The 72,089-nt window shown below is 31.5% G+C and overlaps 1 protein-coding gene across 1 annotated transcript; it reads left to right on the forward strand.

Moving 5' to 3' along the window:
* The first annotated feature begins 20,964 nt into the window (after window positions 1-20,964).
* On the forward strand, window positions 20,965-42,016 carry LOC127148921 (L10-interacting MYB domain-containing protein-like). Its single transcript, XM_051083350.1, has 3 exons — window positions 20,965-21,073; window positions 41,045-41,415; window positions 41,495-42,016. The coding sequence occupies exons 1-3, from the start codon at window positions 20,965-20,967 to the stop codon at window positions 42,014-42,016; spliced, it is 1,002 nt and encodes a 333-aa protein (XP_050939307.1).
* The last annotated feature ends 30,073 nt before the right edge of the window (window positions 42,017-72,089 follow it).

Consider the following 72,089-nt stretch of genomic DNA (forward strand, 5'->3'; position numbering starts at 1 on the left):
AACTTCAATAGTTTATAAAAAAGGAAACAACTTTAGTTTAATAAGGATAATATTAACTACACTTAGTATTAATATTATTAGTGGTCCAAAATAACAAAGGAAACCGAAAAATGTTGGGCGTTACATATAGATATCGAATAACATAATTTCCAGGTGATTTTAATCGTAAAATTTGCAAAAATATTAATATTGCAAATAATTTTATCAAAACTCTCATTCAATTTAAACAACATAATTTAAATCACTAAGATAAATAGATACTTTAAAACATAATATATGCATAACACATAAAATATAATTAATTCATAATTGTTATGAATATTCTACATATTATTAGATATCCATAACCTCCTTAGGTTATAAATTCATTCAATAACCTCTCCCATCAATTTCCATAACTTTCTTGTTCCCTATTTATGTTTAGTTTTGTAACCATTGTTCTCACAACCTTATAAATAGAGGTTGTAGAGATCATTTGTATACACACCATAATTGAATTCAATTGTCTTCTCTTCTTTCTCTCTTCTCTATTCTTCTCTTTGGTTGTTTCATCGTTCTTTATTTCATAACAATAGTCATCAATTTAAACATAAATTAAATATATGCATACCAAATATAGTAACTTTTAAAAGATTATTAAAATCTAAACTTTAATTCTTAAATAGATTTTAATTCTTTTAATTCTTGATTACTATATTAATTTAACTTATTATCTTTTTTTTTTATAAAAAAAATCACTTTAATAAACGTGATTGTGGCCGACGGTACAAGCACGTTCAAATTGAAGATTATGGGCGGTGGTGGTGGATTAAATTTCTTTCTATTCTTCTGGCAATCATAAATAAACTCAATTCAAATTGATGATTAAAACTTCTCATACAAACGTTATGAATTTTATTAAAATTTCAATTACCAATGAAATCTTAACGAGGTTGGAAACCTCCTTAAATTTAAGAAAAACATGCAGCGACATTAAAAAAGATTAATCATTCATGTAAAATCACAAGTTTTCAATCAAGGTTCTGATACCACATATAAACTTTAGTTTCATTATTATACAATGAAATCTTAACGATGTATATAACAATAATTGCCAAGATCTTTGAACTAAATAATTTTACAAATTGAATTTAGTTAAAGAACAACGTACCTTGATCCATGAGGAATTGTGTTTCTCTCACTTGCCTTTCTTTAGGACTTAATTTAGGTTTCTTGGTGGGAAGAATAAATTACTCAATGAGGCAGTGAGAGGACCAATCCCTAAGGTTCTATTTATAGACACCACCCTTCATGATGTTTAATTAGGGTATTATCTTTTAACCTAATGGGCCTAATAAAATAATAGGTTCGAAAGAGATAAATAGCATAGAATGCAATTGAGTCATATTAATAATAATATTATATTTAAAATAAATCTAACAGACTATGGTAAATGATCGATCGTTTAAATCATATCCACACACAATCGTGTAGTTCTTTTTAAACGATGAAAAAGAGCTTTAAATCTAAACGATCGTATTGACCATGCTAAAGATTGTGTTCACTATAGTAAGAGATTTAAACAGAATAATAAATCGTTTAAAAATAGAAGAAAGAAAATCGGGAAGAGGAGATGAATAAATCTGGGAAGAGAAGATGAATAAATCGCAAAGAAGAAGAAGAAAGAGAAGTGATGAATCGTCTGCAATATTTCAAGACAAATCTAAAAATTCTGAAAATATTATATCGATTTCATGAGGTTTTGCTTTTTTGTTACACGGACCGTGATTTGTTACATTTATAAAAATTAACCTTTTATAACAAAATTGATTATACAGTGATTAATTTCATTTATTTAATGTTAACACTATCAAATATATATCTTAATTTATTCTAAATCAATTGATGATATAACATGACACGTGAACAAATCGAACACATTTAAACTAAAGAGCTAATGAACACTCTAAAATACAAATGAGGATAAGACTTAAAATCAATTTTAAGGGTAAAGTTATGTATCAATTTTAGTTAGAGATTTTCAAAATGTAAATCAAATTTAGATAAGTAGAACCATTTTTTTAGGATAAAACATATATAGAATAAATTAATGAATTTTGGCTAAATTATTCGTGTGTGCATTTGTTGAACTTCTTTTTATTAGCGGAATTATAATTATTTTGTGAGAAGTTGTCAAAAATATAATTTGAAAAAATATTTATAATGTATAGTAAAATTCCAAATTTGATAGATATCGATAGAAGTTGATGTGCTTCTATCAGTCATATTGATTGACAATAATAGGAGTCCATCAGTATCTATCATTAATAGAATTCAAAATTTTGCTATATATTGTAAATATTTTAGTTTATTTTATCATATTTAAAAATTTACCTTTATTTTACTTTTTTTTTCTTTTAAATGAGTAAACAAATAAGAAAAACCTCAACCTAATTTATTGAAATTTGGGGTCATATTTGATAAAATTGAAAATTTAATGTTGATCGAGTTGATAAAACTTGACAATTTCAGGGTTAAAATAATATTTTGCTCAAAATATTATTTTGGTCCCTATTAGATGTGTTTTGCTTCGATTTTAACTATTCTATTTCCAATAATCTATTTTATAATTAGTACCTATAAGTAGTTTATTGTTGAATATTTTCTTAAAAAGATTAGTCTTTAAATGGGCATTTATCTTCTTAAATTGTAAAGAAATATATTCCATAATGTATCTCAAGAAAACAATTAATTAGAAAAATTATCATGATAGTAAGAAAATATACTTCTTACACAATATAGCAAAAAAATCTAAATAGAATAAAAAGAATTTGTTAAATTTTGCCGTTTGTAAATAGTTTCGATATTTTGCTATTTTTTAAAATACCATAAATGATTACTATTTTAACGAATTTCAATTGAAAAATGTAAATTAAAATTTTTTTGACAAGTAAATAGATTAAAATTATATAAAACTTAAAATATACAGATCAGAAAATTGATATTTTAGTATTGATTTTGGTTAAATGACAAAAATCATATAAAACTTTCTAGTTGTTATATACTATTTCACTTCTTGTTTTTTCTTTTTTCTTTCTCCACTCTTCTTCAATACAAATAAATACATAAATAAAAATTAAAGTGAAACTTTTGTAAATATAACCAACTATTTACGGCCCATATAACAAATCCATAAAATTATTCATTTTTTAAATATTCCTACAAGTTTGCCCTTTCATCATTTTTCTCTTTTCTGTAACCTTTTTATTGTCTTTCTTCTTTATTTTTTTTTTATTTCTTTCCATTTTTCTTCTTTTTTTACATCATTTAGATAACCAAATCTGATTTCCTTTTATCGTCTTTTTTGTTTTTTTTCGTTGCATGCATGTCTTTCTTTTTCTTTCTTCTTTTTCCTTTTTTTTTTTGTTTTATTTGCTGCGTGCATCGTATTTCTTATTCTTTTTGTTTACGTTGCTTAGATTTGGGGTAGCCAAATCTAAACGATTGTATAGCCAAATCTAAACAATCGTGTAACTAAATTAAACGATAGAATTGAAAAAACAAATCTAAACAATCGTGTACTAAACAATAGCCAAATCTAAACGATTGTGTAATAATAGCGAAATCTAAACAATCATGTACCAAATATATTACACGCGTTATCAAATATATTATGCGCATTGTTGACAGGGCATTTTTGGTGTTTTCCAGTGGGCCTGTGGGTGTTTTCCGTTTTTAGAATGTTTCTATACAGTGTAAATATTTTGCTGCTTGGTTACATTTTTTAAAAAAGTCCTAAATAAAAATTGCACAATTTAGTAAAATATATTGACCCTAGTAAGAATAAAAAAGAATAATGGAAACACCAAGGATTTACAACTTAAATATTTTAATGAGGTTGTATGTTAATAATTTAGTGTGTTAATAGCCAAATACATTTTTCTTATTTGACTAGTTATTGTTCTAGTATGTTTTAAGGAAAATTTTCATTTTGGAATTCAACAAGATTTTCGACAGTTTTATGTTTTAACTTAACTTAAAATTTAGGGTTTTTATTTTGGGTGTTGAGAAATTTGGTATAAAAGGTGAACCAATAAGAGTTATTTTGAAACTTCTTTTTAATATAAGTTTAAGGTTAAAGATATTTATAAAACTTTTTAATAGTTGAGAGGTATTTTTGACATAAAAGTTCCACCTTTTCATTCAAAACTAACAGCATTTTGTAGACAAACTACAAAATTGAAATGTTGTTTTTTATACAGTTTAATATTTATTTATCTATTAAAATAATTATTAAAGAGTAAGAGTTAAAAAAAAAAGAAAAAGAAAAAGAAAAAGAAAAAGAAAAAGAAAGGTGAATCGGAACAAAAAAGGTGTTGACTGATTACAGCATAAGACAAATTGGCAATCTCCAGAAATCTTTTTGAAAAAACAATTCAGATCCCACGTTTAAAGGCATCGTAGAAACATGTCATCTTTAAATGAACCTTCATCAATATTTCTATTTTTATATAAATCAATTAATTCTAAAACATTTAATCTTTAATCAATCAATATTTTATTTCTTTTAAACAAACCTCAAACATGTTTATCATCTACACATTAGTCTTATTTTATTTGTTGGTTTCTACTTTTTCGTCCTCCTTTCTTTAAGCTTAGTAGATATCAAACTTATCAGATTATGAAAACATCGACAACAACTGTTGATGGAAATCCACCATCATATTTTCATCAACATGATTTGCGTTTAAATGCACTCAAATGAATTAAAATACTTATTATAATATTTTATATTTATTATCGATACGCTTCTATTTACAATAATTTTCCATGATTATAATTAAATTTCTTAAAATATTAACTAATCGTATATACAAAATCAATTCTAAAATGATTAAAATTGCTCTTACCATTTTCAAAAAAGAAAATTATTGTAAATGATAAAATTATTAAAAATATTTATAAGATGTAACAAAATTTCATTTTCTATCAATAATAAAAATTAAAAGATTTCTATCGGTTTGTATCAATGTCATTTATAGACACAAATAAACATTTATCATTGATAAAATATGGAATTTTGTTATATTTTATAAATATTTTAGTTTATCTTATTATATTTAAAAAATACTCCAAATATTTTTTAAAAGTTTTTCATCCAACCTTAAAATTAAAAAAGTTTTAGTTTTAAGACATAAGTATTTCCACTTTTTATCAGTTGTTTCCTAAAACATCTTTAATGAATGGTATTCTGATCCAATCAATTTTTGTCTTGAGTTTTAGATGGGCATCTTATTTATTGAGTTCTTGAACAATGATCAATGTCACATGTTTGAAATCTACTATAATGATTATATTTACTCAGAGTATATAAATTTTGATGATGAAAAGGACAAGATATAATTAGAAGAGAGAGAAAAAGGACATGTCATTACAAGAATTTTCTATTTTATCGACGAAAATAAATGTCGGTCTAAGTTTTACCGACAACTGTTTTTGCGTCAGCAAAAACGTCATCGTATTCGTGTTGAAAGAAATTCTTGCTGATGAAATTGAGTTTCATCGGCATAATTAAGTACCTTTTCTCTGACGTATATCGTTGCGTTGATGTACAAGTTTTACTAACGAAAATGAACATTGTCGGCATAATACCTTTTTGTAGATGAAAAATGTCACAAATTGACATATAAGTTATTTGACAAAAATACACATCTTGTCGGCATAACTCTTCTTCAAAATGCGGTTAAAAATATATATTTGTTGATGTGATTTTGTCGGCATAAGTAGTTTACAGTTTTATATATAAATTGTAATCACTAACTAAACAATTTTTTCAATAATACATTATTATGCATGAACAATAATTAATCGACAATTAAATTGATTGAGGAACAAATATAACAAAAATAAACTTCTATATTAAAAATAAAACCGATATTCAATTCAACAATATAACATTAGTAGTATATATACATTTAAGGAATGTTAAGTTTTCACAAATCTCACATACAAAAAGAGTTTACCATTCCCTAGCTAAGCCAAAGTTTGTCATTCATATTTAAAATGGCTACCATAACTGCAGGATAGCCACACGACAACAAGCTAAGTTCCTAACTACATTAAAATGCTCATACTTGGTTATTATAACTATTGGATAGTCATACAAAAATGAAATTAAATTCCTAACTCCATTAACACCATAACTCAAAGTTGTTATAATGTACCTAGTCATCTAAAAGTCCACCTTATTGCTTTGTTGCACAACAATCTGTCTTGTGATATTAGTCAATTGATCTTGGAATCCCAAAATTGTTGACTTCAACATGGCATTTTCCATTTTTAAGTTTGTCACCTCCACCTAAAGCCTTTCATACTTATCCCCAATATCTTTTTCAAACACGCAGGTCAATGTACCACATGTTGCTACGGGTTGCCTTCCATCCAAGACCTTTAGTATGGCCTGAACGTTTTTCTAAAACCCATCCACAAATAATTGTCTTTGGAGTTGCTTCAGATCAATCTTTTGATGTTTTTCTCATCTCCTCAAGCATTGCCAACTATGTTTATAATGGTTTAAATGTTAAATATTATATACAATGGTTAGTATAAAACTACGAACGTATCATATAATATTTAACATATGCTTCTTTGGCCAATTCGCTTACTAAAAAGTGAGTTCTGTAAAAAAACTCCACTTGGCCTACTTCTTCACCCTTATCGATCGTCTATAATTTAGTAAAAAAAAATTGTTCTTTAGATGCATTGATAATAAATAAAACAATAGTGAATTTATTTCCTGTCATGCTAATTCATTTTGCACTTGAAGAAAGATTTTGACATATAATAATGATTGAAATTTAGACATTCTCTACTTTTCTTATTCTTCTGCCTTTTTTTCTACCTAAAATTTATAGTTTATTAGTTAAATCAATTTGTGAGCACGATATACATACAACAAACACATAAAACTTATCTCACATTTAGGGGTCTCCCTACGATCACAAAGAATCTTCCAAACGTCTTTGTTCACTAACCTGTCCAATGGGCTTTCACAATCAATAATAAGGTTCTAAAATGAACAATAGTGATATTGTAGTTCTGATTTATATTCTCTCAGGTTTGTATTTGTCGACGTATGTGATTTTTGATGACCATCGATGACACATTTGTTAAGTTTTAGTCCTAAAACTCGTAGATAGTAAATGTAATTCGTTGATCGTCATTAATAAAGTGTCATTTTATAATTTCAATAAAGTGTTATTGACTATTAGTTTTTCTTAATAACCTAAATCCAATAAACTAACATCCGAAACTATTTGATGAGTCTTGAATTGTATGTAGAGATATACATGGATCAATGATTGATATACAACTTAAAGGGTCAATAGTATAAGGATAAGGTTAGGTACCTTGTTTTGGTAACACTATGGATACAACCCACTTTGTATTTGATATAAATGCAATAATCTAACGCATTCGTATAGGTGACATGCAAGTGAGGATATCCTATGCAATGAGTTTACATAAGATCAGACCACAAAATAGTAACCACTAGATGTAACTCCATTAACCAGTTAGGTTTCTATTTCATTAAGATGACCTAGGTAACTTAGTTTTAATACTGAGTGTATTACTTCTGTTCGCGAGGAATTTTCCTATGACTTTTACTGGTGAGAGCAGCTAGTTTGCCGACTCAATATGCTTATCATTTTGGGGACAAGATCGAGTAGAGAGCTGGAAACATAATTATATAAGATGAAATTCACTCCAACCCGACTTTAAGGTAAGTAGATGAGTGTTCCCTTAAATGGTGTCTCTAGGCTACCCTTTCTATGGCGCGAAAAGGAGTTTTGTTTATTGGTTGGACCATAAACAGATTGTTCATTAGAGGAGCGCTGGTATTTAAGAACTAGAAGTAACCTAGGGGTAAAACGGTAATTTGACCCAACTGGTGTTATGAACACTTGTGAATGACTACTTACTATTATTGGTCTATATCTGTGGATACAGAAATATGTCTACCGCGAGAAGAGTTCAACTGCGAGTCTTTAGTGGAGTATACACACACTTAACAAATATTGAGTATTGTGGTTAATGAGTTTATCCAATTAATCTCATGTCGTTGTAGCTTTTTATCTCTCCATTAGGTCCATTCCCTAGCTCGTAAAGAGTAATGAGATTAATATATATTGATTGTAATTTGAAATATTCAAATTTACTTTAGAAATTAATATAATGTATGGTGATACATTATAATATAAAGTTTATATTTTAATTAAACTTTATAATATAAATTTAATTTTTTCATATGATTCAAAATTTATTTGTAAAAGAATAAAATATTTGTATGAGTTTAAATATTAATTTAATGTGAATTAGATTCATATTAAACTTATAAATTAAAATTTAATGCGTATATGATACACAAAATTTATATATAAATATGATTCATATTTGGATTAAATTAGATATAAGATATCTAGCTTAGCAACTAATTAATTAAGTAATTAGAGAATTAATTAATAGTTTAATTTAAGGGGTCTTTTAAAAAATATAACAAAGCGGCAAAATATTTACACTTTATAGAACAATTTTGAAAACGGAAAAAGCCTACAGGCCCATAATAGAAAATACCAAAAAAATGTCCGTCAACAATGCGCGCAATATATTTGGTACATGATCGTTTAGATTTGGCTATTGTTTGATATAAGATTGTTTAGATTTAATCGTTTAGATTTGGATAGCCAAATCTAAACGATTTTTTTTTTCAAGATTTTTTTGTACACGATCGTTTGGATTTGGCTACATGATCGTTTACTTTTTTTTGTACACGATCGTTTAGATTTGGCTACCAAAATCTAAACAAATTTTTTCAAGATTCTTTGGTACACGATCGTTTAGATTTAACTACACGATTGTTTATTTTTTTTGTACACGATCTTTTAGATGTGACTATACGATCGTTTATTTTTTTTGTACATGATCGTTTAGATTTGACTATTTTTTATACATGATCGTTTAGACTTGAGTAGCCAAATTTAAACGACGTTTTTTAAGATCTTTTATATTTACTACACGATCTTGAACAGCCAAATAACAATTTGAAAAAAGATAAAAATAATAAATCTTTTATATTTGATACACGATCTTGAAACAAATAACACGTTGAAAAAAAAAGAAGAAGAGAAAGAGAAGAAAGACGATAGAAAGAAAAAAATCGCATAGGAAGAGGAGAAGAAAGACTAAAAAGGAAGGGTAAACTTGGATTATTTAAAAAACTGACTAACTTCATGAGATTTTTCATTTTGTTACACGGACCGTAAATATTCTACCCGTTTTTTATATTTATGAAAAACTTATTTTAATTTAATTCTATTTAATTAAATTTGATTTAATTAAATTGATTAAATTAAAACTATAGGTTATACGAGAGATATTCACTAAAATATGATTTAATTAATTTAATTAGTTGTTTTTATACTAATTTAAATCAAATTAAATAAATAATTCCCTTATGTAGGAGTTATTTAGGGAATGCATGCATTCCCAACTATCCCAATCTCTCGCCCTAACTTCCTCTTCTTCAAAATTCTGAGAGAAATTGAGATAAATTAAGAATTCTAAGCTCACTGTGTGAAAATCTCTTGGAGAAAGGAAAAAAAAAATCTCTCTTTATCCCAAAATTCTTTTTGGTTCCCATAAACCAAAGCCTCCACTACTCATAGTATAGGAATATTTCTAAGTGGTGGTGATCTCAAATATTGACAATTAGTAGATACAGAGTTAATAATGAGAGTAAACCTCTTTATCTCTATATTTCTATTTTTTATGAAAGCATGCTTAGCTTTTAAGTTACAATATTTTAGATTATATAAATTTTCCAATATACTGGTTTTTCTAAGTTCCAATTAAATTTGAGTTTAATGGTTTTGTTAAATTATTTCTGCTGCAAAGGGCTTTGATCCTTTCAATATCCACAACAAAATGTGTCTACATATTTGAAAAAAGTTTAGGCAAGTATGAGTTTGAGATTAGCACAATAATATATGTACTTACTTGTAGATGAGCCTTTATATTAGCAATGGCATCACTAGGTACATTATGACTTGCAGAAATACAAGTTATTATGCATTTTAGGTAGAAAAATGAGACCAAAATGCATAGTAAATGTGTCAAAATGTGTAGCTCTTATCACAATTTCATAACTATTAGAGAATGCAACTTACATAAGTTTCCACGCCTGTTTTACCCTGTTTTTAATGCTTTATCATAGGATTTTACATAAAAGAAGACATAGTGAATCACAGAGGAGTGCATGCAGAGACCATTAATTGGTGAAACATCTCTAGGCGAGAAATGAAGTCATCATGCGAGGAAGGTTTGTCACTAGAAGACAAAAATGGTAGTTGGAGTTCATATGACTTGACAAAGGCAGCAATCGATGCTGACATGATCAGAAGAATAGAAGTTTTCCATCGAAAGTTGTTTCCATCATTTATAAAAGCTTTCTTCTTCTTCTCCGATTAGTTTGTAAATGAGAGCTTAGAGAAAGAGTAGAGAAGATTCTACCATTTCCCTTCCTCTAACTTGTAATGTTCATCTTCTTTACTTCTCATTAATGTATAGTGTTCTTATTGTACAGTGGCCTAAGGCCTACATTCATTAATACATTGTACATTTATCCACTTTCAATCTAACATTCCTTTACTGTTCATCTGTCAATGTGTTATGAATAGTTTAGGTTTGTAATAAGTTCTTGATAAGTAGTTTAAGTTATAAGCTATATCACGTTATTTGAGCTATAATCATCGCATTGTCAACACTTATCGCCAACTACTTGAGAGATCGAATAAGTAGCAAGGACATGGCTAATGTGCGCAAAGAGGAGTTTGGAGACAAACTCCACCTTAGCGAGATAACTTCCACCACTTGTGTCCTGAAAGGAGAACAAGTGTGAGTACTTGGTGTCGAGAGGTTGTCACCCTTAAAAGAGAAGTACCATAAATCTTATAAGCAACAATTCCTAGATAGATATCTCTTAATGAAGCTTAATCATTTGTATCCAGAGAAGTGAGCAAGTGTGAGATTTAAGGCACTGAGAGGTGCACGTCTAAATCAAATCCTCATTAATTGATCTTTATCGCATCATGGCCTATCGTGTAATTTAATCACTTACAAAGCAAATATTTTCCTTCACCATTTCCTTAACCCAACTCAAATTATATAGCTCATTACTATTGAATAAATTTCAAATCGGAGAACTATACTTACATGGTCTTTGAACCAAGCAGGAAATTATGATCAATGTCTTTGATATAATTCTAATGATATGTCTGAATGAGAATGAATCAGACTCAAATGTTCTATATTTATAAGTAATAACACAGAATAAAACAAAAGTTCTGTTAGATAGAATATTGAATTTGAAGGACATTGACTAAGCTTATAGGATATGAGAAACATATCTATGATAAGATGTTATCTCCGGACTATTGTTCAGTACATACCAATGCACCATTTGTTTCTCACTTTCTGTTAGCATATTTGAAATTGATCCTCCTAACAGCTGTACATTTTGTCTAAATACATCAAAATCTCTAAAACATGGGCTCTCAAGAGTTGAGTCACCATTATGTGCATCCCTATTGAATCTCGTTTCTATTTCAAATAGATACATGGAACAAAAGGTCAAGGATTCGTTTGTGATAAAATCTTATGCTATTGAATCCTCAGGACAATGTTTGTTTCTTACATATTGTTTCAAGGTTCGCAAGCTTCTCTCAATAGGGTATATCAAACTATATGTAAATGAACCACCGACCTTTGCTTCGTATGGCAAATGAACAATAAGATGAACTACTACATAAAAAAAGGCTGACGTAAAATGTTTTTCAAACTTACATAATATGAGTATAATATCAAATTAGGATCTATCCAAGTTTGTAACACATATTACTTTTGCATATAAATCATGAAAAAACTTACATAACTCCACAATAGGTGTATAAACATCATTTCTTAGATGGGCCCGAACACCAATAAGAATAAGTTGTTGGAGTAGAATATGCGAGTCGTGAGTCTTCAAACCCCATAATTTTCCATCATTCACACTATCACATTGTGATATGTTTGAGAACAATCCATCAAAAAATTTGAATGATTTCAAGAATTTAGAAAAAGCTATATTGTCACTTGTAGTGAAAATATATACAGCATGTAGTTTTACAAATTTAGTTCCTTCTTTCCGTAAGTGTAAGTCCTTCTGAATATTCAAATCTTTAAGGTCTAAATGAGCATTTATCGTACTTTTTATTTTTCCCTCATTATTCAACAAAGTTCCGAGCAAGTTATACTTTTCTTAGTCCAGTTAATGGTCATTTTTCTTTTCTTGTCTCATTTGGATGGATGCTTACTTTATATTGGAAAGTTTAATGAATTGACTTGCTCTAAGATCTCATCTCCATTTATCACAACGGTTGGAGGTCTACGCTCTAATTAACCAATCATGTTGTTTGCTCTTACACCAACTATTATTAGATGGAAGGTAACATAGATGACCCATGAAAGAGATTTTTCCTCTTATTTTAAACGAAGATCTATCTTCTTTACAGATGAGACATGATTGATAACCTTTGGTACTCCATCCTGACAAGTCCCCATAAGCATGAAAGTCATTAATGGTCTATAACAAACATGCACGTAATTGAAAGAACTCCCACTCATGCAATTGTAAGTGCACATACCATCTTTCCACAACTCCTTCAACTCTTCAATCAACAGTTTTAGATACACGTCCATTTCTTTTTCAGGAGACTTTGGTCCTGGTATAAGTAAAGAAATGAAAAAAATTGGATTCCTTCATGCATTTCCACGAAGAAAAATTATAAAGAATAAGCACAATGGGCCACATGATGTATGTAATTTTATATCAAACTAGAGTTTTATATCAAATTGAGCAGTCTTTGCAAACTAGTTTTCTATCTTCAAGTTCAATTTTAATAGAAAAGAGACAATTTTCTTGGTTTTATTAACATAAAAAGTTCATTCTCCACTTTAATACAAAAACGAGCTTCCAATATATTATAATTTCAACCTTAAAACACACAACAACTACTTAAAGATGCAGATCTATATAATTTTCATTGAAGAAAAACTAATAAACTAAACTTAAACATACTTGACAGAAAAGTTGAAGAATCGGAGACAGAGAGGTCCGAAGATAGAAGCTGACGGAGAGAGAGAGAGGGAGCGACAACGTGAAGAAATTGGGGGTGGGCAGCAACGATGTCGATGGGTATGGCGAGCGTTGACAACGTGCATGGTGAAGTCAGGGGAGGGGTGATGGTGAAGATGAAATTGGGGAGGGGGAAATGTATGGGAGAAAGGGAGATTGAGAAAATTGGGGAAAAAGTAAAGAAGTTAGGGCTTTTTTTTATTTTTAAAAAAAAACTTATTCCAATGTTTTTTGCATCACCATATGTATAAATCTTGCATTGACATAAATATGTGTAAAAAACGTGTGGGTTTCAAAAACTTGGTCGACAAATTAAAATTTCATCAACAGAAATAGTTTTTGCCCACGAAAAAGGATGTGTTAGGATAAAAAGTACCATAATAGCTAAAAATTCTTGTAGTGTGTAATCTATGGAAAATGTTACATTTTAGGACTTTTTGCGTCTTTGGCAAAATAAGTTTAAAAAATTGAACCTATGAAACAAACTTATTTACTTTGCAAAGATGTAAAAAAAAAAAAAGTCCAACCCATGTGATAAACTTGATATACACATGATACATCTGATGCACTTTGATACACCACCGATGCACACTCGATACACTACTAATATACACTTGATACAATAAGAATATCCACTTTGATATACTTGATACACCTGTGATATACACTTGATACAAATGATACCAATTTAATAGGCACTTGATATACATGATATATAGTACTTTATACAAACTTGATATACCAAATATTTGCATTTATGATAAAAGACTTTGGATTTTTGTTAAAGGATGTGGAAAGAAAAATATAAACTAATACTATTATAACTAAAACTAAAATAATTTACCCCTTAAATACAAACTATTATAGCCCAACTATAATAACCTAGAATTATAATAACTCACTTGCTCGTCCAATGCTACGTAAGAATGTGTTTCAAGTTTTTTTACTACTATGTTGATCGACTTATTTACAATGATGTCACATTATTTTATTTACTCGAATGTGAAATAAACATATATATTTAATTGCCATTATATTAAAAACTTTTAGGGGTTGTTTGCGCCTTGGATTAAAGAGGAGTGGAGTGGCTGTTTGATTAGGATTTTCCTAATCCTAGTATTATGATAATACTTGTTCTCACTCTCCTTTCTCACACCCCCTTCTCTCACTAATCTCCAAATATTTACCAAGTAAAAATAGAAGACCAAACCAAAGTGGAAATCCCACACTCCAAGAAGTTGAGGGTTCTCAATCCACAAAACAGCGTCGGAAGAAGGAACGTTGGGACAGACACCTGTTTTTGACGTCATTTTGCATGGCGGAACATGATAGAAATATTATTTTAATATTACCTTCTTCCGACGTTTCATGAAGAACGTCGAGAAACAAAAAGTCATTTTCGACGTGTGGGTCTAGGGCATCGAGAATCGTTCATAATTAAAATAAATATATAACGTATCCCGACGTTCCATGCATTGCGTGAGAATGGTCGCACCTATTCTTGATGGTTCTCGTCTGACGTTAGAAATGGGTAACATATTTCCTGACGGCTTGCATGGGGCATCGAAAAAAACTCAAACATTAATTATGTATGAATAGGATTCCTTATGGGCCATGCATGACATCAAGAATGGTTATACATGTTTCCGACGCCATTAGTGATACATCGGGAATGTTTCAGACTATTCTCGATGATTCACTATTTCGCCTAATATTGAGTGGAACTCCCGACGTCTTCGTGGTGCATCAGAAGTTTCCCTATATATTTCATCTAAGTTCTATGAAAGACAAAACTAAAAGACGAACAAACAACGAGAGAGGAAAAGGAGAAGAAGAAGGAGAAACACCGCCGTGCCTTTGCTCGTCACCGTCGTCTCCCTTGCTGTCGCACCATCTTCTTCCATTTTTGGTAAGTTTCAAACCAATTTTTTTTGTTAGTTTTGAAGTTAGTTTTGGTTAGAAATTAGTTTAGGTTAATTAGTTTATATTTTTATTTTTTGAAGTTAGTTTAAGATTGAATATTAAATTAGTTTTAGGATATTGAATTAGTTTTTGAATGTAGGTTGAAAATTTTAGGGGGAGCGGGAGGTTATTTGAGAAATTGGGTTGAAGAATTTAAATTTTGAGTTGAAAATTTTAAAATTTGAGGGTGAAGGGGGTTTAAAATTAATTGAATTGAATGGAATGGAATGGGTTAAGAATTAGAGGGAAGGGGTTGAATTTGAATTTTGAGTTGGGAGGGAGGGAGGGGGAGGGAGAGGGGAGGAGAGATTCAATTGGAATTTTGAAAGGGGGACTGATAAATTAAGCTTTTCAAGGGTGTGGGGTGGGATTAATTGAATATTTGAAGGAGATGGGAGGGAGGGGTTGGGGATGAAATTTTGAGGGAGGCAATGGTTATTACTGTTTTAAATTTTCTATATAATTTGTGTTAAGATTCATTTTGGCTATCCTGCAGTTATGGTAGCCTTTAGTTCAATTTTAGTTGTCTATTTCTTTGTAGTTTTGTATAACTTTGTTGTTGATTTGGGACGACTATCCTGCAGTTATGGTAGTTTTATTTTTTTTTTGAATTTGTTTGTATTTCTGAGGGTTTGAAGAGGTGGTAGTAGGGGTATCTTGTAAGGTAGCGTTGTTGGAAGGGGTGGGTAGGATGTGAAGATTGAAATTGTTTGTGGTTAATTAGGTTGTGGTGGATTATCCTGCAGTTATGGTAGCCTCTATAGTTTGAAGTTAGTTTTAGTGAAAATTTTAAGAGATTATATATTTAGGGGAGTAATTTTAGGATGTGAGAAGAGAAATATGCTTCTGATCAAACCTATTTATGTTTTAGGGACTTAATGATAGACAAGGGTTGGATGAAACTTAGGAATAAGTTTTTCCTTGAGATAGAGAGGGAGTGACCCAATTTTGAGAAGTTCCCAAGATTCACGTTGATGCCTATGGACGAATAAGGTGTCCATGCAAGAGATGTATGAACTCAAATTAAAACTCATTAGAGGGTGTGGAACGACATCTACCGACTATTGGAATATCCCTTACTACACAGAATGGGTGTATCATGGAGAGTCGGTTAGCTTTAGAGGTACATGAAACTTTGATGAAGGAACTAGTAGTAATCCTTTTGATGAAGGAACTAGTAGTAGGTAGTTTCATGACGAAAATGATATGTTTGGTATGCTGAATGATTTACAAGCCCCGATTGAACAGGAAGAGAAAACAGAGGAAGATCGTTTGGAGGATGAAATGCTGAGGAATATTAGGGTAGATATAGATGAAGATACAATAAACATATTCCAGAACTTATTGAATGAAGCACGTAATGAGTTGTACCCCGGTCGTTCTGAATTTTCTTCGAATTTTTTGGTTAAGTTGATGTACACGTAAAGGTTCTAAACGATTGGAGTAATAAGTCCTTTGATATGTTGTTAGAACTCTTAAAGAGCAGCATTTACAATGTGTAGTAGTATTATCCCTAATTCATTTTATGAAGCCAAACGAAAACTTCGTGATATGGGCTTGGGATACGAGACTATTCACACGTGAAAGTACAATTGTTTATTGTACTGGAAAGAGTTTGCTGATTTGTAATATTATCCTACATGTGGTGAGGCTCGACACAAGATTAATCATAACAGAGGAAAAATTTTTTGCATAGGGAATTGCGCCACTTTCTTTTGGTATCGAGATTACACTGCTTGTTTATATCACATGAAGGGTCTGCTGACATGAGATGACGTAGGGATAAACGTATTGAAACAAATGATGTGTTGAGACATCCAGCTGATGCAGAAGGATGGAAGAACTTTGATTATGAATTTCCTGATTTTGCTTCTGATCTACGAAACGTGCGTTTGGGGTTAGGTTCAGATGGGTTTAATCCATTTGGTCATATGAGTACCTCGTACAGTATGTGGCATGTTGTGTTACTTCCATACAATTTGCGACCATGGAAATGCATGAAAGAGACAAAATTCTTCATGTCACTTCTTATACTCAGTCCTAGATCTTCTAGTAGGAAAATCGATGTGTATCTTCAACCATTGATTGAGGAACTGAAAGATATATGAAATTTCGGGGTGCATATGTATGACTCTCTTATAGGTCAGTTCTCTCAGCTGCATGCAACGTTGTTGTGGATGATTATATTAAACTATGGATGTAATATGCACAATGTCAATTGATTTCCATCTTAATTAATATAACACTTATATTAAAAAAATACACGAAAATCAATCAAGCGTACACAAGACATTAATTTAAATATAACAAATTATATTTAATTAAGTAATGTCATGCATCATGCTTATACAATTTCATATATTTAAAATATCAACATATTTTAAATTACTCATGAAATTCACAATCATGCATTAAAACTATACATTATAACGTTTATAATATATAAAAATACATGAACATGCTTAACCTAAGGTGAGATTTATCTAAATGACATCCACAAAGCATTTAAATAACAATTGAACCTCTAAAATTGACTTATAGGATAAAATAAAGCAAAAATTACAATAATAAAACCTTCAATTTATCATAAAAGTGCTTCCAAAGCTCCAAAACCGGTCTCAAAAGCTTCAAAAAGCTTCAAATTAGGCCCAAAAACCTTGAACCAGTCAAAAATCGCTCCAAACCGGCCCAAAACTTGACGAATCGGCCCAAAAACAGCCTAAACCAGTGCTAGATGAAGAACCATAGCTGATTTGAGCTAAACCGAGCCCACTGCAAGCGAACCACGTCGAGTCGAGCAGCGCCAAGGCAATCCTAAATCCTAAACTGTAAATCTATGGCCAAATTATAGTAAACATTCGATTGCAAAGTCCACATTCATAATGTAGAGATCCCACCTAACCAATGCAAATTTTTTTAAATTCTCAATTAAAATGAGCTTTGATACCAAATGAAAGGATGAAAGCCCTTTTGCACAGCGAAAGAAATACAGAAACCTTAACTCAATTTAATTGGGAACCTAAAAAATATCAATACATTAGCAAAAGAAATTACAAAACTAATTTCAATGGCTATGGCTAAGCATGGTGAATCAAAAATAAAACACAGAGAAAAACAAAGAAGAGGAAACTTACCATCGTTGACGTTTTTGAATCTACCAAACACCAATTTGGAGCCCCACTACTTGGATACCTTCATATTCTCTCGATTAAGATGGTTTGTGGGAACCAAATTGAAAGGATAGAATTATTAGAGAGAAAAAATTTAAGAGAGAAAACGACATACGTAAAAATTACAGAACTCTTCTATTAATCGTACCCGTAACTCCTTCTTCTTCAGACAGAAGAAGAGGGAAGTTGAGAGAAAAATGGGAACGTGAATTCTCTATTAATTTAATAAATCAATATTTAATTAATTTTAATATTAAAATAAATAAATAATTCAATTAATTAATTAAATCATATTTAATTAATATTTCATTTAAATTCTATTTAAATGAATATCTCTCACATAACCTATAGTTTTAATTTAACTAATTTAATTAAATAAAATAAAATTTATCAAAATAAACTAAAAAATTAATTCTCCAAGTAATTAATTTCTAAATTAAATATCTTATATTTAATTTAATCCAAATTTGAATCATATTAAATTTTAACCTATAGTTTTAGTATGAATCTATTTCACATTAAATTAATATTTGAACTTATTGAAATATTTTATTCTCTCATAAATTAATTTTGAATCATATCCAAAATTAAATTTATATAATAAAGTCTAATTAAAATATAAACTTTATATTATAATGTATCACCATACATTATATTAATTCCCAAAGTAAATTTGAATATTTCAAATTACAACCAATATAAATAAATCTCATTACTCTTTACAAGCTAGGAAGGAGACCTAATGGACCTACAAATCAGAAGCTACAACGATATGAGATTAATTGGCTAAACTCATTAACCACATTAATCAATATTCGTTAACTGTGTGTACACTCCACTAAAGACTCACAGCTGAACTTTTATCACTGTAGATATATTTATGTGTCCATGGATATAGATAAATACCAGTAAGTTAGTCATTCACAAGTGTTTGTAACACCAACTAGGTTAAATTACCATTTTTCCCATAGGTTACTGCTAGTCCTTAAATACCAGTGCTCCTCTAATGAACAACTTGTTTATGGTCCAACCATTAAATAGAAACCCCTCTCGTGCCATAGAGAGGGTAGGGCCCTTTGTTCAAGTCCCAAAAAATACCATTTAAGGGAACATTTATCTATTTATCCTAAAGTCCAGAAGGAGTGAATTCCATCTTGTATGATTATGTTCCCAGCTCCCCACTCGGTCGTGTCCCCAAAATGATAAGCATATTGAGTCGGCAATCTAGCCACTCTCACCTGTACAAATCAAAGGACAATCCCTCACGAGCAGAAGTTCATAATACACTCAGGATTAAGGTTAAGTTACCTAAGTCATCCTAATGAAATAGAAACTCAACTAGTTAATGGAGTTACATTTAGTGATTACTATTTCGTGGTCTGGTCTTATGCAAACTCATTGCATAGGATACCCTCACTCGCATGTCGCATACATGAACGCATTGGATCAATGCGTTTGTATCAAATACAAAGTGAGTCGTATCCATAGTGTTACCAGGATAAGGTACCCAGTCTTAACCCTATACTATAGACTCTTTAAGCTGATCTTGAACATTGATCCCCGTATGTCTTTACATACTGTTCAATACTCATCAAACAGCTTATGATGTTAGTTTATTGGATTTAGGTTATTCAGACAAAACTAATAATATAATCAATAACACTTATTAAAATAATAATAAAACAATTTATTAATAATAGTCAATGGATTATATTTACTATCTTCAAGTTTTAGGATAAAAAATCTAACAATATATGCACTAACGTATTTATGCACTTAAATGTGTATAATCATTTGTTACATTGATTTTAGGTTATAGAATTGCGTGAGTATGAAAATCTATCTCACGATTTCTTCTCACTTGCGATGGAACCATCATTTGACGTTCGTTGTTATAATGGATGCATTGTGGGTGGGCTGAGATTTCACAGGTCAGAACATGATTTCCGGTACATTACACAAAATAGTGGAGTGATGGTAATTAGTGAAAGCAATGCAAATAGAAGTGGCAACAATAATTTCTACGGTATTCTGGACGAAGTGTTGCACGTTCAATATTCGATGGGAAGAAGTGTTTGGCTATTTAAGTGTCGGTAGTATGACACGAACGTCAAAAAAAGTCAAAGAATACACGTGGAATTATGGTACAAAGCTATCAAGACGTCCCGTTTTTTGATTCGCCGAGGAACTGATAATTCTTAGACGCAAGCACAACAAGTATTTTACTTAGATGACCCAAAAAATGGTAGTAATTGGAAAGTGGTGCAAGTGGTCTAGAATAAGCGTATATAGGACATGCCCGAAGTGAAAAATATTGAGAATGAGCAACTAAATGTACTAAAAATCATTGTCAACCATCGAGTGGATGAACATATCGAGGATGACACTCTGTGCAGGACTTACGTTGATCCCATAATCGTTGAAAGAGCAGTTGTGCGTAAGGTCACTAACGACTTCATAGACGATGGAGATGAAATATTTTCACATGAAAGCGAAACAAGCGACGACGAATGATAGTGACAAGCCACTTACCCACATATTTATTTAGTTTATATTTCGAATCTAATTTTGTGTTCGTATTTGCTTATTGAATGTTTGTTTTCTATGTCAACAAGCACTATGTCGAGATTTCCGATTAATTTCGATGAGATAGATGCGATGTTCCTCGAGTTCATCGAAGATCTAGATAACCTTACAGAAGGGTCGTCATCAATGGGCAAAAATTCAGGTGAGTCTAATGGTATACGTTTTAACTCATGATTATTTGGACTTTTTTCTCACATTAACTTCTTGTTATAATTTATTCAGCAGGTACTGCTAAACCATTTGCGACTTCAAATCCTAGGAGATGTGCATAATCTCGACTCCTAGAGTTAGAGCACTACGTTGCAGCCAATGGAGGATTTCGATGTCGATTGGCCCTGATGCAGAGAAGCCTATTTTGCCACACACTGTTCATTTCAGCTAGGCGATAGGCGTGTGTGTGCAAAAGACATTTCTAGTTTGCTGCTTTAAATGGGCGTACGTAGGCAGAGAATACATCCAGGTCGTCAAGGACAACCTACAGGTACGTCCACTACACATTTATGTTTTCATTTGAAACATATTTTAGTTACACTTAAGTAGGCTAATGTGTTGTTTTTGTAATGTGTAATGGTTTTTTGTGTTTAATTTCAATGACCAAGCAATGAATAGGTTCGTTGAGCATCAAATGCTCAACATCTTTAAAGAGTTCTGGGCGACTGTCACTCGCACTTCAAAAAATACAGCGACCCTGAGAAGGCACGTGTCAACCCACTACACATATTGGTGGGACGTAATGAGGATTGACACTACCTCTGTGATCATTATATGTGTCGTGCATTCCAGTGAGCAACTAAATGCTTTGTAATGGTTAACTTTGATTTCAACTTTTAATATGTATAAGAAATAAACAATATAATTGTTTTCATGTAGGACTAACAAGGCTGCTTCAATCATAGCAACTGGTCGAAGTCATTCCTACAACGACAACACAAGCTCGCTGAGCAAAGAGGGGAGTCAGTCGATCGTGTGAGTTGTTCCAACAAACACACAATCGAGACAGGACATTCGTATCGCAGGCCGCAAAGGATGTGCATGTAAGTTAACCAAGAAATACTTCTGCCTTTATTTGTTCTCTTTAATAATGTATTTTTGACTTACTAACTTAGTTTTAAATTTTTTTTATAGAATCAAATGCTAGAACTCCAGTCCTAACCTTCCCTAAAGGGTACATAGCCACTCTCTAGGAACGAGATATGCGAGACGGTGTTGGATAGACGACCAGGCTACTCAAAAGGCCTTGGTTGGGGACCCAAACCGAACGCCCGCAAAACAGCTAGTGCGGGCAGTGTCATGACCTTATGTTCGCAATCCACGATAGAGCTCCAATTACGGTCTGAGCTTAATAAAGCTAAGCGAGTGATTGAAGAACATATAAGAAAGTAAGATGTGTTGGCTTCAAAAGTGGAACGAATGTAGAAGCTCATAGAAGACATGACTTGGACGCAGTAAAGACCACCACATTACCCCTAGCTTTGCGATGTGTATATATGTTTCCATTATTCTTAAATTATTGAAATGACATTATTTAGTGATATGCATACGTACTAAACTTAGGCACTTTTGTATCATTGTAAGCCTTGCGGTGTAGAATGGCGTACGAGGTTTGTTAGGGACATACGTTATATTGCACAGCTTTCTGTGCACGCTTTTTTTTTTTGAACGTTTACTATTTTTTATTTGTATTATGGACTTTGTTATTTTTTTTTTAACTTTTTTGTATTATGAACATTTACTATTTTCCATTATGTAATCATATTTAAATTTTTGTTCAATTTGATATTGTATTTCGAAATTTACCAATTTATTGTGAATTTTCTGTAATTGAATCGAAAATGAATGCGAATACTATAATTGAACAAAAAACATTTCAGGGAAAAAATGAAAATATATATATTTAAAATATTTTTCAACGCACCACATACGTCGGGAATATGGTGCAAACATTGCGTCGAGATGGTTATTTTCAATGCATGGCTGACGTCAGACATATGGACGTCAGAGATAGTTATTTATGACGCATACTTGACGTCGGGGATGATTTGTTTCCAACGCATGGATGATGTTAGTAATGCTGCTGTCGAGAGAAATATATTCCCTATATAGAAATATATTCTCATTAAATGAATTCAAAATAACGCCCAATAAATTATCTTAATTTTTGGGGCGTTACAATCTTCCCTCCTTTAACAACTTTCGTCCTCGAAAGTTCTAATCTTTGAACAGCTTGGGATACTTGGCTCTCACGTCTTAATTAATAACAAATTCTACCAAATTCCAAAATCTTTAATTAAATATACACACCCATGTATATATATTTAATTAATCTAACACAAAACACCAAATACATTCCTTAACTTCTAATTCCACTTAATGTAACACCCATAATAAGTTCCTTAAATTTATGGGGTGTTACAATCTTCCCTCGCTAAGAAACTTTCGTCCTCGAAAGTTTTAGTCCTTGAACAATTTCGAGTATCGAGCTCTCTTGTCATACTCTTGTTCCTAAGTAGCCTTGTCAACTTGGTAACTCTCCCATAATATTTTCCTAAGTGCAACTCTCATGTTGCGCAACGCTTTACTTCACTTGACAAAATATTACTTTTCTCAAACACTTTTCTTTTCTTTACACTTATTCAAGTAAAACTTAATTCATAAACCTTCAAAAACTACGTTCTATTTTCCAACTTCAAACTTCGACCAAAAAGGTATTCTCCACCATTTAGCAATCTTTAGAAGTCACTAATTTCTCTTTTCTTGTTTGATAAAGTTCAAACTCATGTCCAACTATTGCTTTCTTTAATGACATCAACACAACTAGTTATTCTAAAGAAATTCGTTATTTCATCACTTGTACTTTAAACTAGATGTAACTTATCCTTCATGGTAAACTCAAAACAATTTCTTGAAGTCTCACCAAAATAACTATGCACTAAAGTTTGCTTTGTTCCTTCTCCAGCAACACAATTCTAAACACCATCAAATGTGTTTGATATACTTGAACTTAACCATGCCTTTAGTTTCCTTTAAAACCACCAACATAACTAATGTCTTAGATATCCAATCACAAAGCAGTTCATCACGCTGAACACGTCCAACTCTTTTGCCTACTCAATCACCCCTTTGAGCACCTCTACGTGGCAACATTTTTCTTAAACTTCAACACCAAAACCATCACCATTTAAATCATAACATTCATGCAGTTCTAGTTTAATACAGGCAAGGTCACGTGCATATTCATAATCATGTATCATAAAATACATACCTGGCGAGTGACGAAGGACCGTAATAGCCATAGGGACAAAATCAAAGACTCACATCGTAAGTTAGTCTACAGAACCTAAAAGCTGACGCTCTGATACCAACTGTAACGACCCAACTCTTTATACTAAGCTGAGGTCGTTACTAAAACGGAACGACAATGACAAGAGACACTTTTTTGAAACGAGGGAAGAATAAATTTTCATTAAAAACGGAATATTAAAACACTGAAACATAAACGCGGAAGCAAAACTGAGTCCCCATATGGCATGTCACGGATCCTTCTCTGTCGCTCGCCAGCTTTCCTCTACCTTTACCTTCGCCTGAAATGTTAAACATAGAAAGAGTGAGTATAAACATATACTCAGTAAGGGACCTACTACTAGTCCCGCTAGGTGTCTGTTAACTTCCCATTAGAGTCCTGAAAATGGTACCCAATCTCTGGCACGTTCCCGAACACGTGCAACATGCGCTCCCGTAGGAACGAAAATCTGGTCTTCGGTGTCCCGGGGGAGCACCTAGGACATGCTGGTCTGTAGTGAACCCCGAGGTAACACTAAGACAATCGGGATGCGAGGACCCCGTCGAATCACTCGAATCATATCTATATCCATGCTAGACTGGCGTCTCGTCGGACCACACAGTTCTAAATAGGTGGTGATCCCGAAGGACACCCATGCAGGTACGACTCTAATAGACAAAGTTAACAGAACACCCTATCCAATGCATGTAGCATAACATAACATCATAACATGGCATGAGTATTAATCTTAACGTCCTTAATCATGTGATTAATATATCATGCATTAACAATCATCAACAGTCATCAACAACATACTACCGGTCATTAACATAACATCAGTCATCATCATCAATCATCAACATAATAATCTCAGTCATCATCATCAACATCAACTATCATCATAATCTCAGTATAATCATTATCATCAAATTATGCATTTTAGCTACCATCAATGCATAACCATAATTACATGCGGTCTCTTGAATTCAGTTCGAAGGTCTAGTAGGAGAATCTCTTACCTGGAGATTTTAGCCAAACAAAGGTACTCCCTAGTTGACAGTAAAATTCTCCAATTAACTTGATCCTAATCATAAAAGGAACACTTAGTATCTTAATTAATGAAATTAGCAATTGGCTAACATCCAAAAATTCTCCCAAATTAATTAACTTTCTAAAAATTGGGGTTGAAACCAATTCAACCTTGATTGGGAAAAATCCAAGATTTAGATCTTAAAAAGTTTAGCCAATTGAACCTTTTACAGAAAACCCAAATAGATCCAAAATTAAATTAATAAAATATTAATTTAATTTTATTTGCTTACCAAGGTTACTCAAATGGAGGTTGAAAAATCCTCTTATCCTTGATGAAAAATTTATCACTTTAAATCCTCAAGCTTCCAAAGAGACCAATCTTAACTTCAACTGAGGCGGCGACAGCAGAGGGTTATCTTAGAGAAGAAGATGAAGAACCTTTTTCTTTTTCCTTTATTTTCCAACTTAAGCATTCCAATCTATTTATAGACCCAAATAATAACAATAATAATAATAATTATTATTTCCTTTTCCTTTTCCTTTCAGGATATATATAATAACAATAATATTTATTATTATTATTTTCTTTTCCTTTTCCTTGTAGGATATATATATAATACCAAAAAATATACATATATCTTTATTCTCATTATCTTTCCTAAATCAATGCCTTAATCTTAGGCATTTATAACTATTAGTAATAATAATAATACTTCTTTATTATTATTATTTTTCTCTCACCAAAATCTACAATAAATATATATTTATTTAAACCATTATTCTCTCTTGCAAATAAATATATATCTTTTTTGTCCAATCAAATCAACCATCTCTCTCCTTATGGATTATCTTCTTTTCCAAACAAATATAATTATATTCCATCATATAATTAACTTCACTTTTCCATATTATTAATTAAATATATATATCCATATATATATACTCAATTAATTACAATTCCACAAAAACTAACTTTTCCCTCCAAAATCTCAAATTAACTTAAGTCCTCAATTAATTTAATCAATCAAATCTTTTCCAATAAATCACTTATAACTTCCACAACATGAATTGTCTTAAACCAACCATAACAACTTCACTCCATAATCAAGATTTATCTTTCTGCAGAATAATTAATTATCATCCACAATAATTAATTATTATTTACCTTTCTTCCAAAATAATTAATTATCTTCTACAATAATTAATTATTATTTATCTTTCTCAAAAATAATTAATTATCTTCCACAAAAAATTAATTATTATTTATCTTGCTCCAAAATAATTAATTATCTTCCAGAATAATTAATTATTGTTTATCTTTCTCCAAAGTAATTATCCTTTTACAAATAATTAATTATTGTTTATCTTTCTCCAAAGTAATTAATTATCCTTCTACAAATAATTATATTTTCCCAAAATATAATTATTTTACTTTTTCTCCTTTAATAAATATCCTTTCTCCAAAACACAACTATCTTTTCCTTAAATAATTATATTTCAACAAATATAATTATCGTTTCCTTTAACATAATAATTATATATATATATTTCCACATATACATATAATTATTCAATCTCCAACAAACTTTCCACCCCACAATTTAATTAAATAACATCCATAATTATTTAATTAAATTCAACTTCAACAACACTAAAAATCCACAACTTTACTTAATTCTCTTAACCTACCATTTAAACAAAAACTTAACAAACACCACATGCCAAAACCTCTAATTAATTAAATATTCATCCAAGAAATATTTAATTAATTTCAATTCCCACCTAAATCAAATAATTCTCATTAAATGAATTCAAAATAACGCCCAATAAATTATCTTAATTTTTGGGGCGTTACAATCTTCCCTCCTTTAACAACTTTCGTCCTCGAAAGTTCTAATCTTTGAACAGCTTGGGATACTTGGCTCTCACGTCTTAATTAATAACAAATTCTACCAAATTCCAAAATCTTTAATTAAATATACACACCCATGTATATATATTTAATTAATCTAACACAAAACACCAAATACATTCCTTAACTTCTAATTCCACTTAATGTAACACCCATAATAAGTTCCTTAAATTTATGGGGTGTTACAATCTTCCCTCGCTAAGAAACTTTCGTCCTCGAAAGTTTTAGTCCTTGAACAATTTCGAGTATCGAGCTCTCTTGTCATACTCTTGTTCCTAAGTAGCCTTGTCAACTTGGTAACTCTCCCATAATATTTTCCTAAGTGCAACTCTCATGTTGCGCAACGCTTTACTTCACTTGACAAAATATTACTTTTCTCAAACACTTTTCTTTTCTTTACACTTATTCAAGTAAAACTTAATTCATAAACCTTCAAAAACTACGTTCTATTTTCCAACTTCAAACTTCGACCAAAAAGGTATTCTCCACCATTTAGCAATCTTTAGAAGTCACTAATTTCTCTTTTCTTGTTTGATAAAGTTCAAACTCATGTCCAACTATTGCTTTCTTTAATGACATCAACACAACTAGTTATTCTAAAGAAATTCGTTATTTCATCACTTGTACTTTAAACTAGATGTAACTTATCCTTCATGGTAAACTCAAAACAATTTCTTGAAGTCTCACCAAAATAACTATGCACTAAAGTTTGCTTTGTTCCTTCTCCAGCAACACAATTCTAAACACCATCAAATGTGTTTGATATACTTGAACTTAACCATGCCTTTAGTTTCCTTTAAAACCACCAACATAACTAATGTCTTAGATATCCAATCACAAAGCAGTTCATCACGCTGAACACGTCCAACTCTTTTGCCTACTCAATCACCCCTTTGAGCACCTCTACGTGGCAACATTTTTCTTAAACTTCAACACCAAAACCATCACCATTTAAATCATAACATTCATGCAGTTCTAGTTTAATACAGGCAAGGTCACGTGCATATTCATAATCATGTATCATAAAATACATACCTGGCGAGTGACGAAGGACCGTAATAGCCATAGGGACAAAATCAAAGACTCACATCGTAAGTTAGTCTACAGAACCTAAAAGCTGACGCTCTGATACCAACTGTAACGACCCAACTCTTTATACTAAGCTGAGGTCGTTACTAAAACGGAACGACAATGACAAGAGACACTTTTTTGAAACGAGGGAAGAATAAATTTTCATTAAAAACGGAATATTAAAACACTGAAACATAAACGCGGAAGCAAAACTGAGTCCCCATATGGCATGTCACGGATCCTTCTCTGTCGCTCGCCAGCTTTCCTCTACCTTTACCTTCGCCTGAAATGTTAAACATAGAAAGAGTGAGTATAAACATATACTCAGTAAGGGACCTACTACTAGTCCCGCTAGGTGTCTGTTAACTTCCCATTAGAGTCCTGAAAATGGTACCCAATCTCTGGCACGTTCCCGAACACGTGCAACATGCGCTCCCGTAGGAACGAAAATCTGGTCTTCGGTGTCCCGGGGGAGCACCTAGGACATGCTGGTCTGTAGTGAACCCCGAGGTAACACTAAGACAATCGGGATGCGAGGACCCCGTCGAATCACTCGAATCATATCTATATCCATGCTAGACTGGCGTCTCGTCGGACCACACAGTTCTAAATAGGTGGTGATCCCGAAGGACACCCATGCAGGTACGACTCTAATAGACAAAGTTAACAGAACACCCTATCCAATGCATGTAGCATAACATAACATCATAACATGGCATGAGTATTAATCTTAACGTCCTTAATCATGTGATTAATATATCATGCATTAACAATCATCAACAGTCATCAACAACATACTACCGGTCATTAACATAACATCAGTCATCATCATCAATCATCAACATAATAATCTCAGTCATCATCATCAACATCAACTATCATCATAATCTCAGTATAATCATTATCATCAAATTATGCATTTTAGCTACCATCAATGCATAACCATAATTACATGCGGTCTCTTGAATTCAGTTCGAAGGTCTAGTAGGAGAATCTCTTACCTGGAGATTTTAGCCAAACAAAGGTACTCCCTAGTTGACAGTAAAATTCTCCAATTAACTTGATCCTAATCATAAAAGGAACACTTAGTATCTTAATTAATGAAATTAGCAATTGGCTAACATCCAAAAATTCTCCCAAATTAATTAACTTTCTAAAAATTGGGGTTGAAACCAATTCAACCTTGATTGGGAAAAATCCAAGATTTAGATCTTAAAAAGTTTAGCCAATTGAACCTTTTACAGAAAACCCAAATAGATCCAAAATTAAATTAATAAAATATTAATTTAATTTTATTTGCTTACCAAGGTTACTCAAATGGAGGTTGAAAAATCCTCTTATCCTTGATGAAAAATTTATCACTTTAAATCCTCAAGCTTCCAAAGAGACCAATCTTAACTTCAACTGAGGCGGCGACAGCAGAGGGTTATCTTAGAGAAGAAGATGAAGAACCTTTTTCTTTTTCCTTTATTTTCCAACTTAAGCATTCCAATCTATTTATAGACCCAAATAATAACAATAATAATAATAATTATTATTTCCTTTTCCTTTTCCTTTCAGGATATATATAATAACAATAATATTTATTATTATTATTTTCTTTTCCTTTTCCTTGTAGGATATATATATAATACCAAAAAATATACATATATCTTTATTCTCATTATCTTTCCTAAATCAATGCCTTAATCTTAGGCATTTATAACTATTAGTAATAATAATAATACTTCTTTATTATTATTATTTTTCTCTCACCAAAATCTACAATAAATATATATTTATTTAAACCATTATTCTCTCTTGCAAATAAATATATATCTTTTTTGTCCAATCAAATCAACCATCTCTCTCCTTATGGATTATCTTCTTTTCCAAACAAATATAATTATATTCCATCATATAATTAACTTCACTTTTCCATATTATTAATTAAATATATATATCCATATATATATACTCAATTAATTACAATTCCACAAAAACTAACTTTTCCCTCCAAAATCTCAAATTAACTTAAGTCCTCAATTAATTTAATCAATCAAATCTTTTCCAATAAATCACTTATAACTTCCACAACATGAATTGTCTTAAACCAACCATAACAACTTCACTCCATAATCAAGATTTATCTTTCTGCAGAATAATTAATTATCATCCACAATAATTAATTATTATTTACCTTTCTTCCAAAATAATTAATTATCTTCTACAATAATTAATTATTATTTATCTTTCTCAAAAATAATTAATTATCTTCCACAAAAAAATTAATTATTATTTATCTTGCTCCAAAATAATTAATTATCTTCCAGAATAATTAATTATTGTTTATCTTTCTCCAAAGTAATTATCCTTTTACAAATAATTAATTATTGTTTATCTTTCTCCAAAGTAATTAATTATCCTTCTACAAATAATTATATTTTCCCAAAATATAATTATTTTACTTTTTCTCCTTTAATAAATATCCTTTCTCCAAAACACAACTATCTTTTCCTTAAATAATTATATTTCAACAAATATAATTATCGTTTCCTTTAACATAATAATTATATATATATATTTCCACATATACATATAATTATTCAATCTCCAACAAACTTTCCACCCCACAATTTAATTAAATAACATCCATAATTATTTAATTAAATTCAACTTCAACAACACTAAAAATCCACAACTTTACTTAATTCTCTTAACCTACCATTTAAACAAAAACTTAACAAACACCACATGCCAAAACCTCTAATTAATTAAATATTCATCCAAGAAATATTTAATTAATTTCAATTCCCACCTAAATCAAATAATTCTCATTAAATGAATTCAAAATAACGCCCAATAAATTATCTTAATTTTTGGGGCGTTACAATCACTTAGGTTGGACTTAATTTTTTGTCGTATCTAAAAAGTAGAAAAATATATGACAAACTTGCAAATCTCTCTAGGTTGCCACCCACCCTAATTTCTCTATATTTTAATATGGCTTTTTATATTTTGTTAAGAAGAAGACTGAAGTGACACTACATGGAAGAAGTATTTGGGAGAGTTTTGAATTTTTAAAATATGGTTTTATACATTTGTAAATGACATTTTTTTAGTCAAAAGTAGCTATCACACTTGAAATCAGACGTTGAAATTTTGAACTCTCAATTGATACCAATAATTGTATCATGTTACAAATTGAAAAACCAAACAAATCTGAATAGATATTAAGTATGCATTCATAATGTGAATCTTTTTTTTAAAAAAATTTAATTTAGTGATTCTTTAGAAAGAAAAAAAATTGAAATCCGGAATCAACATTTATCTTTTTACATCAATTTTTAAATCATATATAGTTTTGTCAAAATTACTATGTTCAATATAATCGAAGAGTTTCATTATTAAATGAAAAAAAAAAAAGAAAAAGAATTATATAGTAAAGTAAGGGATGGAGATTACATTATTGATCGACAAATGAAATCAAGTATTTGACTAAAGAGAATACACTTCACACCTTGCACTACAAAAATAATGGGTTCCATGACCCAAGAGACAAGCTGCTGATTAAGGGTGGAGAAAAAGAAAGTGGAAATGCAATTGCATGCATATAAAAATAGCGTAATGATAGAGTTCAATTTGATGGTTTGTTCTACAGATTCCTGCAACTTTTTTTTAGCAATGAATAACTTGGAGAAGAGTTAAGTTTTCAACTTAGAAAATAGGTTTGAGTTATAAGAGGTATTTTGAATCGCAATATATATTTGAAATAATTAATATTTGTGTTTTTGATAGTGCATCATAATTGATATTTGAAAGTTAAATATTTGGGTTCAATTCAATACCGTGTAAAAAATAAAATTAAATAATTACTTAACTAAATACATGAATTAAATTTATGTTAGTTAAACACCTGGTGAACCTTAGAACTAAATTAATTACTAAAACTAATTGAACTAATATAAATCAATTATAATTAACAATAACTATTTATATTAAATAGTTAAGATAACATACGGGTCTCTTTAAAAATAAAATATTTATACTATATAAAACAATTTCAAATATAGAAAAGAGTTCGCACGTCCATAATGGAAAATACAAAAAAATTCTCATCAACCATGTCGTCAGCAACGCACGTAATATATTTAGTATACAATCGTTTAAATTTGGCTACACAATCGTTTAGATTTGGATATCCAAATCTAAACGATTTATTTTTTAAATTTTCTATACACGATCATTTAATTTGGTTACACGATCGTTTATATTTACCCAAATCTAAACAATTTTTTTCAAGATTTGGTATATGATCGTTTAGATTTGGCTATTTTTTATATACGATCTTTTATATTTTGCTATCCAAATCTAAACGACATTTTTTCAAGGCTTTTATATTTAGTACACAATTTTGAACAACCAAATAAAAGTTTGAAAAAAAAAATATATTTGATACACGATCTTGAACCAAATAATAATTTAAAAAAAAAAAGAGGAAAAGAAAAGACAATAGAAAGATTGAAAAAAATTCGCAGACGAAGAGGAGGAGAAAGACGATAAAAGGGAAGTGCAAACCTAGAATATTTAAAAATGGATAATTTCATGGACTTTGTTACATGGGCTATAAATATTTTATCGATATTTTATATTTATAAAAATTTACCATAACATAAACTATTAATAATAAAAATATTAGTTGAAATTAATTAAGTCTAAATAATATATTTATATTTAATAATTAATTAAAATTAATAGTAATAAAAATTAGGAAATTTTAAAAAATAACAAAATATTTAAACTATTTACAAAATATAGCAAAATCTATCAAACTCTCTTAAGTTTATTCAAATTCTTAGCTATATATTTTGTGAATAGTTTGATTTTTTTACTATCCATAACAATTTTATTTATAAAACTAATTACGTTATAGCATTTTTTTTAAAAAAAAAATTAGAAACTTTTGACAAACTATTTATACTTTATAGAACAAAATCACTAAAAGATAAAATTTATTGCACTAGATTTTTCTAGGGAAATTTTCATAAATATAACAAACCAGTAAAATATTCACGGCCCATGTAACAAAACACATTAAGTTAGCAATTTTTTAGACATTCCAAGTTTGCTCTTCTGTCTTTCTTCTCCTATTCATTGTGATTTTTTTATCCATTGTCTTTTTTCCTTTTTTTCCAAACTATTATTTGGTTCGAGATCCTGTATCAAATATAAAGATCTATTTTTTTCAAACTTTTATTTGGTTATTCAAGATCATGTACTAAATATAAAAAATTTGAAAAAAAACGTCATCTAAACGATATGTATGAAAAATAGCAATCGGGTACATAGAATCTTGAAAAAAATCGTTTAGATTGGGGTAACCAAATCTAAACAATCGTGTAAAAAAATAAACGATTGTGTAGAAAAATCTAAACGATCGTATACCAAAAAAATTTTAAAAAAATTGTTTAGTCAAATATAAATTATCGTGTACCAAATAATCTTGAAAAAGTAAACAATCACGTAAACAAATCTAAACGATTGTGTACCAAAAGAATTTTGAAAAAATTCATTTAGCTAAATCTAAACAATTGTGTACCAAATTAAAAAAAAAATCGATCATTTAGATTTGAGTAACAATCAAATCTAAATGATCGTGTACTCAAATATAAACGATTGTGTAACTAAATTAAACAATAGAATTGAAAGAATAAATTGTTTAGATTTTGTTATCCAAATCTAAACGACAAAATCTAAAGAATCGTGTATCAAACAATAGTCAAATCTAAATGATTGTGTACCAAATATATTACATACGTTATTAGCATTTTTTGTATTTTTCATTGTAATTAAGCCTATGGGCTTTTTTTATTTTGAAAATTGTTATATATTGTGTAAATATTTTGCTGTTTTGTTATATTTTCTAAAACTCCATTTTTCTTTTAAACGTAAACATTTTTTCAAATATTTTAATTTTGACCATTTTAAATATTATTTATTTCTTAAATATGTTTCATATTTTTTTGAGGATATTAAAAACTAATGTCAGATTAGTTTAAAATTCCCTCGATAATAGTATTTTTGAGTTTTAGAAATCGAAATTCTGCTAAATAAATAGTGATATTAAATGTTTGTATGAAATCATAGGAAAAGAATATGTTAAACAAAAAAAAAAAATAAAATGTAAGAGTATTTAGATCACAAAACATCTACACATATCATCTTTCTTCTTCGCACAATTTCAATTCAAAATTCTTATTTGTACAATTAAAGTTGGTCAAAAAGCAATCGTGTATGAAGGGCAAACATAAATTAATTAAACGTCTTTATTAATTGAAATTTAAATCTTAATGATGGGACCTCTTATCCAAAATAGAATTCAAAATTTACATTTTATTTAAAATTTGAAACTATGACTTAGTCGTATAAATATATAATTCAATAGTGTAAAAAAGAAAAAGAAAAAGAAAAAAGAAAAAGGTAAAGGTGTTGATTATAATTTGAAATCAAATAATTTGGTTCCCTACTTATAATGAATATGAAATCAAGAAAAGAGTGGAAATTTTGGTTTAAGAATTTGAATTTATTTAACCTTTTTTCTTCTCAATCAACACATTCCCAACATTCATTAATACAAATACATTTCACGCGATGACTTTATGATATTCATGTTTAATTTGATTATTTTCATCCACTAATCTTCCAAAATATAGCATTATTTATTTACAATTGAGATCGAGAATTTTGTATATTTTTTTTTCATACTCAACACCTCTGTAATAGTTATATGTTACTTTGGGTTTAAGTCAAAAATTTTGTGATTTTTGTTTCACCTAAAATAGACGAAGATGTTGTTTGCTCACATTCGAATAGTCACGATCTTCTTTTTATCTAACCACTGTAAGCTTTGGATAAAATTTTTAATAATTTTGTTTTCAAACTTACAACGTAGTCCCTTCTCAAATAGCTACAATGGGTAGTATTAAAATGATTAATTTTTCTTAACATAATGTAAAATTAAAATAGATGACGATATATTATTGTATTTCATAAAAATTATAATCTAAATACTCAAATAAATGGGTTTTCTCTCAAAATTGTGAAAGGATAAGTGTAGATAAGACATAATCTTAAGCCAAAAACACTTTTAAGAATGATATATTTGACTCGGTCAAAATTCAATCTAAACATTATTTTATTTATTTAATATTTAGAAGAACAACTAACGAGCAATTAAAGGTGACGAGCCAAAATCAACCTCAATCAAAATATCAAGCCAAATAGAAAGATGATCACACCAATAATGAGAATCAACCACATCCATAACTTAACATAAACTATACCATGTGCAACCAAACTATGTGTGGTCATTGAATATGACGAAACTTGATCTTTTGATGCATTCCCATTCCCATATCCATAATATATATCTCTGAACTGCTTTTCTATTAGAGGCAATAAAACACTTGTAACGACCCAACCTTTCCGGACTAAGCTGAGGTCACTACCAAATATCAAAACTCGACCATTCAACATAAAATTTAAAACGGACCAGATACGATTCATTAAAACATTATAAACCTTACAAAAGACAGTTTCGGGCCCTATTTTTAAATAATTCAAAAAAAATCACAAAATAAAATGTCAAGTCACCAGTCCAAAATCACAGTCAAAATATTCTGACAAAATACATAGCGGAAGCGAAAAGAAAACCAGACGCGTCCATATGGCCTTCACGCATCCTTCCTGCCTCTCGTCGGTCTGCCCCTCGCTGTGCCCCTACCTGAAAAGTTAAAGAAGAAAAAGGGTGAGTATAAACATACCCAGTAAGGGACCCACTACTGGGCCCGTTAGGGGACAACAGTTAACTTCCTATTCGGGGGTACCCTACATATCAGTCGAGTGCTCCCGAAGGATGCACATATCAGTCTAGTGCTCCCGAAGGATGCACATATCAGTCTAGTGCTCCCGAAGGATGCACATATCAGTCTAGTGCCCCCGAAGGATGCACATATCAGTCTAGTGCTCCCGAAGGACGCACATATCAGTCTAGTGCTCCCGAAGGACGCACATATCAGTCTAGTGCTCCCGAAGGACGCACATATCAGTCTAGTGCTCCCGAAGGATGCACATATCAGTCTTGTGCTCCCGAAGGATGCACATATCAGTCTAGTGCTCCCGAAGGATGCACATATCCGTAAGGCACACTACCCCATAGATGAAGCTAACCGTTACCCCTCAGTCCAAACTAAACTGTCTACATCAATCACATCCCAACGGCATTCATATCACAGTCCCGCCATAGGCTTTATCAGTCCGGTAGTATAAGTTTAAACATCTACACCCTCAGTTGCTATATACATTACCGATTCGCACACCAATAGGGAAAAACCCTAGGTCCAATCGACTAACCAACCAAAACCGGACTCACGGTCCATCCCCGTCCAAATTCCATAAACCACATCCAGACCAGTGTCTTACTACATACTGAACCGTAACTTTAGGGTCCATCAACATAAATTCTCAATCCACAAATAACAGTCACAGTATATTTTCACCAGACAAAATATAGTATCAGTACTTAACAGTCAACTTGCATACAGATATTCAGTACAGTCACTAACGTGTAATCCCCTGTGGATTACTACGGTTTTAGCCTGGACTCGGGGTCCAGTAGTAGGAAAACCCTTACCTGATACTCGGTTATGCCCCTCGATCGAAATCCACGCTCGACAGATCCACCTAACGAAACACGAAAGTTTTAATTGATGACTTTAGTAGAAGTCGTTTAAAAGGTCGGAAGCGACATCCGTTGACTTACCCAAGGAAAGGAAGCTACCTCCAACCAGGCCCACCGCGAGACCCGAGAACTCAAGTGTCAACTCTGAACTACCTTCAAGGGAGAAAAGTAGGGCCATATCTTATTCCAATATTCAAACTCTAATCGGATGTAGCAACATTAGGGAATTCATCGAAAACAATCCTTACCGAAGACTCACCGTGAACCGAAGTGGAGGAAGGAAGGCTTAGGTGGCTCGGCTCGGCTCGGCTTGGACTCGGCTCGGCTCGGCTCGGCTCGGCTCGGCTCGGCTCGGCTCGGCTCGGCTCGGCTTGGCTCGGCTCGGCTTGACTCGGCTTGGTTCTCGGCTCGGCTCGGTTCGGCTCGGCTTGGCTCGGCTCGGCTCGGCTTGCTCGGCTCGCGGCTCGGCTCACTCGGCTCGCGGCTCGGCTCACTCGGCTCGCGGCTCGGCTCACTCGGCTCGCGGCTCGGCTCACTCGGCTCGCGGCTCGCTCGGCTCGGCTCACGCGGCTCGCTCGGCTAGGCTCACGCGGCTCGCTCGGCTCGGCTCACGCGGCTCACTCGGCTCGGACTGGAAGCGGTTTCGGGTCGGGTCAGCTTGGAACTGGGTCGGGTTGGATGAAAAACGACAGCCACGGTTGGTTTATTATCTTCCGGCGAACGAGGGCGGCGGCGATTCTCGGACGACTACGAGGAAGGAGGCGCTGCTGGTGGTAGAGACAGAGACGGCCGGCGGACCCGTAGCTGCTTAAGACCGAAGGAGATCGGAGACGGAGGCGGTGCTGGCGCCGTCGGAAACGAAGGAGAAGATTAAGGGGAATGGTGATGGCGCCGCTGTCGGAAGGAGAAGAGGGTGAAGAAGGAGAGATGACCGTCGGAAAGAAAAAAAAGAGAAGAAAAACTCGGGGCGGTCGGCGGCTCTGTGAAACGCGGAGACGATGAAGAGAAAGAAGAAGAAGCGGCGGCTGACTGGGGGGGTGTTCGCGCGTCTCTTTAGGGTTTTCTCTTCTTTTTTTTTTAAAATATATATATATATATATATATATATATATATATATATATATATATATAAACAAAATAAGTATAAATAAATATTAAAATTATTAATATTAAATAATTTAAAATAAATAATAATATATATATTAAATAAAAATAATAATAATAATAAATTAATAATAATAATATATTAATAATATTAATATTAAATAAATAATAATTTAATATTATGTAATAATAATGTTATTGTTTAATAATATTACTATAATATTAAATAATAATAATAATTCTAATATTAATATTATAACAAATAAAATAAATATTAATAATAATAATATAATTAATATTATATTATTATTATATCAACTTACACCAACATTTTAGAATTCTGAATAATTTACATAAAACGAGAAAATTTTTACCTTAAATTTTCGGGGCGTTACAACACTCCTTTATGATCTTGAAGCATCTATCTAAGACCGATCCCACATAAACTTGCATCCCAACCAAAATCAAGGTCTTCTCACTGCTTTTTGGCAAATAATGGTTCTTCTATGAAAAAAAATTAGAAAAGATTAAAAACTTTGGCATATGGTTCTAACAATTTGAAAGAAGCTATATTTTAGTCATTGGTCACAAAAATTATTGATCTTCTTCGTGTAGCTGAATGTCGATTATATATACTCAACATAGAAGCGTGCATATTGTTACCAAGAATGTGTCTACTATCACTGATCCAAAATCCTTCAGAGAACTCGTCATTGTTTTTTGACCAACCAAGTCAATCCTCTAAGATGGGTCCTTATAAGTACAAGAAAGTCAACAAAACAGTTCGTGGCTATGTGCTCAACCATATGGCAGACCCAATGTTCAATTTGTTCGTGGTCCAAACATCAACTAAGACAATCTAAAACGCAACGGAGTCTCGATATGATGGAGATGATATTGGACCAAAAAATATGTCACCGAAAAATAGCTACAATTCTATAACCGACGAGAAACCAATTGTTGATCAAATCCTTGAGTATGAAACTTGGTAGTAAATGTTCTATTTGAAGGTATGAAGATAAGCAAAAATTCTCCTAGCAAATGTGGTGCTTGAGAAATTTACCCTCTTGGAGTGATTACCAAATCATTTGAAGCACAAAAAGAAGAATTTAAAACTCAAGAAGCTATCACGTGCACATGCTAGGAAGAAGATAAGCTAATTTTTTTATATTTGAATTTCGGTAATGCTTACTTGGTTGAATATTCTGTTGTTAACAATGGCAATTTCAAAAATCACAAGCAACCTGGTAAAAATAATTCCTTTTAAATGAAGGGACATCACAAAGTTGCTAGTGGGAGGATTGAAAAGAAGAAATTAAGGGCCCGTTTGGTAACGTTCCTGTTTCTCGTTTTCCGTTTCTATTTCTAATTTTTAAGAAACAAATTTGTTTGATAAAGTTTCCTGTTTCTTGTTCTCAAAATAATCAGGAACGTTTCTATTTTATCTGAGAATTTGTGGGAACAAAAAAAACAAGTTTCTCTTGTTTCCTTCCCAACTTTATTTCTCTTTGTTTCTCTTTTCCTCTTCCACACGTCTTCTCCATTCTCAGTTTCGTCCTTCTCTCCGGCTAGGCATTCTCCCTTCTCGGTTTTGTCTTCTCTCCAACTAGGTGTTCTTTTTTACTCCGTTCTCTTCTCCGTTTAGGTGTTCTCTCCGGCTAGCTCTCTGTTCCTTTTCTCTTCTCCGACTACATTTTCGTTCTTTGGCTAGGCGTTTCTTTTCAACTCTCCGTTCTCCTTCTCCCTTCTCCAGTTCTCTGACTAAACGTATGTATTTTTTTCTCTATTTATTGATTCTCCAACAAGTCAAAATATGGCTCTGTCTCTTATCGATCTCCATCTCCCTTAAAAGTAGGGTTTCCATCACCTGCGTATTGTTTTTGTTGATGTGTTTTTTTCTTTTCTTTTTGTTGCTGATGGATTGATTTAAAGAAAATCTAGAGGTTACCCACCCATTGAATTTGAGGTATAATTGAATCAAGTGAGCATAGGTAAAGAAATTTGTGCTTGTTTGTTATTTCTCCGTTTCTATTGAAAATTGAAGGTATATTGACTTGGTGTTTTTCATTCAAACATCACAGATGCAAATTTAGCTTGAACAAATGAAATTTGTCTATAGTGTATTGTTTTCCCTAGTGAATTGTCCACTAAAACTTCATCAATTTGTACTGTGTTTGGTGTTGGGAAGCATTTTCTTTTACCTACCATTTCTTTCTATAGTGTGGTGCTAAATTGTTATTGTCAATTCAATGGCTTTGTTCATTATTTGTTAAGCTTAGTTTGTTTATGTAAATTTGTTCATTATTCTTACTCGAAAGGTAAAATTTTGAATTTTCTAATTAATTGTGATTAAATTGTTTGATTAATGTAATTAAAGGAGTTTAATTTAGTTTCTTTGAGTTTAGAGAATGAAGGCGTTTTAATTTATATTATTAAAGGATTTGAATTATTCAAATCTTCCCCTTTCATAGTAGATAATGGCTTTCTTGACACCCTTACAATAGCTATGTTTAGAGATGTTAACTGTTCAAAGTATAACTTAGAGTGATGAAGGTTTAATCTAAAATTTATGATGTGATTAAAGTATGCCTTCGTGGTCTTTTTCTTCATTGAATTGTTACTTAGATGATTCAATGGTTAAAGTTTAGTGAGGTAAGTATATCTCATTTTTATAGTTAAAGTGATTTTAAACCTTATTCTTGTTGCAATATTCTTCACATCTGAAAATCTAAAAACAATATTTATGTGGTAAAAGAAAGCAGAAAACCTAAAAACAAGAGACAATTGGTAAAAGAAAGTAGAAGAAGATTGAAAATAGAAAGTTCAATGGAAGTTAAGAAGAAGAAATGGGCCTTAATGAAGATGTACTTTTGCATTATACTTTTGCCAAACTCAACTCTATTATAATCCATAACCACAAAGGATGTGTAAACTATGAACATTCTATTTGTTTATTTTAATTTTGCCACTAATTTTTGGATTTGTCATTATGTAGAAAGGATGTCACAAAAATCAACTGAACAACTTTGTGTCGATGACGTTGTTGAGATTGATGAATTAAAAAGTGAGGGACCATTGTCAAATAAGAGTGAAACTTTGTTTGTAGACTTAATGGATGAAGAGGTTGCAAAAGGCAATCGACCAACTACAACATTTACAAAGACTAATTGGAATTATATGAGAAGCCAACTAAATGCTAGTACAGGATATAATTATTCTCATGATCAATTGAAAAATAAGTTTAACAAATTAAGACAATTTTACAAAGACTTCAAAAAGATATTGAGTGATATGACAGAAAATGGTTGGAATCTATTATTAGGTACCATCAATCTTAAAGAGGAGCAATGGAATGAGCTTTTTAAGGTATAACAGTTGCATTTTTTTTCAATTTCTAATCATCTTTAGGCGAATAAGAGAGCTAAAAAGTTTTCATTTTCTATAGGTGAATAAGACAGCTGAAAAGTTTAGAAAAAGTGGTTGCCCACATTATGAAAAGCTCATAAGGATTTTTGGAGATACTACTGCAACAGGTGTAAATGCTTGCCCATCAACAAGACTTATTTCAGATTCTGAAGATGAAAATGAAAATGATGTTGCAAGCAACACAAACGTTGGTGTTGAAGAGAATGATAAAGAAAAAAGCAAAAAACGAGTTCGAAGAAAGAAAGACGAATTTGGTAGTTTCTTCTCATCATTCTTAGATGTATATGCAGAGAATGCAAAGAGAAAGAATGACATCCTAGAGAAAAGATCTTTTGGTTGTACATCTAGTCAAGTTGATGAGAGCCAAACATCAAGCAAAAAAGATGATCTCCATGAAGAGTTGATAGAATGTTTAGACATTTTAAATACAATGGAGGATGTTGATGGAGAGGCTTATTCCAAAATACTGAAACTCTTGCACGGAGATCTTGCTTGGAGAAAGTTATTTTTGTGCATGCCCCGAAGAGAGATTCATAAATAGTCTTTAGATGTCACTTAGGAATGTTTTAGGATTATGTCATTTACTTTTTAATATTACACTTGAACATGGATTTTGTATGTTTGACTTTGAATTGATATGGACTTCAATTGACTTTATGGTTTGTGTTGTTTTTTAACATGGCTACGTTTTATGTATTGAGATGGATTTGTACGTTTTTTGTGTTTAATTTAGGGATATACTAGTGAATTGATATGAACTTGATTCAAGATAATCATTCTGATGACGATCTTGATTCTGACGACGATGACGATGGTATTTGCATCCTTTTTACTTTATTCTACATGAGCTTGCACATGATACAATCTTCAAAACAACCATGTAGAACCTCTGCACTGAGAGGACATGATTATGTGATTGAGTTGTTAAATGGAAACGATAGTAGATGTTTTGATTGTTTTAGAATGAAAAGAATTACATTCATAAGGTTTTGTGAAGATTTAAAATCAAAGAGAAATCTGAAATCATCTAGGTATCTTACTGTTCAAGAAAAAGTTGCTATATTCTTATTAATCATATCACATAATGAAAGCAATCGTATAGCAGTAGAAAGATTTCAACATTTGGGTCATACTATTTCTCTAGCATTTAACCTTGTTTTGAGGAAAGTTTGCAAGCTTGGTGGAGAAATTATTCACCCACCCAATATGGACACTGTACCAACGGAGATCGTATCAAATTCAAAATATTATCCTTTCTTTAAGGTAATGCCTTAATGTTTTGATTTATTTTCAGAAATATAATGTTTTGAAATATATTTATGTTTTTTATTATCCTTTAGAATTGTATTGGTGCTATTGATGGCACTCATGTTGCTGCAAGCATTCCCCAAAATGAACAAATACCGTTTCGTGGAAGAAAAACTAACACAACATGGAATATAATGTGTGTTTGTTCATTTGATATGTTATTCACGTATGTCATGTCTGGTTGGGAAGGATCAGTCAATGATTCTCGTATACTTTAAGAATGTATCAAGAATCCCGAGAATAAATTTCCTATGCCTAAGAGAGGTAAATAATTATGTGTTTTTCAGAACTTTAATTCCATATTTGACTTTATGATACATTTTTATTTGCTTTATTATATGCAGATCAATACTATCTTGTCGACTCACGATATTCAAATATGCTAGGATTTTTAGTACCATTTTGAGGTCAAAGATATCATTTACGAGATTTTAGAGAAAGGAGACATCGCCCTCAAGGTAGAGAAGAAGTGTTTAATTATCGACATTCTTCACTGCGAAATGTCATCGAACGTTGTTTTGGTGTGCTAAAGGCTCGATTTCCTATTCTTAAGCAAATGCCTCCTTACCCGATTAAGACATAAAAATATATACCGATAGCATGTTGCACAGTTCACAATGATATTAGATTGAATGATCGTCAAGATGATCTTTTCAATGACTTTAGCAATGAATTAATGATCGTTGAAGATACACATAATTTGTCGGTCAATTTGCAGAGTGATATAATTGAATTAGATGTAAATCGACAGCATCTACGAGAAATGGCCCGAGTGAGATGATATTGCGAATCAAATTTAGGCAACATTTGAAAGATAGATACAATTTTATGTTTATGTTATTTCTTTTATTTGTGCACTGGGACTTCTTTGTATTAAATGATATAAAGTACTTTTGATAATTTTCATTTTTATGTTTAATGCAGGACATAAATTTTAATTTAGTGTTTAATTGAATTACATGTGAATAAAATAAAAATAAATCTTGAAGATGAGCAATCAAACAAACTATTAAACAAGAAATAATAAAAACAAAAAAGTTACCAAACACATTTTGTGGTTCTGTTTCTTTTTTTAAAGAAACAAGAAACAGAAACAGTTATGTAACGACCCAACTTTCCGGACTAAGCTGAGATCACTACTCAGTACTAAGACTCGACCATGAAACACACAAACTCATAAAGGATCGGTTACGATTCATTAAAAACGTTTTAAAATATTACAAAAGCAGTTTCGGGCTCTATTTTAAATCAAATTCACGAGAGTTCCAAAATACAGTGCTCAAATCATCAAACACAAAATCACAAACCAAATATTCTAACCGTGACTCGATCTGACAATGAAAATAACGAGTAGCAAAAATACATCAGCAGAAGCATAAAGAAAACCAGATGTGTCCATATGGCCTTCACGCATCCTTCTTGCCCCTCGTCGGTCTGCCCCTCGCTGTACCCTTACTTGAAAAGTTAAAGAGGGACCCACTACTGGGCCCATTAGGGAATAACAATTAACTTCCTATTTAGGGGTACCGTACATAAATAATCTAGTGGTTCCGTAGAACGCACACATCAGTCTCGTGATCTCGAAGGATGCACGTATGAGTCTAGTGATTTCGAAGGGTACACCTATCAGTCTATTGATCCCGAAGGATGCACATATCAGTCTAGTCATCCTGAAGGATGCACATATCAGTAAGGTACACTACCCCATAGATGAAGCTAACCGTTACCCCTCAGTCCATACTAAACCGTCTACAAAAGTCACACTCCGACAACGTTCATACTAACAATTTCGTCATAGGCTTCGTCAGTCAGACAGTATAGGTTTAAACAACTATATCCTTAGTTGCTATATACATATCCAATTCTTACGTCATTATGACATTCTTTAGATCCAGTCAACTAGTCAAATCATAATCAAACTCTTAGTCCTTCCACGACATAACTCCATAACCAATATCCGGACAATAGACCACCACATACCTAACATTAAGACTTTAAAGTCCACCGACATACAATTCCAGTTCACAACGTAGCCCACCAATATAACTACAATACACAGAACATCCGGGCATCGGTGTCTATCTGTAAACAACTCATTACACACGATGACACAAGCTACAACTAGCGGTCGCGCTACCTTTAATGAAACAAGAGCATATAAGTGATATGTATTAGTCAAACATGCGTCAATTCATTCAGTACAGTTACTAACATATAATCCCCTGTGGATTACTACATTTCCAGCCTCGATCCGAGGTCCAGTAGTAAGAAATCCCTTACCTGACACTTGGTTATGCCCCTTGATCGAGTCCACGCCCAACGAATCCACCTAAACGAAATCACAAGGGTTTAAACGATGACACTAGTAAAAGTCATTTTTAAATGGTCCTAAGCAACATCCGTTGACTTACCCGAGTAAAAGAGAGCTATCTCTAATCAAGCCTGCCGCGGAACCCAAGAACTTGAGCGTCAACTCCCTAATACCTTCAAGAACGAAAGGTAGGACCATGTCTTACTCCAAAATCTAAACTCGAATCGATTATAGCAACAATAGGAAACTCACCAAAATAATCCTTACCGAAGACTCACCGTGACCCAAAGTGGAGGAAAGAAGGCTTAGGTGGTTCGGTGAACAGGGAGCTCGGCTTGGCTTGGAGGTGACCGACTCGGCTCGACTCGCGGCTTGGGTTGGTTAGTTCGCGGCTCGACTCGACTTGAATCAGCTTGCGGCTCGGCTTGGATCGCAGCTCGGCTCGACTTGCAGCTTGCGGCTCGACTCGGTCCTCGGCTCGGCTTGGCTCGGCCTAGTTCGTGGCTCGCGGCTCGGCTCAACTCACAGCTTGCGGCTCGACTCGGTTTTCAGCTCGAGTACGGATGGTGGCTCGGCTAGCTCGGCTCGGTCCTTGAAAGAAAGGGTGGCTCAGGTCGGGTATGTAGCGTGAACCGGTTTAAAAGTGGTAGACGAAGAATTTGCACCGGCGACAACTGGGAGTACGCGGCCGGTCGATGGTCAAGGACGAGGAGTCGACGGTCTGCTCGGATGCACGAAAAGAATATAGGGAGCGTCGGAGACGGCGACCTTGCGAACGGTCGAATGACCGATTTGGAGGACCGTCGGCGGCTGGCCGTTCATGGACGGAAGACGAGGACGTGCAGACGCTGAAGAACGATCGAGCTGGAGACGGAGAAGAAGTCAGAGACGGGGACGGAGGCGGCGAGTGCTGAAGAAAAAAAAATTGATGGAGAGACGGCGGCGGCGTCGACTTCGTGAAGGTATTGAAGATGAAGGAGAAGAAGGAGCGGGAGGGTGCCGACGCACGTTAGGGTTTAAAAAAATAAATTATATATATATATATATATATATATATATTAAATAATAATAATAATAATAATAATAATATTTAATAATAATAATAATATAATTAATATTATATTATTATTATATTAATTTACACTATATTAAATTTAAAAAATTTCATATCCCTCAATTTCTTTTTCTTCCCTCTTCAAAACCAACCAAGAATTAACACCAAAATTTTAAATTCCCAAAAATTTACATAAAATGATAAAATTTACCTCGAAGATTTTGGGGCGTTTCAAGTTATCAAACATGTTCCTGTTTCTTGTTCTAAAGAAAGAAGAAACATGGAACAAGAAACAGAAAACAGTGAACATAAATGTTACTAAACGGGCCCTAATTTGCTATGTTAGCAGAAAGTCTAGGCACAAATCCTACCAATGTAATCCAAGAAAAGAAATCAAAATCAACAATTCACTCCACAAGAAGTAAATCTTGCTTATATAAATCTTGCTAGATAGAAAAACTTAATAACTAGTGTTGTAGAAGCCAACCCATTGAAAAACAAATTTAACTGGATTCTTGACACCGGAGTTCGAAGACAATTTACTCCATTTGAGAGTTCTTCCATGACTATGAAGGCATTACGTACTGATTAAGAATGTATGTTCATGAGTAACTCTACCATGAAATAAATAATTACAAAATGGATAATTAACCTCTAGAAAAGCTTTATACTTAAGTAATATATTGTATGTACCTTTCTTTCGTAGGAACTTGGTGTTTGAAAGTCTATTGAATCAAGCTAGACATAAGATTGTAACACTCCATAAATTTAAGAAACTTATTATGGGTATTACATTAAGTGGAATTAGAAGTTATGGAATTTACTTGGTGTTAAATTAATTAAAATTCGAAGTTAAGGAATTTATTTGGGTTAAATTAATTAAAATTCGAAGTTAAGGAATGTATTTGGTGTATTGTGTTGGATTAATTAAATATATATACATGGGTGTGTATATTTAATTAAAGATGATGGAATTTGGTAGAAATTGTTATTAATTAAGACAGGAGAGCCCAGTATCCCAAGTTGTTCGAAGATTAGAGGACAAAAGTTTCTTAAAAGAGGGAAGATTGTAACGCCCTAAAATTAAGATAATTTCAGAGCTAATTATCTTAGTTTTGTTTAATTATATTTAATTTATTAGGCGTTATTTTGAACTCATTTAATGAGAATTATTTGATTTTGTGGAAATTTGAATTAATTAAATATTTGTTTGATGAATCTTTAATTAATTAGAAGTTTTGGCATGTGGTGTTTGTCGATAATTTGATTAAATTGTATGTTATAAGGTTTGAGTAAAGTTGGAGATTTTTGTTATTGTTGAAATTGAATTAAATTAAATAATTATGGGTGTTATTTAATTAAATTGTAGAGTGAAAATTTTGTTGGAGATTTGATAATTATATGTATACGTGGAAATATATCTATCAATATTATGGAAAAGGAAAAGATTATCTTCTTTTCCAAACAAATATAATTATATTTCATCATATAATTAATTTCACTTTTCCATGTTAATTATTTACACCAAACCAAATAATTAATATCATATTCCACTAAAAATCCAAATTATTAATTAAATATATATATATATGCTCAATTAAATCCAATTCTACCAAAACCAACTTTTTATGCTAAATTCTTAATCTTAATCTCAATTACATTAGTTTTCTATGCTAAATTCTATAAACGTTTAGAAAAGAGAGTTGACAATGGAATAAAAACACAAATCAAGAGAAGTGGCAAACACAAAGTTTTTCTCTTATACGTGTACATATAGGTATTCTTAAATGCATGATAATTGATGAAATTTCATAAATCACTACCAAATAACTATCAATTAAGGATTTATTTTTCTATTAGTGGGTCAGTTTTTATTGTTGTTTATATGGACCTTCGAATATGCTTTCTCTCTTACTGATACTTATGGATTTACATATTAGACCAAACCTAGAAACCTCTCAATCTAATTAGCTTAGCATTGGGTGGATAGATTGATTAGACACTCGACAAATAATGAAGATGTTCTAAAGTGTAATTTTTATATATCAATATCAACTTGAAACATTGATGAAATGTAAACGATTTTCTAAAGATATAATTTTAAAACAAACACATCTAGAAAAGCTTAAAACAACTAAAATAAATAAATAATAAAATAAAAAGAGATAAAGAAAAGAAAAGGCTTATCTTGAAACTCTAGAATTAGTTGAATGCTATCCAAATTGTTTACACACGTGGGATGTAGAAAAAGGGATTCTTATAGCCATCCGAACCTCGACTAATTGATGTCCTTTAAGAATTTCTAAAGTTTTATTAATTATATTAATTAACCAATTTAGTTATGAATTCTTTACATTTAATAATCAGGACAAACTTTTCGGTTTCCTTAAGCTATAAAACTATTCATTAGTTACAAATTTATAAGAGGAAAATGAATTATTGATTGTTTTCATTTTAGAAGTTGGATGGGCTTTGGGTTTTCTTGAGCTATAAGTTGTTCATGAGTTACAATTAATCTAATAAATACATAAGGTATTTATAAAATCCTCACATTTATTCTTCAATTACCATAAAAATAGGAAAATGAAAAGACAAAGTTGTCACTAATGCAATAATAGAAAATGATATAGTGGAAGGGTAAAAATGTCATAAAAAATTTCTCCTCATTCAAGCTTTTATATATACTATAGATATTTCCTAAAAGGAAATAATAATAATAATAATAATAATAAATATTATTGTTATTATTTGGGTTTATAAATAGCATTGGAATGCTTAAGTTGGAAAGAAAAGGAAAAAGAAAAAGGTTTTTAATCTTCTTCACGGACATAACCCTCCATCGTTGCCGCCTAACTAGTTTTAGTTATAATTGGTCCCTTTTGCAAAGCTTAAAGATTTAAAGTGATGAATTTTCCCATTAAGGATAAGAGAATTTTTCAACTTCCATTTGAGTAATCTTGGTAAGCTAACAAAATTAAATTAATAATTTGTTAATTTAATTTTGGATCTAATTGGGGTTTTTTAAAGATTCAATTGGCTAATTTTTTAAGATTTAATCTTGGATTTTTCCAATCAAGGTTGTATTGGTTTCAACCCCAATTTTTTTGAAATTAATTAATTTGGAAGATTTTTTAGATGATAACCAATTGCTAATTTTATTAATTAAGATACCGAAATTTTCTTTTATGGTTAGGATCAAATTAATTGAAGAATTTTTACTGTCAACTAGGGAGTACTTTATTTGGCTAAAATCTACAGGTTGTAGATTCTCCTACTAGACCTTCGAACTGAAGTTAAGAGCTTGCATATAATTTTTCATTATGTATTGATGTAGCTAAGATGCATAATATATGTTAATGTTGATGACAGATGATGATGATTGATATTATGTTTATGACTGAAATTATGTGGATGATGATGACTGATTTACATTGATGATGAGGCATGATATATTAATCACATGATTAAGGAAGTTATGATTAATATTCATGTCATGTTTACGATGTTTATGATATGCTACATGCTTTAGATGAACGTTCTGTTAACTTTGTCTATTAGAATCGTAACCATATGGGTGTCCGTCGAGATCACCACCTTTTTATGGCTGTGTGGTCAGACGAGATCACCAGTTTCACGAGATGTTATGTATATGAGTGGTCTGATGGGGTCACTTACAGCCTAATTGTCCTAAGTGTTCATTCGGGTTCACTAAAGACCAGTTTGTCTTAGGTGTTCTTTCTGTTAGATTTATTCTTAAATATAATATTATCATTAATGTGGCCCAATTGCATTATTTATTATTTATTCTTTTTGGGCTTATTATTTTATTAGGCCCATTAGGTTAAAAGATAATGCCCTAATTTAACACCATGATGGATGGTGTCTATAAATAGAACCTTAGGGATTGGTCCTCTCACTGCCTCATTAACTAGTTTATTCTTTCCATCAAGAAACTTAAATTAAGTCTAAAAGGAAGGCAAGTGAGAGAAACACAATTCCTCAAGAAGATTATTCATGGATCAAGGTATGTTGTTCTTTAACTAATTTTTAATTTGTAAAGTTATTTAGTTCAAAGATCTTGGCATTTAAGGTTATATACAATGTTATGGTTTATTGTATATTCATGAAATTAAAGTTTACATGTGGTATCAAAGCTTTAATTGAGAACTTGTAATTTTACATAGATGATTAATGATTTGTTTTAATGTTTCCGCTGCATGTTTTTCTTTTAAATTTAAATCAAGATTCTTCGATTATTGATTATTATTTGAATTAAAGATTCTTTGATTAAAGATTATGAATTTGAAAATTTGTTTTTATGGAAAGCCGGAAGAAGAAAAGAAAATTATAAAAGTTTTTTAAATTCACCGTTTTTTCTTCAAGGGATTAATTCATCCACCGCCGACAATCTTCTTTTTCTTTGATAAAATTCATTGAGCCACTTATTAATGATTAAAGTGTTACGAAGATTTGATCTTTTTTAAAAAGAATTAAGATATTGTTTTGATATAAATTTCAATTATCTATTTGAAAGGTCACGAATTAAATTAATTTTCTAATCCTTGATAAAAGGAATTAAAATCTAATAAAGATTACGATATTGTCGAAAATCTAATTCATCATAAATCTAATTAAATTTTAGATTTTAATGATTTTCGAAATATTGCATATATTTAGTTTATGATGAATTTGATGATCACGTGTTAATTATATCTTATGTGTTATGTTTAAAGTATCCATTTATCTCTAAAATTTAAATTGTACAATTAAATTTTTGGAGGATAATGTATGAATGTATGAATTTTTGATGAAATCCTTGTATCTAACTGTAAATTATGAGGCAAATCACTTACAATTATGTTGTTTGATATCTATATATTATGATTAATTTGTTAGTCACCAATGTGACCAAATTAGTAAGTTTAATAGATATTCTATTGATGGTGTTTTGCAAATTAAGAAAATAATTATTTGTGATTATTTGAATATGATATCTATATTATGAATAATTTGTTAGTCACCAAAGTGGCCAAATTAGTAAGTTCAATAGATATCAAATTAAGGTTAAACTCAATTACTCCTATTTATGTAATGATGATGAATTATTATTATGAGTATATTGATTTTCATTATTATAAAACTTTTAAATTGCCCAAAGGTAATTAATAGTTTTATAATTTTGAATCTTATTATGGTTAATTGGAATTGTTTTATCATGATGTCTATGTTATGAACAATTTGTTAGTCACCAAAGTGGCCAAATTGGTAGATCTTTAGACATCAAATTAAGATTGATTCAATTACTCATGTCTATTTTATGCTAATGAATGAGATAATATTATGAAACATTAATGATTTGTCATGAGTATATTGATTTTCATTATTATAGAACATTTAATTTGCCCAAAGGTAATTAGCAGTTTTATAATAATGAATCTTATTGTGGTTAATTGAGGTGTTTGGTTAGATATTGTTAGTATATCCAAAGATAACTAATGTATCTAATTTGAGCATTTAAATTATCAATTATATGAAACTAAATCTAACATCAGTTAAGTGTAAATGTTGTACATTGTTGTGCCTTCCAAAGTAGAACTTCAATGTATAAATTAATGGTTATTTAATATTATCCAAACATATGTTAATATCTTTAAGTTTATTTCTCAAAGCAATGATGTATAAGCATATTTATTTTGTAATTGTTGCATCTGCTCCTGTTTCTCTTTATTCGCATGCTACATCTATAATAAAGTTTAATGGAATCAATTTCTCTGATTGGTGCGAACAAATCCGATTTCATCTTGGAGTTTTGGATCTTGATTTAGCACTTTTAAGTGAGAAACCTGCTGCAATTACTTCTGCTAGCAGTGATGAGGATAGATCTTTCTATAAAGCTTGGGAAAGATTAAATAGATTGAGCTTAATGTTTATGCGAATGACTGTAGCAAACAATATTAAGTCCACAATTAAGAACACTGAAGATGCTAAGGAATTTATGAAATCTGTGGAAAAATGTTCTCAGTCAGAGTCGGCTGACAAGTCACTTGCTGGAACACTTATGAGTACTTTAACCAACATCAAGTTTGATGGTTCTCGTACTATACATGAGCATATCCTTGAAATGACGAACTTGGCAGCAAGGTTAAAGACCATGGGAATGAAAGTTAATGAGAATTTTTGGTAACGTTTATCCTTAATTCCTTACCTTTAGAGTATGGTCCATTTCACATGAACTATAACACTCTGAAAGATAAATGGAATGTGCATGAATTACAAAGTATGCTCATTCAAGAGGAAGCGAGACTTAAGAAACCAATAATTCATTCTGCCAATCTCATGGGTCATAAAGGAGCTAGAAAGAAACCTGGAAAAAAGAATGGCAAGGGCAATCATGGACAATTAAAGGTAAAACAGTCATCTGCCTCAATCCACAAAAAGGGACAAATTAAGGATAAGTGTCGTTTTTGCAACAAACCTGGACACTATCAGAAAGATTGTCTAAAACGTAAGGCATGGTTCGAGAATAAAGGTAAGCATAATGCTTTAGTATGTTTCAAATCAAACTTAACTGAAGTTTCTTATAATACATGGTGGATTGATTCTGGTTGTACCATTCATGTTTCCAATACGATGCAGGGATTCCTTACGACCCAAACCACAAACCCAAATGAGAAATTCATTTTTATGGGAAACAGAGTCAAACTTCCAGTTGAAGCTGTGGGAACCTATCGTTTAACTTTAGATACTGGACATCATTTAGACCTTTTTGATACCTTTTATGTTCCTTCTATTTCTCGTAATTTGATTTCCTTGTCAAAACTTGATACTTCAGGTTATTACTTTAAATTTGGGAATGAGTGTTTTAGTTTATTCAAACAGAACATTTTTATTGGTTCTGGTATTATTTGTGATGACTTATATAAATTAAAGCTTGATAATGTTTTTGCTGAGAGTTTGTTAACCTTGCATCATAATGTTGGTACTAAACGTGGTCAAACTAATGAATCGTCAGCTTACTTGTGGCATAAACATTTAGGTCACATATCCAAAGAAAGAATTAAAAGATTAATAAAGAATGAAATTCTTCCAAATTTGGATTTTACTGACCTTGGAATTTGTGTGGATTGTATTAAAGGAAAACAAACAAAACACACAGTTAATAAAGAAGCCACAAGAAGCTCACAGCTCCTTGAAATTATACACACTGATATTTGTGGGCCTTTTGATGTTCCATCTTTTGGTGGAGAAAAGTATTTTATCACCTTTATTGATGATTTCTCAAGTTATGGTTATATCTATTTATTGCATGAGAAATCTAAAGCAATAGATGCCTTAAAAGTATTTATAAATGAAGTTGAAAGGCAATTAGATAGAAAGGTGAAAATCTTATGATCTGATAGAGGTGGTGAGTATTATGGAAAATATGACGAGAATGGACAATGCCCTGGTCCATTCGCTAAATTCCTAGAAAGTCATGGCATATGTGCTCAATACACAATGTCAGGAACACCACAACAAAATGGTGTTGCAGAAAGGCGAAATCGTACATTAATGAATATGGTTAGAAGCATGTTAATTAATTCATCTTTACCCGTGTCCTTATGGATGTATGCATTAAGAACCGCTCAATATTTATTAAATAGGGTTCCTAGTAAGTCAGTTCCAAAGACACCTTTTGAACTGTGGACAGGAAGGAAACCTAGTTTAAGACACCTACATGTTTGGGGTTGTCAAGCGGAAGTAAGAATTTATAATCCACATGAAAAGAAACTTGATTCAAGAACAACCAGTGATTTCTTCATTAGTTATCCAGAAAAATCAAAAGGGTACAGATTTTATTGTCTTAACCACAGTACGAGAATAGTTGAAACTGGAAATGTAAGGTTCATTGAGAATGACATAATTAGTGGGAGTTTGGAACCGCGAAAAGTGGAAATTCAAGAAGTTAGGGTGGAAATTCCTTCATCTATAACTTCTTCTCAAGTTGTTGTTCCTGTAGTTGTTGACTCTGTTAACAATCCACAAGAACAACAAATTAATGTTCAAACACCACATAATGATATTGTAACAAATGAACCTGTAACTGAGGGACCACTAGAAATAGAATTAAGAAGATCTGTAAGATCAAGAAGATCAGCTACTTCTGATGACTATTTGGTTTATTTACATGAGTCAGAATTTGACTTAAGCATTGATAGTGAACCAGTTTCGTTTTCACAAGCCATTAAAGAAGATAATTCTACCAAATGGTTAGATGCTATGAAAGAAGAGTTAAAATCTATGAATGATAATGAAGTCTGGGATCTTGTAGAATTGCCTAAAGAAAGTAAAAGAGTTGAGTGTAAATGGGTCTTTAAGACCAAGTGACTCAAATGGCAATATTGAACGATGCAAGGCTAGACTTGTTGCCAAAGATTATACTCAGAAAGATGGCATTGACTACAAAGAGACTTTTTCTCCTGTCTCGAAAAAGGACTCATTAAGAATTATTATGGCTTTGGTAGCTCATTATGATTTAGAGCTTCATCAAATGGATGTGAAAACCGTCTTTCTAAATGGAAATTTAGATGAAGAAGTGTTCATGGATCAACCAGAAGGTTTTATGATTGCAGGAAAGGAACATATGGTGTGTAAATTAAAGAGGTCAATATATGGACTTAAACAAGCTTCCAGACAGTGGTATCTTAAGTTTAATGATACCATCACATCTTTTGGTTTTAAAGAAAACATCGTTGATCGATGTATATACCTAAAGATCAGTGGGAGTAAGTTTATAATTCTTGTTCTATATGTTGATGACATCTTGCTTGCTACAAATGACTTTGGTTTATTATGTCAAACTAAAGAATTTCTTTTTAAAAACTTTGAAATGAAAGATATGGGTGAGGCATCCTATGTGATTGGAATAGAAATATTTCGTGATCGAACACATGGATTGTTAGGATTGTCTCAAAAGGCCTATATTAATAAAGTTTTAGAGAAATTTAAGATGGACAAATGCTCTTCAAGTGTAGTTCCAATTCATAAGGGAGATAAATTTAGTCTCATGCAATGTCCAAAAAATGAACTGGAACGAAATCAGATGGAAACTATTCCTTATGCATCTATTGTTGGAAGCTTATTGTATGCACAAACTTGCACTAGACCAGACATCAGTTTTGTTGTGGGTATGCTAGGCAGGTATCAAAGTAATCCAAGAATGGATCATTGGAAAGCTGCAAAGAAAGTCTTAAGGTATCTGCAAGGAACAAAAGATTATATGCTTACTTACAAGAGATCTGATCATCTTGAGGTGATTGGATATTCAGATTCAGATTTTGCCGGATGTGTGGATACAAGAAAATCCACTTTTGGCTATTTGTTCCTTTTAGCAGAAGGAGCAATTTCATGGAAAAGTGCAAAGCAGTCTATTATCGCTGCATCCACTATGGAAGTTGAATTTGTAGCATGCTTGGAGGCTACAGTTCATGGTTTATGGCTTCGGAACTTTATCTCAGGACTTGGAATTGTCGACAGTATTGCCAAGCTGCTGAGAATTTATTGTGATAATTCTGCAGCAGTTTTCTTCTCAAAAAACGACAAGTATTCTAAAGGTGCTAAACATATGGAATTAAAATACTTTTTCGTTAAAGAAGAAGTTCAGACTCAGAGGGTGTCAATTGAACACATTAGCACTAAACTTATGATTGCGAATCCACTGACTAAAGGATTGCCACCAAAGACGTTCAATGATCACGTTGAACGTATGGGCATCAGAAGATATCATCATTGAGATCAAGATTATGTTATTTGACACTTTGAGCTCATTTATTTATTGTTTCTGATTTTATCTTATGGTTCTGTTCTTATGATTAATATATACATAAAAGAATTATGTAAACCAAACAGGACATCGTCTTTGATAAAGACACTTATTGTTGGACCATTATTGATTATCTTTATTATAGATCATGTTAATAGAAGAACTATTTCAGTGATACATGGAAGGGAGTATGTTAATGCAATGATGTATGACTGCCATGATCCTTTAGTAGTTTCTTTGACTTGACACGATATGTTATGAAGTTTAATTTTGCGCATTATGTCTATGAATGTATATGGTAAATAATGTCAATGGGCCAAGTGGGAGAATGTTAGTGTTGAATAAAAAATTTTGGAACCAATCACAAATTGTCACATCATTTACTAAAATAATTATATTTGGGATTAACTAAAAAATTGGCATGTGTCCCAAATTAAATTTAAAGACAAATTGGACAATTCTAATGATGTCACGTGTCTTTATTATGACAATTGGGTCAAATTAATTATTAAATATTATTTAGTTAGGCTAAAATACAATTGAGCCCAAAAATAAGCTTAATTTAGCCTAAAATAAAATATGACCCAAATCCATGTGATTGAGCCCATGGGTATGGTCCATGGACCAGAACAGACTCAAGTCCATAAAAGCCCACCAGGGAACTCTATAAATAGAGGAGTTCTCTTCATTTGTGGGGGTTGGAAATTTTTGATTCCAGAAGGTCTAGAGAGAATTCTCCCAAGAGATAGAAGCCTCCTCAACTCCTGAAGTCGACCATCCTCGAAGATTGAAGCTCCTTTGAAGATACAAGCTTTCTTCCAAGTCTCCAACTTCAAGAACACCTTCAAAGATTGAAGCTCCTTTGAAGATCCAAGCTTTCTTCCAAGACTTCAACTTCAAGAACACCCTCGAAGATTGAAGCTTCTTTGAAGATACAAACTTTCTTCCAAGACTCCAACTCCAGGAACATCACGTGCTTCGCTTCCTCAAATCAAGCGTAAGCATCCAGCCGAGAGAGAATCAGAGGATCAAATTCTAGAGATCGAACCACGTCGCATCAAATCAACATAAATACAACATCAACACAATTTCAACTCCACGAATCAAATTTCTTCGGAAATCTCGTGTGAACAGTTAGATTTATTCTTAAATATAATATTATCATTAATGTGGCTCAATTGCATTATTTATTATTTATTCTTTTTGGGCTTATTATTTTATTAGGCCCATTAGGTTAAAAGATAATGCCCTAATTTAACACCATGATGAGTGGTGTCTATAAATAGAACCTTAGGGATTGGTCCTCCCACTACCTCATTAACTAGTTTATTCTTCTCATCAAGAAACTTAAATTAAGTCTAAAAGGAAGGCAAGTGAGAGAAACACAATTCCTCAAGAAGATTATTCATAGATCAAGGTATGTTGTTCTTTAACTAATTTTTAATTTGTAAAGTTATCTAGTTCAAAGATCTTGGAATTTAAGGTTATATACAATGTTATGGTTTATTGTATATTCATGAAATTAAAGTTTACACTTTCGAGTCCACCAAAGACCAGTTTTGTCTTAGGTGTTTCTTTGGGTTAACCAAAGACCATATGTGTTCCTACAGGATCACGAGATTACGTGTGTTCGGAAACACGCCAGAACTCTAGTGGAAAGTTAACAGACACCTAACGGGACTAATATTAGGTCCCTTACTGAGTATATGTCTATACTCACTCTTTTTATGTTTAATATTTCAAGCAAAGGTAAAGGTAGAGAAAAGTTGGCGAGCGACAAAAAGGACCTGTGACATGTCATATGGGGACTCAGTTTTGCTTCCGTATCTATGTATCAATGTTTCAATATTCTATTTTTAATAAAAATTTAGTCTTCCTCTTTTCAAGAAATTGTCAAAACTGTTATTTATCTTTAAAGTAATGACCTCAGTTTAGTATAAAGAGTTGGGTCGTTATAAAAATTATCCTAGAAGCTAACAAGGTTACCTTCCCAAAATTGGTGACTTTGTTCGTGTTGGATTTTATGTCCTAAAACTCATCATTTTTTAATATTAAAATATTCTATTATTCAATAAAGTGGTTATTGAGGTTGTTGAATAAGAAATTTTGAATCAATCACAAATTGTCATGCCATTTAATAAATTAATGACGAAAAGTACAAATAATTGAATTTGTGACTAATCAAAAGTTACATATATCCCAAATTAAAATTGAAGACATAAATTGGTCAATTTTGATGATGCCACATGTTTTCATTATGATCGTTGGATCAAGTTAATTATTTTGGTAAATTACTTGGATCAAAGTTCAATTGGGCAAAAAAAAAAAAACTTAATTTAACCCAAATGCTAAATATGATCTAGATCCTTGTAGTTGATTAGCTCATGCGTCTAATCCCATAAAACAACCAGACCCAAGCCCATAAAACCCACCAGAGCTTTAGAAATAAAGAAATATTTAGAAAAATCACTTATTTTACACATGATTTTACATAAATGTCTCAAATTTTCATTTATTTTCTTAATTAAGATATTTTAATTTTTTATGACTATTTTATCATTCACATCAATTATAAATAATATTTATTTTCGAAAGTATATATAATATAATACCATAATTATATGATATCATATTTATTATCTAATTTATAACTTACCTAATTAATGTAATAAACAATCCAAATTATAGGATATCATTTTTTAGAGATGGAATTTTAAGTCTAAATGGTAATAATATATTAAATAATTTCTACAAAATGAATAAATTTACGTTTTTTTTTTAATTTCTTCTGGCATCTTAATTTTCCATTCTTCTTCCACCTTTTCGGCACCGACAACTATCTTTTCGATCTCTCTCTCTATCCTATTTTCCTTATTGCACTCATCTCCTTCAAGTATATATGGTGAGTGCATATTTCTTTCATTTATATTTCTTTCATTTATATTTCTTTCTCCTTCATGTATATGTAAATTTTGCCATATATTATTCCGATTTAATTTTCCATTGAAGTTTCTGGTAAATAAAAAGTACTGTAAATGCATATTTTGGTCATCTCCTTCAACCTATCTGGTGAGTGCATATTTCGGTTTAATTTTTCGTTGAAGTTTTTTATCAAAATACTGTGAACTTTCCGATCACCACCTTCAACTAATTGTTTCATCTTATTAGTTTTCTCTCTTAAATTGTGTAATATAATATTATGAATTTCTAGAAAATATCATTAAGCATCACACACATAATATATAATTAAGCATTAAGTATATATCATTAAGCAAAAAAATATCATATAGTTTAGAGTATTTTTCATATATCATTAAGCATTAATCATTAAGAACCACACATAATATATAATTAAGTAGCAGAGACATAATATTTCATATATGTTACAGTATATATTAAATAGCATTAATAATCACACACAGAGTATATCATTAATAAGCAGCAGACACAAAATATATCATATATTATACAATACATATAAAATATCATTAGCAATACCTCATACAATTCCTCCCTTGCAGATTTGTTTTCCCCACCCTTCTTCTCCATTTTAGCTTTTTAAATAATACCGGTATAGATTTTAAATATTACAAAGTATATCTTCAAGTATGATAAACATAATATATGATATATTATACAGTATATGATGTATATCATTCAGTCTCTTGGTGATCTATTTGAAGTTCTCTTTCTATTTTCCCCTTAAATATACAGGGGAATATAATTATCTATTTAAATCGAAAACATTTTCAGTCTCAATAAGATTTTACAAATTAACTTCCAATATATGGAAAATCAATGCAAATTTGATTAAATATAATAAGTATATATAAGAAATTATTAAATTATGTGAAATATATGAAAAACAATGCAAAACGAAAGAAAATGACGTGGTATATATTACATAATTAAATGTAAATAGAGGTCTATGCTATAAATTATGTGGCATATATACTTCATTCGCTGTAAATTTTCTTTATGGAAAAAATTTACCAGAAAATTTCACTGGCATACTATATTTCACAATTTCATACACATAATTAATAATATGAAACGAATATGCACTAATCAAAAATTTTTGAAGGAGATGAACGAAATAAGAAAGAATGGATAGAGAGAGATCAGACGGAGGGAAGAATTTTTGAACAAAATCACCAAAAAAAGATAATTAAGAGATGATTTTGATTATAATATTAACATAATAGAATTAATCATGTACGATATTTAAATATCAATCTTAATCACATGCAAGAGTCCACTTTCCTTATTTCATTTTTCTATTTTTTTTAATATATTATTAATAATAAAGATGGTTAGTTTGGTCTTTTGGGCTCTACATTTGTGTAAAGTTGAAGTTAATTAGGACATTTATGAAAATTTTGGCAACATTAGGTCCAACTTGTAATAAGCACCCCTATTTAGGTTATAGTAGTTAAAACCCCATAAATAAAATAGTTCTCTTCATTTCTGGGAGACAGAAAGTTTTAACTCCAAAAGGTCTAAAGAGAATTCTCCCAAAAGCCAGAAAACTCCCTAACTCCTGAAACCGACCACCTTCGAAGATTGAAGTTTCTTTGAAGATACAAGCTTTCTTCCAAGACTCTAACTTCGAGAATATCATGTGCTTCACTTTCTCAAATCAAGTGTAGATATCCAACTGAGTAATCAGAATCAGAGGATCATATATTAAAGATCAAACCACATCGCATTAAATCAACATAAATACAACATCAACACAAGTTCAACTCCACGAATTAAATTTCTTTGGAAATCTCGTGTGAATAGAGATATTGTTTAATAAATTGTTGTTGACTAAGATTTTTGCACGTTACAAACTCAGAATCCAATTGTAAAATTCCTTGACTATAATATGAGTACTTGAACTTTATGTAGTGACATAACTGTGGATTAAGTTCAAGTAGATTGTTAAACAATCTATAATATAAGAATAAGGTTGGACGACTTATTCTAGAGACACTATAAATGCAGCTCATTTTGTATTTAGTACAAGTAATGTGATTCCAAATCACTCGTATAGAGACATGCGAGTGGTAGTGTCATATGTAAAAGAATTTGCATCAGACTTGACCATGAAATAATCACTTTTACATTATGATACCATTATTTATTATTTAAAACTGGCTATTTCAATTTTTATGACCCAGATAAACGTGACCTTAATTATGAGCTAATTGTGAACTTTATTTATTTGGGATTATCCTTAGATTTACATAGGTAAGAACAACTTAACAACGCTGACCTAATAGACCTCCCATTTCAAGGGTAAGACTGGGTGCAACATGAAATTCACTTATACCCGCTTGTAGGGATAACAGAGAGGTTTTTCAACCCTTAAGTGCTAACTCTTAGACTTGAACAAGGGATTCGATATAATGGTCTAATGGTTATACCATAAATCAATTGTTCATAAGAAAAACAATTGAGGCTTAAGGAACAAAATGAAATTTTAGAGGAAAAACGGTATTTCAAACTAACCAAAATTATGAATAACTTGTGAAGAGTTGACTTAATAATCATGGTTATTAGGGGTGAATAGCGGGCAATCAGTATTGGTTTTCCGACCAAATCCCCTCGAACCGACCACAAGTCGGCACAGAAGTTGGAAAACCGACTTCAGCCACTGTTTCCAACAAAACCAATCAGTCCGATAGTCGGCGGTTGGTCGATTTTGGTCGGTTTTTTTAATAAGTTTAGGATTTTTTTTAAAAAGCCAACACACAATTAACAAAACCAGCAACTTATTAACAAGTTTTATAGCAAGCAACCCTGTTAGAAACATGAGGATAAACTAATGAGACAACGTCGAATCAAAGATTTTTATGTGTATATATAATGGGATCTATATTCCTTACTTTTCTTATACACACATAATAATTCAAAAAAAAAAAAGAGAAATGACTCACCGGTGGTGAGTGAGTGAGATGCGAACAAGATAAAGGAGTGCGACGAGCGACGGGCGAATGGGCAAACGTGCGTACAGAGTACGACGGGCGAACATGCAAATAGAGTGCGACGGGCGAACGGAGTCACCGACAAATGGAATGCAACGGCTGAAAGGTGAGGGAAAACGAGATCCGTGCGAAGCGAAATGCGAAGGGTGAGTCGACAGTGGTGAAGGACTGTGAGAGAGAGATATGGTGAGGGAAAAAAACCTAAGTCTATAATTATATAATATATATATATATACACATATTATTTTTTAAAAAATTTGGTGTGCTCGGTAGGTTTACAAGACAAACCAACCATATAAACCAGACCGACCGCCTTTAACTCGATTTTTGAATTTCTAAAACCAAAACTCGACTGCCGATTGCACTTTTCTGACCGTCCGACCTCGCGTTCGGTTTCGGTCATTCATTTCGATTTTTCAGTCCACCATGCTCACTTCTAATGGTTATATTAGGTGGACATAATAAATATATCCACACCGAGAACATTGCAACTACAGGTTATAGTAGATAGACTCATTAGTTTACAAATGTTGAATAACTAGATTAAAAGATTTTAGTCGATTAATCTTAGATCGATGGAGTGCATGTTCAGTAGGTCCATTTGGTCCATTTACTAGCTCATTATAAAATTAAACTTAGAACAATGTGATCGAGATATTCAAAATGTTCGAATTAATTTACAAAGTAAATCGTTTATAATATTCGATATAATTAATCTTTATAAATTGAGAGAGAAATGATATTTAAATAAGATTTAAATATAAAAAAATTGAATAGGAATTCAAATTAATTAGGTCCGTCGGATTGATCGAGATTCGTGGTAAAAATAATAATATAATATTAATTAATTATATATTATATTTACTTAATAATAAATCATTTCAAGTTAATTATTTGGATTAATTAAAGAAATTATTTAATTAAATGATATTTTGGAAAAGGTTGAGTTTTGAAAATTCATTCAAAAGGACTTTGAGAGTGAGAGGGGTTTTCCAAAGTTCAAGTTGAAACATGAGTAACCTATTAGCTCGGTGTGGTCTTAATCTCATAAGTTCTCCACAGATCCCACTACCTTAGTATTGATTGAAATGGTAGTTGTTTGTGCAAAGCTGTTTTCATCTAATTTGGCTATATATGAGTTTCATTTCATTAAAATTTGAAGAATCTTCATAAATTTGTTTAAATCTCTTTTGTGTTCATAACTCTCTCTTTGAATCTGTTAGAATGACTTAAGGAAAAAAAAACATTTTCATTTAAATATTTTTTTCTAAAAACTCCTTGGAAGAAGAACATATGTGTTCGGCAATTTTCTTTTTCAAAAGTGTTCTTAAATAAAAATTTATATATAGAATTGTCCGGGGAGATTTTGATAGAAATTTGATAACGATCATCGAGGATGTTGGTTTAAAGTGGTCGAAGACGATTACTGTAAAATGATAATCGAAAGTCAAATGATAACAATCACAAAAAAAAAAAAAAACAGTTGTTAATGGTTGGCCGATAACAGTCATAGAAAAACGATTGACAAAAGTTGATCGGTAATGGTTTCTATAAAACAATTGACAAAAATAAGCCAATAACGGTCACAGAAAAATGACCAACAAAAGTTGATAGACAATGACCAAGAAAAAACAACGAAAGAAAGTTGGCCAACAACAGTTGACAAAGATGGTTATCAAACATTGGTTGGTGAGGATAGTTGAACGAAGGTGGTGGCGAGATTGTTTCATACAAATTAGGGAGATTAACTATTAAACACACATAATTTAATTTTTTAAAAGTCGGTTTTAAGTGTTTATTCTAAACCACATTATTTTATAAATTTATTTTTTTAAAATTTATTTTAGTGGTTGCCAAACACATGATCTTTTTTTCAAAAACAACTTAATTTCTAATTTAATGACTTGAAAATGCAATCTAAACACACCCTTTATCGATTTGATCACAAATTTGATCCCACGATCAAGTTTTAGGTTCATAACTTTATTTACTAAACAAGATGTTGTACTAAATATTGTATAAGAAAGATTTTGAAAAAAAAAATAGAAAATATTTGTTAGGTAATTTAAAACCAAGGGATCCAATAAAAGCACAATTGAATTTGAACTTAAACACTATTTAAAAAATGTGTTTGATATTTATGAATAATGAATATTAAGACATAAAATTGAAAATCTGAATGAAATAAAAAAGAAACGTTGTTTTCAGAATTATGAGAAAACGAAATGAAAAAAAAATATATAAAGGATGTATGTTTTTTTTTTTTTTTTATTTAATGATAAAAAAGAAAAGAAAAGAAAAGAAAAGAAGAGAAGAAGAAGAAGAAGAAGAAAAAAGAAAAAACAAGGAAAGGACAAAATATGCACGTGAGAAATGTGATTTTGAGGAGTCGGTGAAGAGGCGAAAATAAAATTGGCGCCGGAGGTGTTCACATTTATTAATCCACGTGCTCCTCACAATATACATCATTAATTAATTAACTCTATTTATTTTATTTTCCCACCACTCCTCTTTTACAACAATTTCAACCTACATTCTCATCACATTACTTTCCTTTTCTCCTTTTTTTCTTCTCTCTATTTTCCTTTTTTATTTTTCCTTCATATGCCTATTTACCATTTACTTCAATCTTTTTTATTTTCTTCTCATTTTATTTTATGTGTTCTATGAAACTACACATTTTCTCCTAAAATATTGGCAGATGAAAGAGTTATATGTAAATGTTAGAACGCACATCATTTTGTTTATAGTTATGTAAGTTTGTTGTCACCTATTTTGTTAGACTCACGTGCTTTATTGCAAGCTCGTTATGGAGTTTAAACATGAGTATGCTATTAGCTTGGCGTGTTGTTAATCTCATAAGTTCTCCACAAATTCCACTTTCTTAGTTTTGATTAAAATGCCAATTGTTGTTTACATGTAAATTTGACTATATAAATACAAGTTTTTATTGGATTAAAACTTGAAGAGTCTTTGACACATTTAATTTGTTGAAATTTCTGGTGTTCATATCTCTCTCTCACTTAATTTTCTATCAATTTGATCACAAATTTATTCCACTATCAAGTTGAGTTCATAACTCTTTCTCACTAATGTTTCAATTTGTAGTTGGAAAACTCTACACACACCATTTTATTTATAGTTATTCATTTTGCTAATATTATGTGCTTAGTTAATTTTTACATTTTGGTTGTCTACTAATTTATGTGTGAATGTGGTTATAAATGATGTTTCACATTGTTAAGGTAAAAAACAAAACAAGGTAAAAATATATGACCTTCACGTGACACTAATTGTGAATTTTTTTATAGAAAAGAAGAACATGACCTGCAAAACGAGAGCTTGCACATTGAGCAACTAACAATACCAGAAGAATTTTACGTTCTAGAAAAGACTCACATGCCTGGCCAATCCTAAGAATAAAACTGAGACTGATGATTTCAATTGATGTGCGTGGATTTTCCTCGAGGAATAAGATTTATTAGTTTAAATGGATTTTCAAAATTAAAATTCACTATAATGGGCCTAAAGGAATGGTATAAAGCTTGTCTTGTTATAAAAGGTTATTATGCTCACAAATGACAGAGCATGAGCAAACATTTGCTCTAGTCGTCCGAATGACCTCCGATCGTAGTCATTTAATTGTTGCAACTGCCAAACAGCGACTCATATATCAGATGAACATGAAAAATGGATTTCACAATGACATGCTATTATAGGAAGTGAGCATTAAACTACCACTTGTTACCTCTCATCCACCCCAAAAATTATGTCTTCTTCACCAAACATTATATAGTCACTAAGCTTAGTTTGTCACATTTACTTTTACTATAACTCAACTTGGGTTTACCTTAAGTCCCAATATTATATAGCTCTTTTCACACGTCGAACCTAAAGTGGATTGTTCTTTTCCTCCTTGTTGATGATATGAGGTAATGATCTTCAAGCTATATCTGACTTGCAAAGATACTTGGAGCAACATTTTTAGATGAAAGATTTGAAACTACTTAATTATTTTCTTGGCCTTGAAGTCTCATTCTACTCTAATAAGTACAACTTATCTCAAGCAAAATATGCTTCTTATCTACTAACTCGATCTGGTTTTATTGATTTTTCCATGTCATCCATTGGCTCAAATGTTCGCTTGACTTCGTTCAATGGTGTTCTTCTTGAAAATATCACTAGATCTCTATCAAACAATTGGTTGACGACCTTATTTACCTCACTGTGACACCCATATATTACGTATTTCTTCATATTGTTAGCCAATTCATGTGGTTGCTACTTCAGTTGACTTACTTTATTGTTGTTCTTCACATTTTACACTTCGTCAGTGACACTTTTGGTTATGGCCTTCAATTTTCCTCCTAATCACCCTTAATGTTATTTGCCTACTCTAATTTTAATTTGACCCAATTAGTAATCTCATGCGTCATCAATCTACCTAGGTTACTTGCTGCTTCTACATACTTAAGAAATTGTACCATCTCTTAGAAAAGTAATATATAAACTATTTTCTTTAGCTCCAACATAGAATACGAATATTATGCACTTGCTAATGCTACATTAAAATTACTATGGTTTCGCTAGTTCCTTTCTTAATATCGGTGCTTCCCAACAAAACGTTACTGTACTTCATTGGAGCAATCACAATGTTATTCAAATTGCCCACAATAACATATTCCATGAATGTTCTAAACACATTGAAAATGATTATCACTTTCTTTATCATCATCTTCTAAACACTACTCTCCTATGATTAATCTCCACTAAAGCAACTTGTTGATATCTTCACCGAAGTGTTGTCATGTGGACACTTCACTCAGTTACTTCACAAACTCAAGTTGGTCTCTACCTTTACCACTTGAATTTGAGCAAGAGTATTACCATATATATTTTATGTAAATTAGCTAGCCAAATTACAACCTTTTTATTATTCTTTCCTAATTTATAATTTCTTTACTTGTATTCTTCCTTGTGTGTAGATTACATACTTGTATTATTCTAATTTGTAATATAACAAATATTGAAATAATTTATAGAAAACCACGTCGAACATTTATATTCTTCGAGTCTTTTACCATCTTTGAGATATAATATAAGAGAAATAGCTACATCAAATTAGAGAAGTTTTATTGAATAAATCTAATCATTACTAACAGATAGCTAACACTGTAGCATTTAAATTGAATAATTTGTCTCTCAGTTGAAAATTTTCGTCGTTTTTGAACTTCAAACGAGAAATTTGTTTACTCAAATAATAATTCTACTAAATAAGAACATTGAGTACCAATCCAATATGGATTTATAGCAATATATTTGGATTAATAGTGTTTTAAGTACATTAACTACTCAACCTCATTTTAGTTGAGATATCTCAGTGCATTTGTAGATAAAATTTGTCCAAAAGTTTGATTGCTTAACCTTATTAACAACACAATATTTTTTGTAAGCATAGTTAGTAGATAGATATGATACAAATTACTTTTCAATAAGTATTTAAACTTAGAAACCACTTAGTTATTAATATTAGAAAAATACCTTGATAGATGTCTTAAATTCGTGGATCCTACTAAATAATTCAAACATAACTTGACTATAATTGTAAGTGTCATTTTTATTATACGACTTATTAATTCATTATGGTCGGATCATATTTAGGAGTGATTAAAATCACTTTTCTTTTTTTGATTTCGAAAAAATAATTCTAAAACAAGTTCTTCCACCTTAGGATTTTAATTTGAGCAATGTCGAATAGAACGAATAAAAAATGGGAAGCATATTAAGGAAGAAGAATAATTAGGCACTCTTCCACAGCCTTTATAGAACAGAAAAAAAAAAGAAAAAAAAAAGAAAAGGAAGATAAAACTGTTGTACATACAGATAGGGGCAACTATTTCCCATCAAGTTGTGAAGTGTTGAGAAGATTTCAATTTCATCTCCCATTCATTATATTACATAAAAACTGTAGGGATTCAGATGAGGGTGGCAGTTATCATGAAATTAAATTATCCCCTCCTTAATATTAAATACATACTAATTAATTCAATTTATTACTAAACTAATATTTATTTTAAATAACTTTTCATGTTAATTTTAATTTTTCTAAGAAAATAAGGAGGGGTTCCAAAGTAATTTTATTTATTGAAGAAAAAAACAGATATATGCACTTAAAAAAACTTTCTTCAAAATATGTTTAACTAATTTTTATTTTTTTTAATTGAACTTTCTACTTAACCTCTTAAAACATTGTAAGAAAATGAACTTAATTTTTTAAAAATTAATAACTAGACAAAAAGAAAATTAATCTTAATTACTTTCGTTGACTAAATTGAAATTTTTTTTGACTAAATAATTAACATCGTGATACTTGTTAATAAGACGACCTAAAAGTTTTATGTGCTACACATAAGTCATGAGTGATAATTAATTTGACATTTTGAGTGACATTTGTTCCCAAATTTGACGAGATACATATTATCGCAGCATATTGACTTGTGATTAGTGTTCACACGAGATTTCAGAAGAAATTTAATTCGTGGAATCGAACTTTGTTTTGATTTATGTATTGTGGATACAATCTCTAATATTTACTCTTTTGATTCTTTCTCTCACATACAATTTAAACTTAGAACTTTTTGATCTTCGGTCTTCAAGAAGTTGTAATTACAAGTCAATTCGAGCTTCAATCTTCTGAAATTCAAGGAAAGTTTGATCTTTCAAGTCTTCGATCTTTCGGAAGGATGATCTCGAGATTGATAATAACTTGCACGTCTTGAGAGCATTCAGATGTTTTTGTCTTCAATTCTTCAGAGCTTCAATTCTTCCTTCCACCCAAAAGATCAATGGGAATGTCTCTATTTATAGAGAATCTGAAATGGGCTTTAGGTGGGCTTGGGCCTATTTGCTTGTTGGACGGGCTTAAACCTGGGCTCATCTGCCTATTGGGTTTGGGCTTGAGCCCATCTGCTTGTTGGGCTTGAGCTTGAGCCTATTTTCTTGTTGGGCTTGAGCTTGGGCCTATTTTCTTGACAGGCTTGGGCTCGGACCCATTTGCTCAGTGGGTTTTGGACTTGGATCCATTTGCTTGGTGGGCTCGGACTCGAGCCCTCTTATTTGCACAAGCTCGGGTCCATTATTTCTTTGGCCCAATTTTTCTTCAAGGGCTTGAATTAGGTTAGATATGAGAAAACTTGACTACCCAAATCCAATAAATTATAATCATCTCAATTTTGCTGTGACGATGTGGCGTGATTTAATTGGCTAAAATTTCCTGTTCAACAATTAGATTATTATCAATTTCAATGTGATGGTGTTAGTTGCAAGGTAGAATTGAAACTTAATTAATAATGTCCCTACGCAAACAAAAAGTCATTTGAAATTTATTCTCCATTAGAGAAGGGCCTGAAGTTGTGAAGTTGTTGGTGATGAATGAGATAACTACTTTGGTTCACACTAGGTGAGGCTACAACTTATTTACTTATTAGTCAACACTCCTAAAATATTAAGTCCAAATTGCATTGAATATTCTTCACGTTCCATCCTTTCATTTTCACTTTTCAATTTCCATATTGTTTATCTTCATCTTTGATAAGACTTTTGTTCTTCCTTTTTTGTTATAAGTTTTGAAAATAAAATGTGAATCATTACCTTGTTGTGTTGTGAAGAACTACTATCTTGAAAACAAAATTCAATACGACTTTAATGCTATATCACATATGTTGGCTGCTTTTCAATCCAACTCAAACGTGCACTCGCTAGAATTAGGAATAAATCAATAAAATATATATTCAAAAAATAAATATCTAGAATCACTTTTTCCAAAAGCTAAGACCATCATTTAAAGAAAATAATTAAATATTTAAAATTAGAAATCGTTTTAAAATAGACCAATTCAAATTTATCACACTTTTAAAATATCGTTTACCAAGGTGTTGTTAAATTTCATTATCAATTTCAAAAACTAGCTTAAGATCCTAAAGATATTTTGGAAGTTTGTGTACCTTGTTTATTCTTGATCAATGATCTGTCATATATTTCCACTTTCAAGTTATATTGAGGGATATTATCTTTACATCCGTTTGACGTATTAAAAGGTCATGTATTGCCACAAATGCTTTTAAGTCTCTATAGTGGCAAAATATTTCAAACGTCTAAACCTCACACCAACCCAGCAGCCCAACACACCACATCATACCATTTTTTTTCATTGTTATGTTAGTTATTTCCAATATAAGTTTGATTTAGTTAGTTACTAAATAGAATGATATGGTAGAGATCTCGTCCCTTTCGAAGAAATGGAATCTTAAAATGGTCACACAATCCCTTTTTATTAAGTTGCAAGTTTGGATTTTGTTCTTATAATTTGATAAAATCTTTCGGAAAGAAATAAATACTCTTTATAATAGATGGTTTATAAGAATTTTGTCAAACCTATTTATGAGGTTTCTACTGAAGAGTTTTTAGGATTAAATTAAAATTTTCAATTTACTCTATTTTAGAGATGTTTAGAAGTGATGCATATTCTTAAAATGATATAACTTAATAGCTAAAAGAGTATCGAAAATAAGTTAAAAGTTTAAACCATTGTCAATACACATTTTGAAAGTTATATTATTGGCATCTCTTGTCGATTATGAGTTCAAATTATCTTCCTTTATAAGGAAATTAGTTGTAACGACCCAACTTTCCGGACTAAGCTGAGGTCACTACCAAATACCAAAACTCGACCATTCAACATAAAATTTAAAACAGACCAGTTACGATTCATTAAAACATTAGAAACCTTACAAAAGACAGTTTCGGGCCCTATTTTAAATAAATCAAGAAAGTCACAAAATAAAAATATCAAGGCACCAGTTTAAAATCACAAGTCGAAATATTCAGACAAAATACATAGCGGAAGCGATAAGAAAACCAGACGCGTCCATATGGCCTTCACGCATCCTTCCTGCCTCTCGTCGGTCTGCCCCTCGCTGTGCCCCTACCTGAAAAGTTAAAGAAGAGAAAGGGTGAGTATAAACATACCCAGTAAGCGACCCACTACTGGGCCCGTTAGGGGACAACAGTTAACTTCCTATTCGGGGGTACCCTACATAACAGTCTAGTGCTCCCGAAGGATGCACATATCAGTCTAGTGCTCCCGAAGGATGCACATATCAGTCTAGTGCTCCCGAAGGATGCACATATCAGTCTAGTGCTCCCGAAGGATGCACATATCAGTCTAGTGCTCCCGAAGGATGCACATATCAGTCTAGTGCTCCCGAAGGACGCACATATCAGTCTAGTGCTCCCGAAGGACGCACATATCAGTCTAGTGCCCCCGAAGGATGCACATATCAGTCTAGTGCTCCCGAAGGATGCACATATCAGTCTAATGCTCCCGAAGGATGCACATATCCGTAAGGCACACTACCCCATAGATGAAGCTAACCGTTACCCCTCAGTCCAAACTAAACTGTCTACATCAATCACATCCCAACGGCATTCATATCACAGTCCCGCCATAGGCTTTGTCAGTCAGATAGTATAGGTTTAAACATCTACACCCTCAGTTGCTATATGCATTACCGATTCGTACGCCATTAGGGAAAACCCTAAATTCAATCGACTAACCAACCAGAACCGGACTCACTGTTCTTCCCCGTCCAAACTCCATGAACCACATACAGACCAGTGTTTTACTACATACTGAACCGTAACTTTAAGGTCCATCAACATAAAATCTCAATCCACAAATAGCAGTCACAGTATAATTTTCATCAGACAAAATATAATATCAGTACTTAACAGTCAACACGCATACAGATATTCAGTACAGTCACTAACGTGTAATCCCCTGTGGATTACTACGGTTTTAGCCTGGACTCGGGGTCCAGTAGTAGGAAAACCCTTACCTGAAACTCGGTTATGCCCCTCGATCGAAATCCACGCTCGACAGATCTACCTAACGAAACACGAAAGTTTTAGTTGGTGACTTTAGTAGCAGTTGTTTTAAAAGGTTATCCGTTGACTTACCCCAAGGAAAGGAAGCTATCTCCAACCAGGTCTGCCGCGGAACCCGAGAACTTAAGCGTCAACTCTGTACTACCTTCAAGGGAGAAAAGTAGGGCCACATCTTAATCCAACATTCAAACTCGAATCGGACGAGGTAACATTAGGGAATTC

This window comes from Cucumis melo, chromosome 4 (assembly GCF_025177605.1).
Source record: "Cucumis melo cultivar AY chromosome 4, USDA_Cmelo_AY_1.0, whole genome shotgun sequence".
Lineage (NCBI taxonomy): Eukaryota > Viridiplantae > Streptophyta > Magnoliopsida > Cucurbitales > Cucurbitaceae > Cucumis > Cucumis melo.

Bases quoted from the DNA above. Each gene is read 5' to 3' on its own strand.
- LOC127148921 (XM_051083350.1), top strand. From the start codon at position 20,965: ATGTCGAGATTTCCGATTAATTTCGATGAGATAGATGCGATGTTCCTC. The intron at 21,074-41,044 runs GTGAGTCTAATG...GTCATTATGTAG, and splicing joins ATCAATGGGCAAAAATTCAG to AAAGGATGTCACAAAAATCA. The intron at 41,416-41,494 runs GTATAACAGTTG...CATTTTCTATAG, and splicing joins AATGGAATGAGCTTTTTAAG to GTGAATAAGACAGCTGAAAA.